This window comes from Nyctibius grandis, unplaced genomic scaffold (genome assembly GCF_013368605.1).
Source record: "Nyctibius grandis isolate bNycGra1 unplaced genomic scaffold, bNycGra1.pri S41, whole genome shotgun sequence".
Taxonomy (NCBI): domain Eukaryota; kingdom Metazoa; phylum Chordata; class Aves; order Nyctibiiformes; family Nyctibiidae; genus Nyctibius; species Nyctibius grandis.
The window spans coordinates 187,070-255,886 of NW_027167475.1; the positions used below are offsets into that span (position 1 = coordinate 187,070).

The 68,817-nt window shown below is 51.2% G+C and overlaps 3 protein-coding genes, 1 long non-coding RNA gene and 1 pseudogene across 10 annotated transcripts in view; 3 read left to right on the plus strand and 2 right to left on the minus strand.

Moving 5' to 3' along the window:
- Nucleotides 1-2,666, plus strand: part of LOC137677234 (uncharacterized) — a 7,724-nt gene extending 5,058 nt beyond the window's left edge. The window contains exon 2 of the long non-coding RNA XR_011050243.1: nt 636-2,666. This is a non-coding gene — a long non-coding RNA (uncharacterized lncRNA). The remainder of the gene's footprint in view (nt 1-635) is intronic.
- Nucleotides 2,667-12,817: 10,151 nt separating this feature from the next.
- Nucleotides 12,818-22,774, minus strand: LOC137677232 (guanylate-binding protein 1-like). 2 transcript variants are annotated; one of them, XM_068424518.1, is made up of 11 exons: nt 22,686-22,774; nt 17,842-18,053; nt 17,623-17,750; nt 17,149-17,258; nt 16,631-16,833; nt 16,271-16,513; nt 15,691-15,971; nt 14,940-15,113; nt 14,673-14,775; nt 14,349-14,542; nt 12,818-14,234 (listed from the first exon to the last, which is right to left on the minus strand). In XM_068424518.1, the coding sequence occupies exons 2-11, from the start codon at nt 18,032-18,034 to the stop codon at nt 14,058-14,060; spliced, it is 1,806 nt and encodes a 601-aa protein (XP_068280619.1). In that variant the 5' UTR covers nt 18,035-18,053; nt 22,686-22,774; the 3' UTR covers nt 12,818-14,057. The 2 variants fall into 2 exon arrangements, with proteins under 2 accessions (XP_068280619.1, XP_068280618.1); XM_068424517.1 differs by having other exon boundaries at nt 14,901-15,113.
- Nucleotides 22,775-33,377: 10,603 nt separating this feature from the next.
- On the minus strand, nt 33,378-44,757 carry LOC137677225 (guanylate-binding protein 1-like). Of its 2 annotated transcripts, none has more exons than XM_068424501.1 (11): nt 44,664-44,757; nt 38,466-38,677; nt 38,247-38,374; nt 37,864-37,973; nt 37,345-37,547; nt 36,985-37,227; nt 36,405-36,685; nt 34,945-35,157; nt 34,717-34,819; nt 34,393-34,586; nt 33,378-34,242 (listed from the first exon to the last, which is right to left on the minus strand). In XM_068424501.1, the coding sequence occupies exons 2-10, from the start codon at nt 38,656-38,658 to the stop codon at nt 34,426-34,428; spliced, it is 1,635 nt and encodes a 544-aa protein (XP_068280602.1). In that variant the 5' UTR covers nt 38,659-38,677; nt 44,664-44,757; the 3' UTR covers nt 33,378-34,242; nt 34,393-34,425. The 2 variants fall into 2 exon arrangements, with proteins under 2 accessions (XP_068280602.1, XP_068280601.1); XM_068424500.1 differs by having other exon boundaries at nt 34,393-34,589.
- Nucleotides 44,758-51,072: 6,315 nt separating this feature from the next.
- LOC137677209 (guanylate-binding protein 1-like) lies at nt 51,073-58,581 on the plus strand. Of its 5 annotated transcripts, XM_068424477.1 has the most exons (12): nt 51,073-51,160; nt 53,319-53,530; nt 53,622-53,749; nt 54,114-54,223; nt 54,540-54,742; nt 54,860-55,102; nt 55,403-55,683; nt 56,260-56,472; nt 56,598-56,700; nt 56,831-57,024; nt 57,167-57,292; nt 58,036-58,581. In XM_068424477.1, exons 2-12 carry the CDS (start codon nt 53,338-53,340, stop codon nt 58,078-58,080), a joined length of 1,839 nt encoding a protein of 612 aa, XP_068280578.1. In that variant the 5' UTR covers nt 51,073-51,160; nt 53,319-53,337; the 3' UTR covers nt 58,081-58,581. The 5 variants fall into 5 exon arrangements, with proteins under 5 accessions (XP_068280578.1, XP_068280575.1, XP_068280579.1 ...); XM_068424474.1 differs by having other exon boundaries at nt 57,167-58,581; XM_068424478.1 differs by having other exon boundaries at nt 56,260-56,433; nt 57,167-58,581.
- Nucleotides 58,582-67,480: 8,899 nt separating this feature from the next.
- Nucleotides 67,481-68,817, plus strand: part of LOC137677224 (guanylate-binding protein 1-like) — a 6,950-nt pseudogene continuing 5,613 nt past the window's right edge.

Below are 68,817 nucleotides of genomic sequence, written 5' to 3' on the forward strand. Positions count from 1 at the left end.
CACCTGTAGTCGACATAGTGGTCCGTTGGGAGTCGGGGTTAATCCCCGAGGACTTAAATCTTGTGAGATATGGCAGATGGACGTTACTCATTATCCTAGCTTTGGGCGTCTGCGGTATATTCATGTGACCGTAGATACATTCTCACACATGATATGGGCAACACCGCAGGCAGGGGAGAAAGCTGTACATGTTATTCGGCACTTGTTAGCGTGCTTTGCTGTTATGGGAGTACCACTCACCCTTAAAACAGACAATGGCCCAGCTTATGTAAGTAAAAAGGTAAAGCAGTTTTTACAGACATGGGGTGTGACCCTAATCACAGGAATTCCTCACAATCCTACAGGTCAGGCTATCATAGAAAGGACGCATCAGACATTGAAAACATATCTAGAAAAACAGCAGGAGGTTAATGTAACCGACCCCTCAACCAGGTTATCTAAGGTATTATTCACTCTGAATTTTTTAAACATCACTGAACAGCGACACTTACCGGCAGTGCTGTTACACTTTGGTAAGCATGAAATTTCGAATACTTCAGAGGTACTGGTGGAGTATAAAGATCCTGTCTCTGGTGTCTGGAAAGGACCTGTGCAACTCATATTTACCGGTAGAGGCTATTCTTGTGTTTCAACAGGGGAAGGACCCCGCTGGATTCCTTCCAAGTGGACTCGAGCTGTAAACAACAAACCGTAATCTGGCGACAGCTATCGAGTGTCCGGTCTGCGAACATTGTCATCCATGGATCCTTGTGAAATGTGAAGGTTGCAAGTCGCAGTGGTGGAAACGTAGTAACCAAGCTACCCGGTGGTGTCAAGCATGCTATAATCAACAGTTAGATGTCATAAGAATCCTAAAGGTTACAGGCCACGTGGACACAGACTCTGAGTCTTGGATATACTACCAACAACAGTGGGTTAATTGGATAAGGGAACAGAATCGGGAATTTTATGTTATTTCAAGTGAATGTAGTAAAAGCAACCTGGTTCCACATATTTGGAGTATACAGCCTGAAAGGTGGGATCGAGTAAAACGCTATTGCGCTGTTCGCTTTGCATGGAAAAAATTCCAGGGTAAAGTACATAGAAAAGAATTAGAGTATTATAAACAAGCATGTTTAGGTTAACAGCTCTGATTTTTAGCTTATGCTATGCTTTTGCCTATTTACCTGCTCAACCAAAGCAAAACATTTGGATTACCTTAGCTAACATGACAGGACAAGATGCAATTTGTTTATCCATGGCTTCACCAAATAACCCTTTTAGCACATGCTTAGTAGGAGTACCCGATGTGGAATGGCCTTGCCCGCCGCCACCCGTAGCGGACTTGTGTAGCAAGTATGTAGATAACTGGGATGGAATTGTGCCACGTCTACCACAGGCACCTTTAGAGCCTCAGGAATTGGAAATATTAGGATCCTTGAAGGCAGATCATTGTGTGATGTTTAACTATACATCAGTGCAACACAGCCAGAATTTTACGGTCACTGTTAATGCAACAAGTGTCTATTATCAAAAGACCTCCAATTGGTGCAATTATACATCGACCAATATTTCTCGATCAAGCACCACACCTATCGCCTTACCCCCGGGATTATTTTTGATTTGTGGTGATCGGGCATGGCCCGGAATCCCCTCTCACTTAAAAGGAGGGCCATGTACAATTGGAAGGCTTACATTGTTGACGGCAAACAATTCGATGATTTTGAATATAACTCGACGGCATAGACGACAAAAACGAAGTAGTCATGCTTTTACCAAAGATTGTGACTCAAACGCAGACTTTTGGTCACTAGAACAGTGCGTGGCAGCCTCCTTTTTGGCCCCAGGAGTCGCTGCAGCACAAGCGTTGGCGACATTAAACAAATTGGGCTGTTGGTTGGCAAAACAAACAAATGCTACCTCATCGGCATTATCTGAGTTACTCCTTGATGTCGATTCAGTACGTCATGCTACATTACAAAACCGGGCTGCAATTGATTTTCTATTACTGGCCCATGGTCATGGATGCCAAGACTTCGATGGCATGTGTTGCATGAATTTATCCAGTCATTCTAAGTCCATTCATGCACATATCCAAGAATTAGAACAATTGACCAAACAGCTGCAAGAAAATTCTGGCTGGGGATTAGAAGACTGGTTACGCTCATTAGGATTTGGGCCATGGATAACGTCGCTTATAAAATTGATATTAATAGGATGCTTAGTTTGTTGTGCATTATTAATCATGTTACCTTGTTTTTGTGCTTGTTTGCAACGGATGATTAACAATACGGTACAAGTAATGTTTAAACAGACGCTCCTCGTAGCTAAAGAAAAAGGGGGAATTGTGGACGACTTTCTAGAGGATAGAGGACATGGAAAAATACTAGAGCTGTATCAGCAGGGTTTGGGGTCATCACGAGACAATCTGGTAAACAAGTTTGAGGAACTTGGTATTTAGCAAGATCTCTAGCGGATGTGGGAGACGGAAAACAGGAGCAGATTGCGAGACTGCCTGGCGCCTCTACCAAGACAGCTGGACAGCAACAATGATCCAATCATATAATTGCTACGGCTTGTAAGCTCATAGAAATAACCAATCAGGAATAGCCACATAGCTTCGTGCCTTGCTTTTACAGTATAAATATACACTGTGTAACCGAATAAAGTTGGAACATTCACGATAACTCCATGAGTGCAGTGTTTGATTCTCGCTCACCGCATAAAGAAGTTTTTCCTCAAATTTAAGTGGAACCTCCTGTGCTCCAGCTTGCACCCATTACCCCTTGTCCTGTCAAGGGATGTCACTGAGAAGAGCCTGGCTCCATCCTCTTGACACTTGCCCTTTACATATTTATAAACATTAATGAGGTCACCCCTCAGTCTCCTCTTCTCTAAGCTAAAGAGACCCAGCTCCCTCAGCCTCTCCTCATAAGGGAGATGTTCCACTCCCTTAATCATCTTCGTGGCTCTGCGCTGGACTCTCTCTAGCAGTTCCCTGTCATTCTTGAACTGAGGGGCCCAGAACTGGACACAATACTCCAGATGCGGCCTCACCAGGGCAGAGTAGAGGGGGAGGAGAAACTCTCTCGACCTGCTGACCACACCCCTTCTAATACACCCCAGGATGCCATTGGCCTTCTTGGCCACAAGGGCACACTGCTGGCTCATGGTCATCCTGTTGTCCACTAGGACCCCCAGGTCCCTTTCCCCTACGCTGGTCTCCAACAGCTCTGTCCCCAACTTGTACTGGTACATGTGGTTGTTCTTGCCCAGATGCAGGACTCTACACTTGCCCTTGTTATATTTCATTAAATTTCTCCCCGCCCAACTCTCCAGCCTGTCCAGGTCTCTCTGAATGGCTGCGCAGCCTTCCGGCATCTCAGCAACTCCGCCCAGTTTTGTGTCATCAGCGAACTTGCTGACAGCGCACTCTAATCCCTCATCCAAGTCATTAATGAATATATTGAATAGAACTGGTCCCAGAACCGACCCTTGCGGGACTCCGCTAGACACAGACCTCCAACTGGACTCTGTCCCATTGACCACCACTCTCTGGCTTCTTTCCTTCAGCCAGTTTACAATCCACCTCACTACCCGATCATCCAGACCACACTTCCCCGGTTTAGCTGCGAGGATGCTGTGGGAGACCGTGTCAAACGCTTTACTGAAATCAAGATAGACCACATCCACAGCTTTACCATCATCTATCCACCGGGTAACATCCTCATAAAAGGCTATCAAGTTGGTTGAGCTAGACTTCCCGTTGGTGAAGCCATGCTGAGTGCCCCTAATGATCCCCCTATCCTTGATGTGCCTAGAGACAGCACCAAGAACAAGTTGTTCCATCACCTTTCCAGGGATGGAGGTGAGGCTGACTGATCTATAGTTACCCGGGTCCTCCTTCTTGCCCTTTTTGAAGACTGGAGTGACATTCGCTTTCCTCCAGTCCTCAGGCACCTCTCCCGTTGCCCACGACTTAGCAAAGATGATGGAGAGGGCCTAGCAATGACTTCCGCCAGCTCCCTCAGCACCCGCGGGTGCATCCCATCAGGGCCCATGGATTTATGGATGTCCAGATTGCTTAATTGGTCCCTGACCCAGCCCTCATCTACCAAGACAGATTCCTCCTCTATCCTGACTTCTTCTGAGGCCTCAGAGGTCCGGGGCTCCTCAGGACAGCCTCCAGCAGTATAGACAGAGGCAAAGAAGGCATTCAGTAACTCCGCCTTCTTTTTATCCTCTGTCTCCAGGGCCCCCACCTCATTCAGCAGTGGGCCTACATTGCCTCTAGTGTTGGCTTTACCTGCAATGTATTTGAAGAAGCCCTTTCTGTTGTCCTTGACCTCTCTTGCAAGCTTTAATTCCAAGGAGGCCTTAGCTTTCCTAGTTGCATCCCTACATCCTCTGACCACAGACTTATATTCCTCCCAAGTGGCCAGCCCCTCCTTCCATGATCTGTACACCCTCTTCTTCCACTTGAGTTTGCCCAGCAGTTCCCTCTTTAACCATGCAGGTCTCCTGGTACCCTTCCTTGACTTCCTACTTGTTGGGATGCTCTGATCTTGAGCTCGGAAGAAGCAGTCCTTGAATGCTAACCAACTATCTTGGGCCCCCTTACCTTCTAGTACCCTGTCCCATGGGATTTCCCCTAGCAATTGCTTGAAAAGGCCAAAGTTGGCCCTCCTGAAGTCCAGGGTTGTGATTCTGCTAGCTATTCTGTTCCTGCCACATGAGATCCTGAACTCCACCATCTCATGGTCACTACAACCAAGGCTGCCCTCAACCTTCACCTCTTCAACCAGACCCTCCTTGTTAGCGAGGATAAGATCCAGCAGCGTTCCTCTCCTAGTTGGCTCATCCACCATTTGCATCAGAAAGTTATCATCAATGCACTGGAGGAACCTCCTGGACTGAGGATGGCTGGCTGAGTAGGCCTCCCAGCAAATACCAGGGTAGTTGAAATCCCCCACGACAACCAGGCCCTGTAATTGCGAGACTACTCTCAGCTGCCTGTAGAAGGCCTCATCCTGTAGAAGGTGTCAGTATGACACCTCCCACCCTCCTCGAGGGATGCAAAGAGAAAATGAGGCCCTGGTGCTATGAGGACAACGTGTGTCCTCATAGACCGTGGTGACAGAGACAAGTGCTATAGACAAGGAGACAAAGACCTCAGTTCTGTTGGCGCTGTTCAGCCTTGGCAGCACCCTTGGCCATCTCCACCCCAGGCTGTCCTATGCTATCCCATGCCTGTGCCTGTTTCCCTGCACACTGTAGACATCCCACACACTTACCTTACAAATCAATGCCTGAGATGTTTAAGGTTCTTCCAGTCCTGTTGGCTTCTCTTGGATTGGCAAAGGACTTCAGGGGTGTGAGAATATCATCCTCCTCCAGCCATGTCGTTCTGCATGTGTCAGTCTCACTTGTCATCATGACATCATGCACAGGTGAGGAGGGCCTGATTTAAACAAGTAGGTGTTCACAATTAAACTAAGAAGTCAAAATGTTTCGGGCCCAAGAGGCAACATCACACCACTAGCAGAGGCTGGTGCTGGGGATGCCATACTTGGAGCTAAGCCACATGCAGAGGAGGAATCCATAACTCCAAAAATCACGGTAACTCTCATCAGTGGTGACAGAAATACTGAGCATTCAGGACAGAAGGGCCCTTGGGATGTCTCTAGACCAACCTTCCACTCACATTGGGATGAACACCAAGTTCGCACCAAGTTCCTCAGGGCTTTGCCCAGCAGTGTCCTGAAAACATTTTCTGGAGGCATTTGGAGGAATCCTGGGAATCCTCGAGAAAGCTGAGGGGGCCTTTTGCTGCCAGGTTAAGAGAGCCACAAGTTTCTGTGATTCCCAGTAAGCTGCTAGCAACTTCTAGCAGTTTCTAACAAGCCCTTTCTGCTGTCCTTGCTCAAAAGATGCATTGCTGAGAGGCTGCAGAAACTTTTCCAGCCCTTGTCCTGTTGTTCCCTGCTGCTCTTCTGTGTAGACACCAATGACACAGCCAAACGTGGAGCTACAGGCTGGTCAGCCTCATCTTGGTCCTAGAGAACACAATGGAGCAGCTAATCCTGGAAATCATTTCCAGGCACACGAACAACAAGAAAATCTTCAGGCGCAGTCAGCATGGATTCACCAAGGGGAAGTCATGCTTGACTGTCCTGATAACCTTATCCAATTGAATGACTGCCTTCGTAGACAGGCGGAGAGCAGTGGATATTTTCTGCCTTGATTTCTGCAAGACTTTTGACACCATCTACCATAAGATCCTCATGGACAAGTTGCTGAAGTCAGGGCTAGATGAACAGACAGTGAGGTGGCTTGAAAAGTGGCTGAACGGCTGGGCCCAAAGAGTGGTGATCAGTGATATGAAGTCTAGTTGGAAGCCAGTAACTAACAGTGTACCCCAAGGGTCAATACTAGGTCCAGTTCTGCTCAAAATGTTCATGAATGATCCAGATGATGGGGCAGAGTGTACTGTCAGCAGGTTTGGTGATGACACCTAGCTGGGAGGAGTGGCTGATACACCAGAGGGTTTTGAAGCCATCCAGAAAGACCTCAACAGGCTGGAGAAATGGGCTGACAGGATCTTCATGAAGTTCAACAAGAAGTGCCAAGTCCTGCCCCTGGGGACGAACAATCCCCAGCACCAATATGTGCTAGGGGTCTCCCAGCTGGAAAGTAGCTAGGCAGAAAGGGCCCTTGGGGTCCTGGCGGACACCAAATTGAGCATGAGCCAGCAATGTGGCCTTGTGGGAAAGAAGGTGAATGTTATCCTGGGCTGCGCTAGGCAAAGTATTGCCAGCAGGTTGAGGGAGGTGATCCTTCCCCTTTATTCGGCACTGGTGAGGCCACAGCTGGAGTACTGGGTCCAGTTCTGGGCTCCTCAGTACAAGAGACATGGACATACTAGAGAGAGTCCGACAAAGGGCCATGAAGATGATGACGGGACTGGATCATTTCTCCTATGAGCCCTGCAACAGGTTGCCCAGGGAAGTTGTGGAATCTGGTGACAGATGCACAATCGAAGAACAACTAAAAATAGCAAGAGGAAATGCTAAAGAAGTTAAGAGAAAAGGAGTTCTTTGTAGGATGTTAGGCACCTGCCTAGAAGCTGCCTGTCAGGACAGGAAATATAATAACAGAGAGAGACAAGATCTGAGAGAGGAAATAGAAGGCAGGAAGGAGCTGAGCTGTTACTGTAGCTGCCAATTGAGCAGCTACAGAAGCAGTTACAGGAAGAACAGTAGAAAAAAGTTGGAAGAAATGATTGAGATGATGCTCATGCGGGCCCTGCATCCCCCAAGCCCCATGTGAATTAGGAAACTGAGAGTGTCCCCAGAGGATTGGGATGGTTATATTTGAGGCGATCCTGTTGACTCTGATGAGGGAAATTATGAACCCCTGTTCCCCTCAGATTCTCCTGAATATGAGGCTTAACCCATCACTAAAGCAGAATACTCTGAAGGACCTTGGGGTGCTGCTCAGCGACATACTACATGAACCACTCCCTGGGATGAGTTACAACTGGCAAACTTATAAGAGAAATACAGCAGAAAGCCAGGTGATACTGAAACTGGATATTTGTGGCGTGTCTGCCTGAGTGGCAGTGACTGAGTTGAGTAAAGATGAAGCAAACAGTCATTGGGGTCAGGGATTTTTCTTAAACCTAGGACCTGACCCAGTGAATGAAGCCCATTCTATCATCACCAGTAGTGTAGCCTGCTGGGCTGGGGGAATAGATGCCTTGGAACAAGGTGAACCTTGCAGAATTCCCATCTATTCCCTAAGCGAGCTCGCCACTGCTGTCATGAAAGCCACCTGCATACCAGCCATGCACAAACGAGGAGAATCTGGTGATACCTGATATCCACCACAGTATGATACTGGGTGTGATACCCACCACTGTACATTATGCAATATTAAAGCCACTAAATGAAGAAGGCACTTGCACTCTGATTCCAGTTGGTCCTTGACGACGACTGAAATTTCTAAGAGACAAAGAAGCACAAATTTCAATGCTAACACAACAGGATGCTGAGAAGCTGGGTATGCGGCCTGGATGGCAAAGCATTAAATTCACCAGGCTAAACAGAGCAAGTGTTATTTGTCAAACCGCAAAAATTAATTTACGTCTTCCGGGTGAGAAGCGCATGCCCTCTACTCGCTTTGTGGTTAAAAAACAGAATGAAAATACTTTGGGTTTCGATGTTTTGCCTGGACGAAGCTGGCACCTGTCAGACAGCAGCGTGTGGTCCTTCGGTTCAAGTACCAACCCCAAACCCGGTAGAAATTGTGAGGCTACAGTGCATGTACTCTGCGCAGCCCAGAAATTACCAATGTAGCACAGTGTCTGATTTCTGCTGCGGCATGAAATGGAATGTCAGATGTAATAACAGATTTAGAAAAACAGCACATTATTTCCAGAACCCACCCCCTGTACAATTCACCCTTGTGGCCAGTGCAAAAGTGGGATGGGAGATGGCACCTGACAATTGATTATCAGCATAATAATATATTATCATATATTGTTATGCCAACACAGCTCCACTAACAGCTGCAGTACCCAATATGGCAACGTTAACAGCCACACTACGAGCAGCCGCACACCCGTGGATGGCAGAGCTAGATGTCAGAGAGATATTCTTTATGGTCCCCTTGCAGAAGGAGGATAAAAAGAAATTTGCTTTTCCTAGGGAAGGTATATAATATAACTTCAACAGACTCCCACAGGGTATAAACATTCACCCACAATTGCTCATGCTGCGCTTGCTGAACTTTTACAGACAGTCCCACTTCCTCAGGATGTGAATTCCCTGACAGGAAAGCGAGGGGGGAGCGGCAGCAGCAGTGCGGCAAGCACTACATAAAGCAGAAGTTGAGGTCCTGAGTGAAAAATTCCAGGGACCAAGTAAAGTAAAATTTTTAGGTACTTGGTGGATTACAGGTAGTGCAACAATTCCACCAGACACCCTATGCGAAATAGAACAACTGCAGATGCCCCAGTCTAGGAAAGAATTACAACAATTTATGGGTACTTCAGGTACTGGAGGAAACACGTACCTGGATTTTCTGTCATTACTCCCCACCGTACTCACTTTTATGAAAGGGAAAACCACGGAAATGGAAGCCAGAACATGAAGAGACAATCAAAACTCTAATACAGGGATTAAACATATATCAGTCGCTGGGGCCAGTACCACCCCTGTGACCCTGTTATAGCAGAATGGGGTTTTGCAGAACAAGATATTTACTGCAATCTACTCCAAACCAGGCAAACGGGACAAAAAGACCTTTAATGTTTAGCTCGACTGCATTTAAAGAGACAGAACAGAGATATTCTGAGTGGGAAAAGGGACGTCTGCCTTTAGTCCAAGCAGTTAAGCAAGTTGAGCCACTAAGTAGAAGGGGGTCACCTGTCTGGAAAAACCCCGCTGACATTTGTGTTGTTTTCTCTTTCTGGGAACGATACCGGGGATGATACCAACACACCTCCCCTGGAGATCGGGTTAGCCATTGGAAGATTGCTCATCCGTCTTGCAGGAGTGATAATTGCCAGCATGGATCAAATTCAGTGTACACATCAACAAGCCTGATGCATGGAGTGGAGACCCTCACTTCTTTTGTTTATGCTAATCCATACGGTAACTATAGTAGATTCTGTGCCATGCACGGCTCTCAGTTATGGGTGCAATCTACTGTAACAGCAATTACAAGGGAAGGCGATGAGAGCACCTCACCCACCGAGACTGAAAGGTAGTTTGTTAGAATGTAACTCCATTCCAAAAGGATTTCCAATCTTGGTGGTATTTGGTTAATTTCACTTAGCACACCAGCAACAATAAAGCCACAGCTTTTGTTTTGACAATACGCAATGCTTCAGTAGAGACCATATACCCAATCATTGCGTTGGGATTAAGCACCTTGTACAGTTGGGACTGTACTCTACACTCTAGGCCCAACAAAACAGGAACAACTGGCAAAGCGTTGATGTTGACACGTGTTGTACAGGAACAGCAATGATTTATTTGTGAAAGTAATACCATTAAGGCCCAAGACCCCATCCCCAATTCAGTACGCATGCGCAAAGATGGTTACATAATATATTAGCATATGCATAAGGTTTCTTGGAGTAGGCGGGCTTTTCTCAGGAATTTTATGAATATTCATTTTTCTATAATGTATATAATGAGTGTGATTTTGTCCCTAGGTGGACATGTTAGGTGGAGCGATCCCCCACGTCCCTCGGCTGAATAAAAGTAACGCCTGCTCATTAATGTTAAACCCAGTGCTAAGGAGTTTTATTCCCAATTTCGGTGACAATAATACCATGAAGGCCCAAGACATGTGTCTTGACAATGAACAAAATCTTTGTCATTCTGACACACAACCTGATGAAAGCCCTGAGAATGTAGTGATTGTGTCGGGGCAATCCCAAGCACAAATCCAGGCTGGGCGGAGAATGGATTGAGAGCAGCCCTGAGGAGAAGGACTTGGGGGTGATGGTCGAGGAGAAGCTCACCATGAGGCGGCAATGTGCGCTTGCAGCCAAGAAGGCCAACCGTATCCTGGGCTGCATCACAAGCAGCGTGGCCAGCAGGTCGAGGGAGGGGATTCTGCCCCTCTGCTCCACTCTCATGAGACCCCCCCTGCAGTGCTGTGTCCAGCTCTGGGGGGCCCCAACATAAGAAGGACATGGAGCTGTTGGAGCGAGTCCAGAGGAGGCCACAAAGATGACCAGAGGGCTGGAGCCCCTCTGCTATGAAGCGAGGCTGAGAGAGTTGGTGCTGTTTAGCCTAGAGAAGAGAAGGCTCCGGGGAGAACTTAGAGAAGCCTTCCAGTACCTGAAGGGCTACAGGAAAGTGGGAGAGGGGCTTTTTACAAGGGCATGTAGTGATAGGATGAGGTGGCACGGTTTTAAACTGAAAGAGGGAAGATTTAGATGAGATATTTGGAAGAAATTCTTTGCTGTGAGGGTGGTGAGACACTGGAAGAGGTTGCCCAGAGCAACCTCCCTGGCAGTGTTCAAGGCCAGATTGGATGAGGCTTTGAGCAACCTGGTCTAGTGGAAAGGTGCCCCAGCCCATGGCAGGGGCGTTGGAACTAGATGATCTTTAGGGTCCCTTCCAACCCAAACCCTTCGATGATTCTATGATTCTATGATGACTTGAGTCAATTGCTAAAAGGAATTGGGAACAAGTGGCAGAGAACCCTGATTACCGTCCACCATGATGCGGAGAGCATACACCACATCCTAGAAAGAGTGAAGAAAGATGGAGAACATCACTAGTGGGAAACCCACCTTTGATGGTCACCAACAGCAAGTGGAGCTTTGAATGGGATGTTACATCCAGTTGTAGTTTTGTTAGAATCACAGAATCACAGAATCGTTTAGATTGGAAAGGACCTTTAAGATCACCAAGTCCAACCACTACCCCAGCAGTGGCGAGTCCACCACTAAGCCATGTCCTGAAGTGCACATCTACATGTCTTTTAAATACCTCCTGGGATGGTGACTCCACCACTTCCATGGGCAGCCTGTTCCAATGCGTGACAACCCTTTCAGGGAAGAAAGTTTTCCTGACATCCAATCTAAACCTCCCCTGAATAACTTGAGGCCATTTCCTCTCATCCTATCGCTTGTTACTTGGGAGAAAAGACCAACACCCACCTCACCAAAACCTCCTTTCAGGTAGCTGTAGACAGTAAGAAGGTCTCCCCTCAACCTCCTTTTCTCCAGACTAAACATGCCCAGTTCCCTCAGCCACTCCTTGTAAAACTTGTGCTCTAGACCCTTCATCACCTTCGTTGCCCTTCTTTGGACTCGCTCCAGCACCTCAATGTCTTTCTTGTAGTGAGGGGCCCAAAAGTGACCCCAGGATTTAAGGTGCGGCCTCACCAGGCTGAATACAGACGGACGATCACTTCCCCTGCCCTGCTGGCCACGCTAGTTCTGATACAAGCCAGGATGTTTATGGTCTTCTTGACCACCTGGGCACACTGCTGGCTCATATTCAGATGGCTGTCAAGCAAAAGCCACAAGTTCTTTTCAGATGGGCATCTGTCAGCCACTCTTCCCTAAGCCTGCAGCGTTGCATGGGATTGCTGTGACCCAAGTGTAGGACCTGGTATGACAGCCTGAGCGAGCCTTCTTTGAGCTCTCTGTGCTGAGCAGCTGCCTGCATGGTGGTGATCTCCCCTTGAGCTGGGACACCTCTTGAGTTTACTCCTCGAGGCAGAGAGACCTCTTATCAACTGCAGATCTTTGGTGAGTGACCAATGTCACACATAACCTGGTATTATAGTGCACTAAGATTTAGTATTGGCAACTTTGATTTTGTATTGCTACACTTTGATTCTGCATTGGTAGTTCTGAATCAGTGTCAGATACTTTGTGCAGTAAGTAATAGAGTGAACCTTGTCTTGAACTTTGTTAAATCGCACTTTCACAACGTCATATTTCTATAAAACCAATTTTGCTGATACCTTTGGCGGTGGTTCTTTAAGTGGTCTAAATTGCCCAGCCACGACAAATTGACATCACAGAAGGGAAGTCATTTCAGGGGCTACTGCCACTGGGGTGACTGCCTTTGGACCAGCCCCTCTGGCCATAAGGAACTCAAAAACCTCTACACCTTCACGGTACTGCAACAGTTGGTGTCCCTGCTTGTTCTCATGGTGCAGCTGAAGATTTAAATCCCTGTAGGGAAGACGGAAACCCCTTTGTCCATGGGTGTTACGGGTGAAAGCTGTTAGACAGAGAAGCCCCAAACTGCTTGTGGAATGGAGGAGAGAAAGGAAGGGTAAAAGTGAGACAACACATAGCTTGAGATAAACACAGTTTAATAGGTAAAACAAAAGCTGCGTGCGCAAACAAAGCAAAATAAGGAATTCATTCACTACTTCCCATCGGCTGGCAGATGTTCAGCCATCTCCAGGAAAGCAGGGCTCCATCACATGTAACGGTGGCTTGGGAAGACAAAGGCCATAACTCCAAACAACCTCCCTTCCTCCCTCTTTCCATCAGCTTTTATTGTTTGAGCACAGTGTCATATGGTCTGGGATATGGCTTTGGTCAGCTGGGGTCAGCTGTGCCACCTGTGTCCCCTCCCAACTTCTTGCCCACCCCCAACCTACTTGCCTTTGGGTGAGAAGCAGAAAATGTCTTGATACTGTTCAGCAAGAGCTAAAACAGGGGTGTGTTATCAAGAAATCCAAAACAGAACCACAGCAGCGTCTAAGGAGAACCTTAACTCTATCCCAGCCAAAACCAGTACAATGGGACACACACCTCCCATGAATGCTCTACAACCATCTCCTGCTGTGTCAGCACAGACACCCTTGGGAAGGGGCACTCAGAGAGTTCTCGGTCTGAAGAAAGGAAAGGAGGAGCAGCATGGAGATGGGGTGAGTGAACAGAGAGCAGAACAGCCCTGTGGGGAGAACTCCCTCACAAGTTCAAAGTGAGAAGAGCCTTGCTAAGGACCAGGGTGGCAATAGGTACATAGCAGAGGATGGCTTTCATCCACTGCTCCCTGGGTCATGGGCTCACTCCTTCTGGGTCACTCTGCCCAAGGCTGATGCCAAGCAAACCACGTAGTGCTCACCATGTGGATTCCTGTTTATTCACAACCTCCATGCTACTTCATGCTACTTCATGCTACTGCATTAAGTGTGACCGTAGGATGTGAGCTTAAAGCTCTCTTGGGCATGATTCCCATAGCCCTGGTGCGGAGGTCTCTAGACGAGGTGGGTCAGATCCCCCAATGGCATGTTCTGAGCATGGAAAAATGCTCCCAGACCTACCTGCCGCCATTATGGCCTTTCTGTGCCCCAGGCCACCCTGGCTTTTGATGTTCCCCGGGCCTTCAGATGAAGTGAGAGACTAGGTGCTCTGGGAGGGAAGGGGAGAACATCTTCTGGAGGAGGCATGCATGAAAACACTCTATGGCAAGCATCTTGCATGAAGGGCTTTCAAAATGTCTCACAATTGTACGTGGGGACACTACACACCTCTCTTACTTTGTTACAATAGGAGCGTTAAAGTATTTGAGAGAGATCCCCCACTACTTCAAAAAGCTAAATACGACAGATACCAACCCCATCAGTATCGATATCATTATGTTGATCCAGGACATGTAGCTGTTCTTGGTGGTGCAATATTCCTGCTCCAGTCTACTGTTCACCAGTTGCATGTAGTTGGCTTTGTCAGAGAAGCCATCGTTGAGCAACGCACTCTTCTCCTGTGAAGACAGGCAGGTTGTCACCAAGGAGCAAGGGGAGAGACCCAGCTGGGATCCCTTTGCCATTCCTCCCTGCTAGCCACATCTTGGCCCCTGTGCTCTCCCACTTGGTACCTTTGATTTATGGCTCATCATCTTCTGGTGCTCCTCCAGCTGCTTCTCACAGCTCTCCTCCAGCTTCTTTCTCAGCTGAAGTCTGTGGTCTTCGCAGCTGCGTAACTGGTCCTGCAGCTTCTGTTTCTCTTCAGCCTCCTTCTTCCTCTGGACCTCCCTCTCCTGCTCAGCTCTCTCATTCCGGTCTTGCTCACCTGGTGACAGAGAAACAAGGGTCTTGCAAGGGTAGGAGCTGAGCGCACAAGCCCCCAAGGAGTCCTGTTGTCCCACTCCATCATGCTTGCCCCTCTACAGGCAGTGGCATTTCTCCAGACCACAAGTTACTTTTCAGCTCCTTGTCCTTCTCTGTCAGGGAGACGTCTGCGTTGAGGATGACTTTGGCCACAGCCTGTTTTCTTTGGAGGAACTCCTGCAGGACAGCATCAGCCTGGAGGACCACAGGTAGAAGAGGAGTCAAGGGGAGAAACAGCAGCTGGGGAGAAATGGTGTCTTGGGGGAAGGGGATGGGGTATGGAGCCTCTCCCCTTGAAGGGGAGCTGCTCTTGCTCCTACCTTCACCCCTTTGCCAGGAAGTTCCCGATATTTCCCCACCAGTGCCTGCTCGTCTCCTTTGAACAGCTTGTAACCCCCTGGCACACTGTAGGCACCATCACTGATTCGTCTCTCCATGTCCTGGGAGAGGTCCTTGAGAGCAGCCTCGCACTTGACACGAGACGCCTGCTCGTTGTCCGTGCAGAACTTCTCCTTGACCTGCTGTACCTGGCGCTGTGCGGAAAGATGCAGAGGGAAGGCATCAGCCCAGGTTGAGCTGCATCCACCACTCTCATGCCAGGCAAAAATCAAGCCAGGTCAACATGGGAATTGGGATCTCCAGTCTGGGGGGTAATCAGCTGGGAGGTGACAGATGGGGAGGGCCTTCTGCACCCACAGACATCTCTGCACCAAGGTGCACAGGGGCAGAGAGCATGCCAGGGACCACGGGCTTCACAAAACACAGGGACAAGAATTCGTCAGCAGCACAGGGGAGGTGTGGAAGGCTACAGGCTTCGAGCCAGGGCACAGACACATCTGGGTGCAGCAAGAGATCGGGCAGGGCTGAGCTTCGTCCCTGTTGCAGCAGAGCTTTAGAACCCAGGGAGAAGCGAGAGCACAGCAGGGACGGCTTCCAGTCTGCAGTGTGTGGGAGCGAGCATTGGGACTGAGTGTGCTCTGGAGAGGACACAGCAATGTCCTCTGTCAGGAGGCAGGCAGATCCCTGTCCCTCAGGATCATGCTATTTTCCCAGAGCTAAGGGGATGATGGTGTCCCTGGGGGAATTCTGGCTGGGCTGGGGATCACCTACTATGAGATCTGCCTGGAAGTAGCAGATGTTATCCTCAAATGTCCGTGCCATGAAGAGCTTCAGTGCCTCCTGCTCGCACTTGGTGTGCAGCTCCAGCAGCTCCTGAAGAGTCTCCATGGGCAGCTTCACCTGTCGCTTCATCAGATCTTCATACAGCGTCACAGCGGCTTTCACTGCTGCTGTGTTCTCAATCTCTGCAAGGGCGACCACCGCACTCTCCAGGCATGGCACTGCCCCGCTCTGGATGGTCTTCACGTAGGTCTCTGCCAGTTTCCCCAGCACTGCCAAGGAGGACCAAGGATGAGAGATCTGCAGCCTGAACAAAACGCAGGCTCCCATTCACCCTGGGCCCTGCCATATCCCTGCTGCCTCCCTCCCACACTCTTCCTGAACTTCTTTTCCTAACTCTTTCCCACCCTGCCTGCAACATCCAGAAGCTCCAAGTCCAGCGCCATGGACAGCAGCCAGCACAAAAGCTCTCCCTTTCCCCACCTGCCTCATTTGACTCTGCATTGGATCCTGCCCCACACACAGGACCAAGAGCTGCTGCCCATCCAACCCTCTGCACAGCAGTACTCACTCTTCCCTGTTACCAAGTGGCTGCCACGGACGGTCTTAGGTGGAGACTTTTCCCAGATGTGGCTGCAGAATTTCTCCACCTGCTGCAGGAATTCAGGCTCGATCTCATCATCCTGAAGCTCCTCCAAGTGGTCCAGGTCCCTCTTTCTTGCTGGCTGGTCAAAAACGAAGAACTTGCGACCTGGAAAGAACTGGCGGATGCATTCCCGGGGCTGGTTGTAGTGTTCGATCTCCGGGCTGCTACCTGTGGGGTAAGAGGACATGGAGCAAGTTCACCAGGCTTGGGCTGTTGTTGAATTACACTCCAATGCTGCTGTGTCTGAGGCTGGACATCTCCAGCAGCACAGCACCATTCCCTTACCAGCCTTTAACTTCAGTGCGTTCTCCAAGTATTCGTCCTCAGAGATTTCCTTCCCATTCAACTCCAGCCGCAGTGTGAAATCCCGGACAGCCCAGACAAAAGTCGGGAAGAAGAGGACAAATTTTTCTGAATCCTTCAGTTCATCTTCACTCTTCTCGGGTGCTGCTTTCAACTTGATATGCTCAGACAGCTTCACCACATAGCTGGAGATCTGGCTAAGGAAACAGGGACCTCAGGTCTGAATGCAGGGGCATTGCCATCCTGCAACCACTCAGCACTTCATGGGGAAGAGAGGAGACTGTGCAGGGACAGAGAATGGGCTGGAACCACCAGAGGGAGGAGGGAGAAAAACCCTCAGCCCTGAGGTCCATGACATGGGACTCCTAAGGACTCAAAGCACATCACTGGGCACCACCAGAAGGTTCTGCATCTGTTTGAGGAGCTGGGACTTGTCAACCCCTAGCCCACCACACCGGGAGAGGAGGGCGTTCCCAGTGCTGCTGTCCCACCAAGGATACTGCAGCTGGTCCATGGCTTGCTGGTCAATGGTGCCTTTGCTGTTGTAGATCAGGGTGCTGGAGAGCAGTACGGTCAGCACAAAGATCCATGTGTCGTTCTTGTTGTCGCCCTGGAACAACAACCCTTGGCTCTTACCAACAACACCCCCTGAGTCTGAGCAAAGCCCCGAATCCCCACACCCTGAATGCCCCTAAGCAACAGGCCATGGCAAGACCAGTTTTTGCAGAGACCCATCCCCATGACATCACCATGTCTTTCTGTAGCTGGCCTTAACCTCAACTCTTACCTCTCAGGATCTGTCAAACTTATCTACCCCGACCTCCTTCCCCATGGCCTCTGGCTCTTCCCAGCACACAGGCCAAAGGTCACCAGAGCTGGTGGGAACACCTTGACTCTGATCACCATGGTTGGGCCCTCAAGAGCTTCCACAAAGTGCTGGGAATGCACAAAGGGACATTCTGCTTCTTCCACACCTTCTCCACATCACCCAGCCCTTCAGTGTCCAGCAGCACCAGAGTGTGTCCAGGCTTGCAAGGGTGAGGTACACACCACATCCAGATACCTTTGGTGTGGGACTGCACGCTGGAGCCCAGGGAGAAACCTGTGGGGAGGACGCAAGGGTCTCAACAGTGTTAAAGACAGAGTAGGAAAACCCAGGTCCCTTGGCCATGCTGTGCTGGGACCTCCCTCACCTTTCCTCTGACGAGCTAGCCTGTTCATGAGGTACGACTTGCCAGTGCGGTACAGCCCTGCGATGGCCACCACAACCACAGGCTGGGTGACCTTGGACAGCACCTGCAGGGCTTCCTGCTGGACCACCAGCCCCTTCCTCTGGCTGTTCTCAATGAGGCAGACAGGCACTGGCATGAGGATTTTGGAAGCCATTGCTGACAGCGAGCACGGCCTGCAGAGGAGACGGCGAGACAGGGTGGTTAACAAGGTGGGGACATCCCACAGACCAAACAGAGACAGTCATTATCATCCTACTTCATTTTCACAAGCACACCATGCATTGCACCAAATTCCTTCCACCACGCCTCCTCTTTCTGCCCCTCGCAAGTGATGCTGTGAAGGCAACGCTGACACTTAGCAGACGTGCACGGCCCCTTCCCCTTTGCCTGGTGACAGAAATAGCTCAGTTTCTGTAAGCCCAGTGGGACAATGCGAGTACTCTGCATTATGTCCTGAACACCAGTTTGAAGCTTGCTGTGAGGTTAATTATTCTAAAATGGGTGTGGGACACAGCAATGGCCTCAGACAGGGCTCTAGGGCAACAGCAATGACAGGAGGGTCACACCATCACAAGGAAAGGACATGTTAGTGGATAAATTAGGGGAGCTGCTTATGAATTGCTTCATTAATTTCTTATGCCTGACTCCATAAACCCCCTCTCACCCTCCACTGTGCCTCTCACGGGGACATGTTTGGTGCTTGCCCTTGCAAGGCTCCAAGGTCTTCTTTCCTCCTCCTATGCATTGGTGGGTGTTCCCCTCCCCACAACCCAGCCAGAAGCACGTGTGGTCATCTTTGGAAATTACAGCCACTTAAAAGAAACTTAAATGAAGAGTCTGTCCTAGTCCAAAGCAGGACACAAGTATGGGGCTGTGTTTTAGATTTGTGCTGAAAACAGCGTTGATAACACAGACATGTTTTCGTTATCACTGAGCAGTGCTTACACAGAGTCACGGCCCTTTTTGCTTCTCATGCCACCCCACGAGTGAGTAGGCTGGGTGTGCACAAGAAGTTGGGAGGGGACACAGCCGGGACAGCTGACCTCAAAGGACCCAAGGAATATTCCATACCATGGGATGTCATGCTGAGCTCTAACACTAAGGAGCAGGTTGGCCGAGGGCTGCTGCTCAGGCACTGGCTGACCATCCGTCAGGTGGTGGTGAGGAATTGTTTTCATTTGCATCGCTTGTCTTCCTTGGGTTTTATTTCCCTCTCTTTGTAATTTTCCTTTTCATTACAGTTTATTATTATTATTATTTTATGTTATTTCAATTAATAAACTGTCTGTATCTCAACCCATGAGTTTTCACACTTTTACCCTTCTGATTCTGCCCCCATCCTGCTGGGGGGAGTCAGTGAGTGGCTGTGTGGGGCTTAGTTGCCAGCTGGGTTTAAACCACAACAACCCCCAGCCTACTCGCTGGTGGGGTGGTATGAGAAGCAGAAAGGGCTTTGATGCTGTGTAAGGTCTGCTCAGTGATAACAAAAACATCTCTTCATTATCAACATTGTTTCCTTCACAAATCTAAAAACACAGCCCCATACTTGTGCCCTGCTTTGGGCTAGGACAGACTCTTCAGTTGAGTTTCTTTTAAGTGACTGTACTTTCTGAAGTTGACCACACACACTTGTGTCCATGGAAACCAGGGCCCCTGTTGGGTCTCTTTGTTCCACAAAGGAACGGACCATAAAAGTGTCGAACCTGTGGGGAGGATTGGATGGCACAGGTGACCCAAACCAGACCAACGGGGTACTCCATCCCACCCACGTCATACTCAGTTTAAAGCTGGGGGACCACGAGGATCACGCTCTCTGCCCCTGTGGCTTGTGTCCAGGGAGGGTGTCCACTCTCAGCTTCTGGAGGTGACTCTTGTCAGCCGTAAAGACCAGGTGTCCCTTTAGGGACGATATCGTATGCCGCCCAAGTAAATGGACCACCATGGACAAAGGTGTCAGGTACCTGAGAGAGCTGGCTGTGCAGGAGATGATCTATAGTGACCCACAAACGATTGCAGACCCTGACGAAATGCCGTGCAGCCGACCTATGTTGCGGAAGTTGGTGCAGAGTGCCCCATCGCCATATGCCCCCACACTGTCACTATTGGTCTGGGGAGCAGAGGGAGAGATACCAGCTGTGGGTGATGTGGCTAACCAAATACAACAGCATGAAGACAGCCTCTCCCCTCCCTACAGGCCTGCGTCTCAGCTGTAGAAAACCTAACGAAGCAATCTGAGAATTTCTTTGACTGATAGATTGTTTGAGAGATTGCCCGAGATGGAGAACAGGTCCTACTCGCCACCTGCACGGCCCCGCATCGCAGCCATCGAGAGAAGACGCCCTTCCACAAGACTGGCCCAAGAGAGACAGAACACGCCTCGAGGTGACCTGTGGCGTGCCGTGTGTGACTGCAGAGAGGACGTGAGCAGATGGGATGGAAAACCCAATAGTGCTCTATGGGCACTGGTATGCGACTTGCGAGGTAAAACAAATACACAAGGGGGTTTCTCCAGGAAGGTGGCTGCTCCAGTTTCTACTGGGCCGATCTCCAGTCAGCATAGATGGGATTCTAATCCCTCTCCACCAGCCACAAACAAACAGGATTAGAGGGGCCGTGCCTCCAGCCAGGTGGAGGAGAGGGATAACCGAGTTTACTGGACTGTGTGGATCCGATGGCCTGGCACGTCAAAACCACAAGGCTATAAAGCCCTGGAGTGACGGGGGGATCTCAAGAGTTATCAGTATTGGAGGCTGAAGTGAGCCTAACTGGTAATGAGTGGGAAAAATCATACTACTGTGACTGGCCCAGATGCTGTGTGCATGCTTGGCATGGACTGCCTCACCAGAGGGTATTTTAAGGACCCAAAAGAGTATCGATGGGCCATTGGTAGAGCAGCTGTAGAGACTGACAACATTAAACAGCTGTCTACCTTGCCTGGCCTCTCAGAGGATCCTTGTCTTGTGGTGTTGCTGAAGGTAGAGGAACAGCAGGTGCCAATCGCTATCACAATAGGGCACCAGCGACAGTATCGTATCCAGACACTTCCCGAGCCCCCTCCACACACTGATTCGACAACTAGAAAACCAAGGACTGACCAGCAAGATTCACTCATCCTTTAACAGTGCAATAAGGCCAGTGCAGAAGCCTAATGGAGAATGGAGATTAACTGTAGACTATCATGCCCTAAATGAGGTTACGCCACCACTAAGTGCTGCCGTGCCAGACGTGCTCCAACTTCACTGTGAACTGGAGTCAAAGGCAGCCAAGTGGTAAGCCACCATAGACATTGCTAATGCATTTTTCTCTATTCCATTGGCACCAAAGTGCAGGTCACAGTTTGCTTTTACCTGGAGGGGTATCCAGTACCCCTGGAATCGATTGCCCCAGGGGTGGAAACACAGCTCTACCATTTGCCAAGGCCTGATCCAGAGTGCACTGGAGAAGGGTGGAGCTCTAGAGCACTTGCAGTACATTGATGATATCATTGTATGTGGTGACAGAGCAGCAGCAGTTTTTGAGAAATGGGAGAAAATAATCCAAATTCTTCTGCAAGCTGGTTTGCTATACAAAGAGGCAAAGTCAAGGGACCCGCACAGGATATACAGTTTTTAGGGATTAAATGGCAAGATGGGCATCGACAGATCCTGATAGTGGTGATCAACAAAATAACAGCCATGTGCCCATCAAAACTGTTTTAACTTTCCAACCCCTAAGCCTCTTGCCCTTTTATCTTTTCGTTTTCCCCTCTGGGGAAGGAAAGGGCGTCTGTTATCCGCTTCACAGCCCCACTCAGCCTCAAACCACATCCACCTACTATGAAGAAAATTAACTCTATCCCAGCCAAAACCAGCAAAGGGTGCACAAGAAGTGGGGAGGGGACACAGCCAGGACAGCTGACCCCAGCTGACCCAAGGGATATTCCGTACCACAGCACATCATGCTCAGCAATAAAAGTTGGAGGAAGAAGAAGGAAGGGGGGGACATTCAGGGTGATGGTGTTTAACTTCCCAAGTAACGGTTACGCATGAAGGAGCCCTGCTGTCCCGGACATGGGAAGGAGTGAATGAATTCCTTGTTTTGCTTTGTTTGTGCACACAGCTTTTGCTTTACCTTTCAAACTGTCTTTATCTCAACCCACAACTTGTCTCCCTTTACCTTTCCGATTCCCTCCCCCCAATCCCGCTGAGGGGAAGTCAGCGAGCAGCTCTGTGGGACTTACTTGCCAGCTGGGGTCAAACCACGCAACCCCCAGCCATCACCCAGCCCCTGCCAGGTACCAGTAAACCCCACGGACACAGAGGCAGCACAACAGCTGCGGCTGCCCCACTGCAACCTCCCGTACGCCCCAGGACTCGCTCCAGTAACACCGAGCTCCACGGACACTGCCCACTTCTGGAATTTGAATCTTCTCTGAGGACCTCACAAGCCCTGACCTCTTCCAGGAACACCAAGGGGGCTGCCAGTGTGGGACAAGAGGCTGCCCCTCATGTCACGGGCACTGCCAGCTCAGCAGGGAGCAGACGAAAGGTTAGTGTATAGGGCCCAAGCTTAGGCAAGTCTAAATTGCATGCAAAGCCAAGGTGAGGGTTCCCACCCATTCCCCTTGCTCTGTCCCAGAGCCCAATTAGACCTTTGGATCTTTTTCTCCTCCAATCCGGTGGGGTCCCTGTCACTTGCTGGAGTCCCTGTCACTTGCTGGGGTCCCTGTCGCTTGCTGGGAGCAGGAGTCATTCCACAACCCAGCTGCCCAAGCTGCTAACGGCAGGGTGAGGGGCTCAGAGGGGGCATTAGGGGAAGGGACTCACCTTCGTCTTCGTCAGCAGCTCTGGGCTGAAACAGCTTTGCTGCAGCCTGGGTCCTGCTCTGCCTTTTCTCCTGTGCTCTTGGTCCGTCTTCTCCTATTCCGAGAAATAGTGAGAGTCAGAGACCGAAAGTGAAAGTCACGGGCTAGGAGGGAGGAGGAAAACTCCTCACTGGCTGGTGGTTTGAGCCTGGCCAGCAGCTAAGCACGAAAACTTGGGCAGGCGAGATAAAGATGGTTCAATAAGTGAGGGAACAACAACAATAAACAACGTTGCAAAAGCAAACCCTCACCACCTCCCAGCTGCCCAGACAGTTTCAGAGTTACACCCACCTTAAGAGATATCCCCCTACCTCTTCTTCTTTGATCCCACTTTCTTATTGCCTAGCATGATGTTATCTAGCGTGGAAGGGTGGTGAGATAGAGGAGCAGGCTGCCCAAAGAAGTTGTGGATGCCCCATAGAAGTTGTGGGTGCCCCATCATTGGAAGTGCTCAAGGTGAGGCTGGATGGGCTTTGAGCAACCTGATGGACTACAAGATGCCCCTGCTCATGGCAGGGGAGTTGGAGTAGATGATCTTTGAAGGTCCTGGCCATGTCCCCTCCCAATCTCTTGCCCACTTCCACCTATCTTGATGTGGGGGGGATGAGTGGGAAAGAAGAGGTGGCCTCTGCACTGACCCAACACTGACACGCTCATCCTACAGCCACCCGAGACTCGCGGGTCCCCCTGGCCCCCACCGCTGATTCCCCAGCACAGACCCAACAACCCCCTCCTCGCTGGCTGGTCCAGCTTCAAGTTTACTGGTGAGTGCACAAGTGCACAGCCGGTTTGAGGAAGATGCAGATATTTGCCACCCCAGCAGCAGGGACACGGGCTGTCACCCATGGTCCTGCTCCAGACACTGGCTTTGAGCCCCTCACTCACCCCAGGCCTTCACAGTAGCTCGTTTTTGGAAAACACACCATTCCCACCCCAATGTCTGGTAGCCAAGACACCCATGTGCTGCATTAGCTGCACTGAGAACCCCCACTGACCCCAGTAGCTGGCACTGGGATCCCCATTCACCCCAGTAGCTGCCACCCTTTCCAGAACAGTGCTCAGGATCTCCCCACCCTGACTTACAAGCCCACCAGTTGCAAAGTCCAAGCTGGTCATCCCAGGAGCAGCACCTGTACTTGCTGGATGGCTCATCAGGTAACGAGTCTGGTGAGGGTTGTTTCGTGCACCTGCCCCGTTCGTGTTCCTCCCTCTCATACAATCAGAGAATCATTTTGGTTGGAAAAGACCTTTCAGATCATCAAGTCCAACTGTTAACCCAGCACTGCCAACTCCACCACTCATGAGTTTCTTCTCATCCCAATTTTTGCGAGGCCCTTAGCTGATGAATTCAAAGAAGAAACATTCTCTGTGTATCCTTACAGTACTGGGTGCCTTCTGTCCCTCAGCCTTCAGCAACGCAGTCTCAAGGCCCCTGTGACATGTGATACGGTTCAACAGTGGATGAGGCTTGAGTCAGGGATGTCAGGAGAGAACCTGGCCTGTAGAAGTCCATGGACATGCAGGGCTGCATCTTCTCATGCTGAGAGAAGGGACTGATGTCCTTGCAAGGCTGCTCCCTATCAGCTTTAGAAAGATCACACAGATTGGGAGAGGTCCTAGGTGGCCAGTGAAAGGAAGGTGTTGCACTCATCATCAAACATGGCCCAAAGGTCAATATTGAGAAATTCAGTGCAGTCAACCTCACTTCCTCCGCTCTCTGGTACTACCCCTCACGTAAGGAGGTCTCTTGAAACCCATTTCTGGGCACATCACAAATGAGAAGGTGGTTTGGAAGAGTCAGCATGGATTTACCCAGAGTAAATCACGCCTCACCAACGTGATCACCATCTGTGATGAACTGTTCAGAGTTGTGGATGAGGCAAGAGAAACAGAAGCCATTTACTTTGACTTTGGCAAGGCTTTTTAGTCTCCCATGATGCCCTTCTACCCAAGTAGGAACATTGCAGTCTGGATGTGTGAGAACTTCACTAGTAGAAAGCTCGTTGGATGATGGGGCTCAGAGGATACCTGCTGAAACTACAGCTCTCCTCCCAGGTGCAGCTGCAGATGGGGTGAGCCATCATCCTTAGACAGAGTTTACCACCAGCTTTTGATCTCATTCACAAGCAACCTGGCCCCAAGAAGCCCCGATCCCAGCATGCTGTGGGGGGTCGCTACTGACCTCACTGCATCCACAGGCTGGGCCTCGATCAGAAGGAGCTGGACCCCCAAGAGCAAGGCCAGGGATGGAGGGTTATGTACACCACACCTTCCTTCTTCACTGAGGGACTCCTCATGAGCTTCTTTTCCTCCCTTGACTCAGGCACTTAAATCCCTTGGGTCACCACCCCCATTGCAGGTCGCAATGGGCCTGAGGGGGCCAGGAATGTGAAAACGGACCCAAGCGGGAATTTTACTGAAATCCTGCTTGGACTTGGCCATAAATCCGAGGACTGTGATGAGGTGACTCTTCTGGTCATCCAGGCATTACTACACTGTCCCTGTTTTGGGGAACAGCACCATCTGGTTGCAGCATTGTTTTACGAAATCTACTCAGCTTTTGCAGATTTCAGACCCTCTTGTGACTTGAGCTCCCCCCAGCAGGAGAAAAGAGGTTCCTAACGATCTACTGGTGCAATTTGAGGAGAAGCGGGGAAAAGTTCTGCAAAAAATGTTTCAGCAGGGAATATCTGGAAATATGAAGGGTATTTCCCCTTTCTGCAATGTCCTTCTTACTTCCACAGCAGTTCCTGGTGGACTTCCCAGCAGTGGCTGGACAGTTGCCTGGTGGAAAAGACCTGGGGATGCTGGTCGACAGCCATCTGAATATGAGGCAGCAGTGTGCCCAGGTGGCCAAGAAGACCAAGAACATCCTGGCTTGTATCAGAAATAGTGTGGCCAGCAGAACTAGGGAAGTGATTGTCCCTCTGTACTCGGCACTGGTGAGGCTGCACCTTGAATCCTGGGTTCAGTTTTGGGCCCCTCACTACAAGAAAGACATCGAGGTCCTGGAGCGAGTCCAAAGAAGGGCAACGAAGCTGGTGAAGGTTCTGTAGCACAAGCCTTATGAGGAGCGGCTGAGGGAACTGGGGCTGTTTAGTCTGGAGAAAATGAGGCTGAGGGGAGATCTTATCGCTCTCTACAACTACCTGAAAGGAGGTTGTAGTGGGATTGTGTTGGTCTCTTCTACCCAGGTAACAAGAGATAGGACGAGAGGAAACGGCCTCAAGTTGTGCCAGGGGAGGTTTAGATTGGATGTCAGGAAAACTTTCTTTACTGAAAGGCTTATCAAGCTTTGGAACAGGCTGGCCAGGGAAGTGGTGGTGTCACCATCCCTGGAGGTATTTAAAAGACATGTAGACATGGCACTCAGGGATGTGGTTTAGCGGTGGTCTTGGTAGTGTTAGGTTAACGGTTGGACTCGATTATCTTAAAGGTCCTTTCCAACCAGAACCATTATTTGATTCTATGACACAGAGTCTTTTATGGAGCCTTGTGTGGGAGAGAAGACGGCCTTTGTGTCTACGGTCTTGGATGAGAAGTCCCTTCAACCCAAGAGGCTTTTTGTTGATGCCTCAGAATGAGATTTAAATGTAGGACAGAAAAGAAATCTAAATGAGGAGACCAGTGATGACTGGGTTCATCAGGGGTCGGTACTTGGACCAGCAATGTTCAGCATCTTTTTCTGCGACGTGAACAGTGGAATTGGGTGCACCCTCAGCAGGTTTGCCAACGACATCAAGCTGTGTGGTGCGGTCAACACGCTGGAGGGAAGGGATGCCATCCAGAGGGACCTTGACAGGCTTGAGAGTTGGGCCTTTGCGAACCGTGTGAAGTTCAAGAAGGCCAAGTGCAAGGTCCTGCATGTGGGTCAGAGCAATCCCAAGCACAAACACAGGCTGGGTGGAGAAAGGATTGAGAGCAGCCTTGAGGAGAAGGCCTTGGGGGTGATGGTTGACGAGAAGCTCACCTTGAACCGGCAATGTGCGCTTGCAGCCCAGAAGGCCAACCGTGTCCTGGGCTGCATCCCCAGCGGCGTGGCCAGTAGGTCGAGGGAGGGGATTCTGCCCCTCTGCTCTGCTCTTGTGAGACCCACCTAAAGTACTGTGTCCATCTCTGGGGCCCCAGCATAAGAAGGACAGGGAGCTGTTAGAGCGAGTCCAGAGGAGGCCACAAAGATGATCAGAAGCTGGAGCACCTCTGCTATGGAGACAGGCTGAGAGAGTTGTGGCTGTTTAGCCTGGAGAAGAGAAGGCTCCGGGGAGACCTTAGAGAAGCCTTCCAGCACATGAAGGGCTACAGGAAAGCGGGAGAGGGGCTTTTGACAAGGGCATGTAGTGATAGGATGAGGGGGCACAGTTTTAAACTGAAAGAGGGGAGATTGAGATGAGATGCAACTGCCTGCATGGTGGTGATCTCCCCTTGAGCTGGGACACCTCTTGAGTTTACTCCTCGAGGCAGAGAGACCTCTTATCAAGTGCAGATCTTTGGTGAGTGACCAATGTCACACATAACCTGGTATTATAGTGCGCTAAGATTTAGTATTGGTAACTTTGATTTTGTATTGCTACACTTTGATTCTGCATTGGTAGTTCTGAATCAGTGTCAGATACTTTGTGCAGTAAGTAATAGAGTGAACCTTGTCTTGAACTTTGTTAAATTGCACTTTCACAACGTCATATTTCTATAAAACCACTTTTGCTGATACCTTTGGCGGTGGTTCTTTAAGTGGTCTAAATTGCCCAGCCACGACAAATTGGCATCATGGAAGGGAAGACATGTCAGGGGCTACTGCCACTGAGGTGACTGCCTTTGGACCAGCCCCTCTGGCCATAACGAACTCAAAAACCTCTACACCTTCATGGTACTGCAACAGTTGGTGTCCCTGCTTGTTCTCACGGTGCAGCTGAAGATTTAAATCCCTGTAGGGAAGACGGAAACCCCTTTGTCCATGGGTGTTGTGGGTTATTCCCATTAGACAGATAAGCCCCACACCGCTTGTGGGATGGAGGAGAGAATAGGAAGGGTAAAAGTGAGACAACTCATAACTCGAGATAAACACAGTTTAATAGGTAAAACAAAAGCTGCGTGCGCAAACAAAGCAAAATAAGGAATTAATTCACTACTTCCCATTGCCTGGCAGTTGTTCAGCCATCTCCAGGAAAGCAGGGCTTCATCACATGTAATGGTGGCTTGGGAAGACAAAGGCCATAACTCCAAACATCCTCCCTTCCTCCCTCTTTCCATCAGCTTTTATTGTTTGAGCACTGTGTCATATGGTCAGGGATATCGCTTGGGTCAGCTGTGCCACCTGTGTCCCCTCCCAACTTCTTGCCCACCCCCAGCCTACTTGCCTTTGGGTGAGAAGCAGAAAAGGTCTTGATACTGTTCAGCAGGTGCTAAAACAGGGGTGTGTTATCAACAATTCCAAAACACAGAACAACACCATTGTCTAAGGAGAACATTAACTCTATCCCAGCTGTCACGGTTTAAAGCTGGGCCAGCTATTAACCAGGTGGCAGATGCTCTCTGTTAACCCTCTCCCCCCCACCTAAGGGAAAGGGAAAGGGAAAAGGGAGAGAGACTTATGGGTTGGAAAGTTAAAACAGTTTTAATAAACTATAATAATGAAAAAGAATATAATAACAATAATAATAGAAATAACCAAATATATACAAATATGTACAAAACCAAGATCAAGAGCTTGGAAATCCTCCTCAGGCAGAATTGCTCCCCCCAGTACAGGCAGAGGGGAAAAGGCAGTACCTCCACCCAGCACGGGCAGAGGGGAAAATGCAGTAGCTCCACCCAGCACGGGCAGAGGGCAAAATGCAAAAGCCCCACTGCCATCACACCTGCAGGCTTTTAACTGGAGATTTGGCAAAGCTGGTACCAATCAGTGGGAGACAGGAGGGCCCCTCCCTCCTGGGCCCCACCTCCAGGAGGCAGTGGGTTAGTGATAAACAGGAAAGTGAGAATGACATGTATGGGATGGAATACCTTGCTGGTCAATCCTGGGTCACCTGCCCCGTCCACTACTCCCTGCAGGTACAACCCCCTTCGGCTCTTTACTTGTAAGCAGTGACCTTGGGTTCTCTAAGACTATTTGGCCTGGTTTGAGCCAAACCAGGACATTCCACCCCTTATTCCATACCATTCATGTCATACTCAGATCACCACTACCTTTTCATTTTCAAATATATATATACATATCACTAGTCTATGATTCATCTTTATGCAAAAAGTCCATCAAGTTCATTTGGTTCAGGATTGTGGGTTTGCATCTGGTTAGCAGTCTCTCAGCAGTCTTTCTGGCTAGCAGTCTCTCTTTTGTCATGGTTCGTGCCCACGGGTTGCAGGTTAAAGATGTCAGACTCGAGGAGGTTACTGGACGCCACTTGATGAAGCTAGCTCCGGTCGCATCACCACTGTCTTAACCTAAAAGACACTTATGTAGCAACAACATGCAGTTCAGACTTAAGTAGTCTCACCCAGAATCAGATCACCTTCAGGGACACATCGGACTTCACCATCTTGCAACATCACCCACCAAGTACATCCAGGTCCCTGAGCAAAAGCAATCCCACGAATGGGTTTACCTTTGCCCATTACAGGAAGAATCCAGACAGTTTTTCCCAATAGATTCCTTTCATGCACCACAGGGACTTTATCTCCTTCTACTGTATGTAGAAGGTCTGACTGAGCAGGGCCAGCTCGATTGATAGATCCCCTGGTGTTAACTAACCAGGTAGCTTGTGCCAGATGTTTATCCCAGTTTTTAAAGGTTCCACCCCCCATTGCTTTCAGGGTAGTTTTTAACAGCCCATTATACCGTTCAATTTTCCCAGAGGCTGGTGCATGATAGGGGATGTGATATACCCATTCAATGCCATGCTCTTTGGCCCAGTTGTCTATGAGACTGTTTTTGAAATGAGTCCCGTTGTCCGACTCAATTCTCTCTGGCGTGCCGTGTCGCCACAAGATTTGCTCTTCGAGGCCCAGAATAGTGTTCCGGGCAGTGGCATGGGGCACAGAGTATGTTTCCAACCATCCGGTGGTCGCCTCCACCATGGTAAGCACATAGCGTTTACCCTGGCGGGTTTGAGGGAGTGTGATATAGTCAATTTGCCAGGCCTCCCCATATTTATATTTCAACCACCGTCCCCCATACCACAAAGGTTTTAACCGTTTGGCTTGCTTAATTGCGGCGCATGTTTCACAATCATGGATAACCTGTGCAATAGAGTCCATGGTTAAGTCCACCCCTCGGTCACGAGCCCATCTGTATGTTGCATCTCTTCCTTGATGACCTGAAGTGTCATGAGCCCACCGAGCTAAAAATAGTTCACCTTTGTGTTCCCAGTCCAAATCTATTTGGAACACTTTAGCAGCTTGATCCGCTTGTTGGTTGTTTCGATGTTCCTCAGTTGCCCGACTTTTAGGTACGTGAGCATCTACATGACGTGCCTTCACGACTAGTTTCTCTAGCCGAGCAGCAATATCTTGCCACAATTTAGCAGCCCAAATAGGTTTCCCTTTGCGCTGCCAGTTGCTTTGCTTCCACTGCTTTAACCACCCCCACAAGGCATTTGCCACCATCCATGAGTCAGTATAAAGATACAGCCTTGGCCACTTTTCTCGTTTAGCAATGTCTAAAGCCAGCTGGATGGCTTTTACTTCTGCAAATTGACTTGATTCACCTTGTCCTTCTGTGGCTTCTGTGACTCGTCGTATAGGACTCCATACAGCAGCTTTCCACTTCCGATGCTTTCCTACAAGACGGCAGGATCCATCGGTGAACAGCGCATACTGCTTCTCATCCTCTGGTAGTTCATTATATGGTGGGGCTTCTTCAGCACGTGTCACCTCCTTTTCTGGTGGCATTCCGAAGTCTTTGCCTTCTGGCCAGTCCATGATTACTTCTAAGATTCCTGGGCGATTAGGGTTTCCTATTCGAGCCCTCTGTGCAATTAATGCAATCCATTTACTCCACGTCGCATCAGTTGCATGATGGGTAGTGGGAACCTTACCCTTGAACATCGAGCCTAGTACTGGTAATCGAGGTGCCAGGAGAAGTTGTGCTTCAGTACCAATTACCTCTGAAGCAGCTCTAACTCCTTCATATGCTGCCAGTATCTCTTTTTCAGTTGGGGTGTAATTGGCCTCGGAACCCTTGTATCCTCGACTCCAAAATCCTAGGGGACGACCTCGAGTCTCCCCTGGTACTTTCTGCCAGAGGCTCCAGGTAGGACCATTGTCCCCAGCTGCGGTGTAGAGCACATTTTTAACATCTTGTCCCATACGGACTGGTCCAAGGGCTACTGCATGCACAGTCTCTTGTTTAATCTGTTCTAAAGCCTGTCGTTGTTCAGGGCCCCACTGAAAATCATTCTTCTTTCTGGTCACTTGATAAAGAGGGCGTACAATCTGGCTGTAATCTGGAATATGCATTCTCCAGAAACCCACAACGCCTAAGAAGGCTTGTGTTTCCTTTTTGTTAGTAGGTGGGGACATAGCTGTTATTTTGTTGATCACCTCTATCGGGATCTGGCGACGCCCATCTTGCCATTTAATCCCTAAAAACTGGATCTCCCGGGCAGGTCCCTTGACCTTGCCTCTTTTTATGGCAAAACCAGCTTGCAGAAGAATTTGGATTATTTTCTCTCCTTTGTCAAAAACTTCTGCTGCTGTATCACCCCACACAATGATGTCATCAATGTATTGCAAATGTTCTGGAGCTTCTCTCGAGCCCCACGTTGGGCGCCAATAAATCTGTCACGGTTTAAAGCTGGGCCAGCTATTAACCAGGTGGCAGATGCTCTCTGTTAACCCTCTCCCCCCCACCTAAGGGAAAGGGAAAGGGAAAAGGGAGAGAGACTTATGGGTTGGAAAGTTAAAACAGTTTTAATAAACTATAATAATGAAAAAGAATATAATAACAATAATAATAGAAATAACCAAATATATACAAATATGTACAAAACCAAGATCAAGAGCTTGGAAATCCTCCTCAGGCAGAATTGCTCCCCCCAGTACAGGCAGAGGGGAAAAGGCAGTACCTCCACCCAGCACGGGCAGAGGGGAAAATGCAGTAGCTCCACCCAGCACGGGCAGAGGGCAAAATGCAAAAGCCCCACTGCCATCACACCTGCAGGCTTTTAACTGGAGATTTGGCAAAGCTGGTACCAATCAGTGGGAGACAGGAGGGCCCCTCCCTCCTGGGCCCCACCTCCAGGAGGCAGTGGGTTAGTGATAAACAGGAAAGTGAGAATGACATGTATGGGATGGAATACCTTGCTGGTCAATCCTGGGTCACCTGCCCCGTCCACTACTCCCTGCAGGTACAACCCCCTTCGGCTCTTTACTTGTAAGCAGTGACCTTGGGTTCTCTAAGACTATTTGGCCTGGTTTGAGCCAAACCAGGACACCAGCCAAAACCAGTACAATGGGACACACACCTCCCATGAACGCCCTACAACCATCTCCTGCTGTGTCAGCACAGACACCCTTGGGAAGGGGCACTCAGAGAGTTCTTGGTCTGAAGAAAGGAAAGGGGGAGCAGCATGGAGATGGGGTGAGTGAGCAGAGAGCAGAACAGCCCTTTGGGGAGAACTCCCTCACAGGTTCAAAGTGAGAAGAGCCTTGCTAAGGACCAGGGTGGCAATAGGTACATAGCAGAGGATGGCTTTCATCCACTGTCCTCTGGGTCATGGGCTCACTCCTTCTGGGTCACTCTGCCCAGGACTGATGCCAAGCAAACCACGGAGTCTCCCACAGCATCCTCCTAGACAAACTGGCTGCCCGGGGCTTGGATGGGTGGACTCTTCAATGGGTTAAAAACTGGCTGGATGGCCGAGCCCAGAGAGTGGTGGTGAATGGGGCAAAGTCCAACTGGCGGCCGGTCACTAGCGGTGTTCCCCAGGGCTCAGTTCTGGGGCCGGTGCTGTTCAATATCTTTATAGATGATCTAGACGTAGGGATTGAGTGCACCCTCAGCAAATTTGCAGATGACACCAAGCTGGGTGGGAGTGTCGATCTGCTGGAGGATAGGAAGCCCCTACAGAGGGATCTGGACAGGTTAGATAGATGGACCGAGACCAAGGGCATGAGGTTCAACAAGAACAAGTGCCGGGTCTTACACTTCGGCCACAACAACCCCATGCAGCGCTACAGGCTGGGGGAAGAGTGGTTAGAGAGCGGCCCAGTGGAAAGAGACCTGGGGATGCTGATCGACAGCCGGCTAAACATGAGCCAGCAGTGTGCCCAGGTGGCCAAGAAGGCCAATGGCATCCTGGCCTCTCTTAGGAATAGTGTAGCCAGCTGGTCTAAGGACGTGATCGTCCCTTTGTACTTGGCACTGGTGAGGCCGCACCTTGAATCCTGTGTCCAGTTCTGGGCCCCGCACTTCAAGAAAGATGTTGAGGTATTGGAGCGAGCCCAGAGGAGGGCGACCAAGCTGGTGAAGGGTCTGGAGCGTCTGACCTATGAGGAACGGCTGAGGGAGCTGGGGTTGTTTAGCCTGGAGAAGAGGAGGCTCAGAGGTGACCTTATTGCAGTCTACAACTACCTGAAGTTGTAGTGAAGTGGGAGTCGGCCTCTTCTCCCACGCAACTAGCGACAGGACAAGAGGACATAGCCTCAAGCTTGGCCAGGGGAGGTTCAGGTTGGACATTAGGAAGAATTTCTTCTCAGCAAGGTTTATTAGACATTGGAATGGGCTGCCCAGGGAGGTGGTGGAGTTGCCATCTCTGGAGGTGTTCAAGAAAAGACTGGACATGGCACTTAGTGCCATGGTCTAGTTGCCATGGTGGTGTCAGGGCAATGGTTGGACTCGATGATCCCAGAGGTCTCTTCCAACCTGATTGATTCTGTGATTCTGTAGTGCTCACCAAGTGGATTCCTATTTATTCACAACCTCCATGCTACCCCATGCTGCTGCAGTAAGTGTGACCCTAGGATGTGAGCTTAAAGCTCTCTCGGGCATGATTCCCATAGCCCTGGTGAGGAGGTCTCTAGAAGAGGTGGGTTAGATTCCACCAATGACATGTTCTGAGCATGGCAAAATGCTCCCAGACCTGCCTGCTGCCATTATGGCCTTTCTGTGCCCCAGGCCACCCTGGCTTTTGATGCTCCCCAGGCCTTCAGATGAAGTGAAAGAAGGTGCTCTGGGAGGGAAGAAGAGAACATCTTCTGGAGGAGGCATGCATGAAAACACTCTATGGCAAGCATGTTGCATGAAGGGCTTTCAAAATGTCACAGAATTGTATGTGAGGACGCTACACACCTCTCTTACTTTGGTACTACAGGGCTTATAAAGAACGTGGGAGAGATCCCCCACTACCGGATCTCCAATGGCGAAATATGACATCTGCCAAGTCTAACAGTGTCTTTACCATTATTTCGATCCAGGACATGATGTTGTTCTTGGTGGTGTAATATTCCTGCTCCAGTCTACTGTTCATCAGTTGCATGTGGGTGGCTTTGTCACAGAAGCCCTCTCTGAGCAATGCACTCTCCTCCTGTGAAGACAGGCAGGTTGTTACTGAGGGCAGGTGCGTGCAGTGAGAGGAGCACAGAGACATGAAGCAACGGGAGGGACATAGCTGGGACCCCTTTGCCATTCCTCCCTGCTGGCCACATCTTGGCCCCTGCACTCTCCCACTTGGTACCTTTGATTTATGGCTCATCATCTTCTGGAGCTCCTACAGCTGCTTTGCACAGCTCTCCTCCAGCTTCTCTCTCAGCCAAAGTTTGTGCTCTTCGCAGCTGCGTAACTGGTCCTGCACCTTCTGCTTGTCTTCTGCCTCCTTCTTCCTCTGGACCTCTCTCTCCTGCTCAGCTCTCTCATTCCGGTCTTGCTCACCTGGTGACAGAGAAAGAAGGGTCTTGCAAGGGCAGGAACTGAGCGCACAAGCCCCCAAGGAGTCCTGTTGTCCCACTCCATCATGCTTGCCCCTCTACAGGCAGTGGCATTTCTCCAGACCACAAGTTACTTTTCAGCTCCTTGTCCTTCTCTGTCAGGGAGACGTCTGCGTTGAGGATGACTTTGGCCACAGCCTGTTTTCTTTGGAGGAACTCCTGCAGGACAGCATCAGCCTGGAGGACCACAGGTAGAGGAGGAGTCAAGGGGAGAAAGAGCAGCTGGGGAGAAACTGTATCTTGGGGGAAGGGGATGGGACATGGAGCCTCTCCCCTTGAAGGGGAGCTGCTCTTGTTCCTACCTTCACCCCCTTGCCAGGAAGTTCCCGATATTTCCCCACCAGTGCCTGCTCGTCTCCTTTGAACAGCTCGTAACCCCCTGGCACACTGTAGGCACCATCTCTGATTCGTCTCTCCATGTCCTGGGAGAGGTCCTTGAGAGCAGCCTCGCACTTGACACGGGACGCCTGCTCGTTGTCCGTGCAGAACTTCTCCTTGACCTGCTGTACCTGGCGCTGTGCGGAAAGATGCAGAGGGAAGGCATCAGCCCAGGCTGAGCTGCATCCACCACTCTCATGCTAGGCAAAAATCAAGCCAGGTCAACATGGGAATTGGGATCTCCAGTCTGGGGGTAATCAGCTGGGAGGTGACAGATGGGGAGGGCCTTCGGCACCCACAGACATCTCTGCACCAAGGTGCACAGGGGCAGAGAGCATGCCAGGGACCACGGGCTTCACAAAACACAGGGACAAGAATTCGTCAGCAGCACAGGGGAGGCGTGGAAGGCTACAGGCTTCGAGCCAGGGCACAGACACATCTGGGTGCAGCAAGAGTTGGGGGAGGGCTGAGCTTCATCCCTGTTGCAGCAGAGCTTTAGAACCTAGGGAGAAGAGGGAGCACAGCAGGGACGGCTTCCAGTCTGCAGAGTGTGGGAGCAGGCGCTGGGACAGACTCTTTGGTGGAGACTCCCTACAAGCTCAGAAGCGATTCATCCGAACAAAGAGGAAGTCATAGAAAAACACCAGGAGGCCTGCATGGATGAGCAAGAAGCTCCTGGAGAACTTCAGACAGAAGAAGGAATCCTATGAGGGTGGAAGCAAGGGCAGGTTGCCAGGGAGGGATACAGAGAAATTATCCGGGAAGCCAGGGAACAGGGTAGGAAATCTAAAGTGCTGAGGAGGGCCACGAAGATGCTCAGAGGGCTGGAGCACCTCTCCTATGAAGACAGGCTGAGAGACTTGGGCTTGTTCAGCCTGGAGAAGAAAAGGCTCTGGGGAGACCTTCTAGCAGCCTTCCAGTACCTGAAGGGGCTCCAGGACAGCTGGAGAGGGACTTTTTACAAGGGCATGGAGTGATAAGATGAGGGGTAATGTTTTTAAAGTGAAAGAGGGTAGTTTCTGATTATATCTTAGGAAGAAATTCTTTCCTGTGAGAGTGCTGAGACACTGGCCCAGGCTACCCAGAGAATTTGTGGATGCCACCTCTATGGCAGTGTTCAAGGCCAGGTTGGATGGGGCTTGGGAGTAACCTGGTCTAGTGGAAAGGTATCCTTGCCCATGGCAGGGGGGTTGGAAGTAGATGATCTTTAGGGTTGCTTCCCACCCAAACCATCTGATGATTCTATGGTTCCACGAGATGGCACAGCCGTGTCCTCTGGCAGGAGGCAGGCAGATCCCTGTCCCCCAGGCCCATGCTATTTTCCGAGACCTAAGAGTATGATGATGTCCCTGGGGGAATTCTGGCTGGTCTGGGGATCACCTACTATGAGATCTGCCTGGAAACAGCAGATGTTATCCTCAAATGCCCGTGCCATGAAGAGCTTCAGTGCCTCCTGCTCGCACTTGGTGTGCAGCTCCAGCAGCTCCTGAAGAGTCTCCATGGGCAGCTTCACCTGTTGCTTCATCAGATCTTCATACAGCGTCACAGCTGCTTTCACTGCTGCTGTGTTCTCAATCTCTGCCAGGGCGACCACCGCACTCTCCAGGCACGGCACTGCCCCGCTCTGGATGGCCTTCACGTAGGTCTCTGCCAGTTTCCCCAGCACTGCCAAGGAGGACCAAGGATGAGACATCTGCAGCCTGAACAAAACGCAGGCTGCCATTCACCCTGGGCCCTGCCATATCCCTGCTGCCTCCCTCCCACACTCTTCCTGAACTTCTTTTCCTAACTCTTTCCCACCCTGCCTGCAACATCCAGAAGTTCCATCTCCAGCACCACGGGCAGCAGCCAGCACAAAAGCTCTCCCTTTCCCCACCTGCCTCATTTGACTCTGCATTGGATCCTGCCCCACACACAGGACCAAGAGCTGCTGCCCATCCAACCCTCTGCACAGCAGTACTCACTGTTCCCTGTTACGAAGTGCCCGCCACGGACGGTCTTAGGTGGAGACTTTTCCCAGATGTGGCTACAGAATTTCTCCACCTGCTGCAGGAATTCAGGCTTGATCTCATCATCCTGAAGCTCCTCCAAGCGGACCAGGTCCCTCTTTCTTGCTGGTTGGTCAAAAACAAAGCACTTGCGACCTGGAAAGAACTGGCGGATGCATGTCCGGATCTGGTTGTAGTGTTCAATCACCGGGCTGCTACCTGTGGGGTAAGAGGACATGGAGCAAGTTCACCAGGCTTGGGCTGTTGTTGAATTACACTCCAATGCTGCTGTGTCTGAGGCTGGACGTCTCCAGCAGCACAGCACCATTCCCTTACCAGCCTTTAACTTCAGTGCGTTCTCCATGTATTCGTCCTCAGAGATTTCCTTCCCATTCAACTCCAGCCGCAGTGTGAAATCCCGGACAGCCCAGACAAAAGTCGGGAAGAAGTGGACAAATTTTTCTGAATCCTTCAGTTCATCTTCACTCTTCTCAGGTGCTGCTTTCAACTTGATATGCTCAGACAGCTTCATCACATAGCTGGAGCTCTGGCTAAGGAAACAGGGACCTCAGGTCTGAATGCAGGGGCATCGCCATCCTGCAACTACTCAGCACTTCATGGGGAAGAGAGGAGACTCTGCAGGGGCAGAGAACGGCCTGGAACCACCAGAGGGAGGAGGGAGAAAAACCCTCAGCTCTGAGGTCCATGACATGAGTATCCTAAGGACTCAAAGCACGTCACTAGGCACCACCCAGTGGTTGTGCAGCTGTTTGAGGAGCTGGGATTTGTCAACCCCTAGCCCACCACACCGGGAGAGGAGGTCATCCCCTGGTGCTGCTGTCCCACCAAGGATACTGCAGCTGGTCCATGGCTTGCTGGTCAATGGTGCCTTTGCTGTTGTAGATCAGGGTGCTAGAGAGCAGTACGGTTAAGACAAAGATCCATGTGTCGTTGTTGATGTCGCCCTGTAACAACAACCCTCGGCTCTTATCAGCAACACCCCCTGAGTCTGAGCAAAGCCCCAAATCCCCACACTCTGAATGCCCTTAACCAACAGGCCATGGCAAGACCAGTTTTTGCAGAGACCCATCCCCATGGCCTCTGGCTCTTCCCAGCACACAGGCCAAAGGCCAGCAGAGGTGATGGGAACACCTTGACTCTGATCACCATGGTTGGGCCCTCAAGAGCTTCCACAAAGTGCTGGGAATGCACAAAGGGACCTTCTGCTTCTTCCACACCTTCTCCACATCACCCAGTCCTTCAGTGTCCAGCAGCACCAGAGTGTGTCCAGGCTGGCAGGGGTGAGGTACACACCACATCCAGATACCTTTGGTGTGGGACTGCATGCTGGAGCCCAGGGAGAAACCTGTGGGGAGAACGCAAGGGTCTCAACAGTGTTAAAGACAGAGTAGGAAAACCCAGGTCCCTTGGCCATGCTGTGCTGGGACCTCCCTCACCTTTCCTCTGACGAGCCAGCCTGTTCATGAGGTACGACTTGCCAGTGCGGTACAGCCCTGCGATGGCCACCACAACCACAGGCTGGGTGACCTCTGACAGCACCTGCAGGGCTTCCTGCTGGACCACCAGCCCCTTCCTCTGGCTGTTCTCAATGAGGCAGACAGGCACTGGCATGAGGATTCTGGAAGCCATTGCTGACAGCGAGCACGGCCTGCAGAGGAGACAGCGAGACAGGCTGGTTAACAAGGTGGAGACACCCCACAGTCCAAACACGGACAGTCATTATCATCCTACTTCATTTTTCCAAGCAAACCATGCATTGCACCAAATTCCTTCCACCACGCCTCCTCTTTCTGCCCCTCGCAAGTGATGCTGTGAAGGCAACGCTGACACTTAGCAGACGTGCACGGCCCCTTCCCGTTTGCCTGGTGACAGAAATAGCTCAGTTTCTGTAAGCCCAGTGGGACAATGCGAGTACTCTGCATTATGTCCTGAACACCAGTTTGAAGCTTGCTGTGAGGTTAATTATTCTAAAATGGGTGTGGGACACAGCAATGGCCTCAGACAGGGCTCTAGGGCAACAGGAATGATAGGAGGGTCACACCATCACAAGGAAAGGACATGTTAGTGGATAAATTAGGGGAGCTGCTTATGAATTGCTTCATTAATTTCGTATGCCCGACCCCATAAACCCCCTCTCACCCTCCACTGTGCCTCTCACGGGGACATGTTTGGTGCTTGCCCTTGCAAGGCTCCAAGGTCTTCTTTCCTCCTCCTATGCATTGGTGGGTGTTCCCCTCCCCACAACCCAGCCAGAAGCACGTGTGGTCATCTTTGGAAAGTACAGCCACTTAAAAGAAACTTAAATGAAGAGTCTGTCCTAGTCCAAAGCAGGACACAAGTATGGGGCTGTGTTTTAGATTTGTGCTGAAAACAGCGTTGATAACACAGACATGTTTTCGTTATCACTGAGCAGTGCTTACACAGAGTCACGGCCCTTTTTGCTTCTCATGCCACCCCACCAGTGAGTAGGCTGGGTGTGCACAAGAAGTTGGGAGGGGACACAGCCGGGACAGCTGACCTCAAAGGACCCAAGGAATATTCCATACCATGGGACGTCATGCTCATCTCTAACACTAAGGGGCAGGTTGGCCGGGGGCAGCTGCTCAGGGACTGGCTGACCATCAGTCAGGTGGTGGTGAGCAATTGTTTTCATTTGCATCGCTTGTCTTCCTTGGGTTTTATTTCCCTCTCTTTGTAATTTTCCTTTTCATTACAGTTTATTATTATTATTATTTTATGTTATTTCAATTAATAAACTGTCTGTATCTCAGCCCATGAGTTTTCACACTTTTACCTTTCTGATTCTCCCCCCCCATCCTGCTGGGGGGAGTCAGTGAGTGGCTGTGTGGGGCTTAGTTGCCAGCTGGGTTTAAACCACAACAACCCCCAGCCTACTCGCTGGTGGGGTGGTGTGAGAAGCAGAAAGGGCCTTGATGCTGTGTAAGGTCTGCTCAGTGATAACAAAAACATCTCTTCATTATCAACATTGTTTCCTGCACAAATCTAAAAACACAGCCCCATACTTGTGTCCTGCTTTGGACTAGGACAGACTCTTCAGTTGAGTTTCTTTTAAGTGACTGTACTTTCTGAAGTTGACCACACACGCTTGTGGCCATGGAAACCAGGGTCCCTGTTGGGTGTGTTTGTTCCACAAAGGAACGGACTGTAAAAGTGTCACACCTGTGTGGAGGAGTGGACAGGGCAGGTGACCCAAACCGGACCAACGGGGTATTCCATCCAACCCACGTGATACTCAGTTTAAAGCTGAGGGACCACGAGGGTCACACTCTCTGCCCCTGTGGCTTGTGTCCAGGGAGGGTGTCCACTCTCAGCTTCTGGAGGTGACTCTTGTCAGCCATAAAGACCAGGTGTCCCTTTAGGGATGATATCGCATGCCACCCAAGTAAATGGACCACCATGGACAAAGGTATCAGGTACCTGAGAGAGCTGGCTGTGCAGGAGATGATCTATAGTGACCCACAAACTATTGCAGACCCTGACGAAATGCCGTGCAGCCGACCTATGTTGCGGAAGTTGGTGCAGAGTGCCCCATCGCCATATGCCCACACACTGTCACTATTGGTCTGGGGAGCAGAGGGAGAGATACCAGCTGTGGGTGATGTGGCTAACCAAATACAACAGCATGAAGACAGCCTCTCCCCTCCCCTACAGGCCTGTGTCTCAGCTGTAGAAAAACTAAAGAAGCAATCTGAGAATTTCTTTGACTGATAGATTGTTTGAGAGATTGCCTGAGCTGGAGAACAGGTCCTACTCGCCACCTACACGGACCCACATAGCAGCAATCGAGAGAAGATGCCCTTCCACAAGACTGGCCCAAGAGAGACAGAACACCCCTCGAGGTGACCTGTGGCGTGCTGTGTGTGACTGCGGAGAGGACTTGAGCAGATGGGATGGAAAACCCAATAGTGCTCTACGGGCACTGGTACGCGACTTGCGAGGTAAAAAAAATACAGGAGGGGGTTTCTCCAGAAAGGCGGCTGCTCCAGTTTCTACTGGGCTGATCTCCAGTCAGCATAGATGGGATTCTAGTCCCTCCCCACCAGCCACAAACAAACAGGATTAGAGGGGCCGTGCCTCCAGCCAGGTGGAGAAGAGGGATAACCGAGTTTACTGGACTGTGTGGATCCGATGGCCTGGCACGTCAGAACCACAAGGCTATAAAGCCCTGGTAGACACTGGTGCACAGTGCACCCTGATGCCATCAAATCATACAGGGACAGAACCAATCAGCATTTCTGGATTGACGGGGGGATCTCAAGAGCTATCAGTATTGGAGGCTGAAGTGAGCCTAACTGGTAACGAGTGGGAAAATCATGCCATTGTGACTGGCCCAGATGCTGTGTGCATGCTTGGCATGGACTGCCTCACCAAAGGGTATTTTAAGGACCCAAAAGGGTATTGATGGGCCATTGGTAGAGCAGCTGTAGATACTGACAGCATTAAACAGCTGTCTACCTTGCCTGGCCTCTCAGAGGATCCTTGTCTTGTGGTGTTGCTGAAGGTAGAGGAACAGCAGGTGCCAATCGCTAACACAACAGGGCACCGGCCACAGTATCATATCAACAGACACTCCCTGACCCCCCTCCACACACTGATTCGACAACTAGAAAACCAAGGACTGACCAGCAAGATTCACTCATCCTTTAACAGTCCAATAAGGCCAGTGCAGAAGCCTAATGGAGAATGGAGATTAACTGTAGACTATCATGCCCTAAATGAGGTTACGCCACCACTAAGCGCTGCCGTGCCAGACTTGCTCCAACTTCACTGTGAACTGGAGTCAAAGGCAGCCAAGTGGTACGCCACCATAGACAGTGCTAATGCATTTTTCTCTATTCCCTTGGCACCAAAGTGCAGGCCACAGTTTGCTTCTACATGGAGGGGTATCCAGTACAGCTGGAATCGATTGCCCCAGGGGTGGAAACACAGCCCTACCATTTGCCAAGGACTGATGCAGAGTGCACTGGAGAAGGGTGGAGCTCTAGAGCACTTGCAGTACATTGATGATATCATTGTATGTGGTGACAGAGCAGCAGCAGTTTTTGAGAAATGGGAGAAAATAATGCAAATTCTTCTGCAAGCTGGTATGCTATACAAAGAGGCAAAGTCAAGGGACCCGCACAGGATATACAGTTTTTAGGTATTAAATAGCAAGATGGGCATTGACAGATTCTGACAGTGGTGATCAACAAAATAACAGCCATGTCCCCATCAAAACTGTTTTAACTTTCCAACCCCTAAGCATCTCGTATCTCCAGGAAGGTGGCTGCTCCAGTTTCTACTGGGCCGATCTCCAGTCAGCATAGATGGGTTTCTAATCCCTCCCCACCAGCCACAAACAAACAGGATTAGAGGGGCCGTGCCTCCAGCCAGGTGGAGGAGAGGGATAACAGAGTTTACTGGACTGTGTGGATGCGATGGCCTGGCACGGCAGAACCACAAGGCTATAAAGCCCTGGTAGACACTGGCGCACAGTGCACCCTGATGCCATCAAATCGTACAGGGACAGAACTAATCAGCATTTCTGGAGTGACGGGGGGATCTCAAGAGTTATCAGTATTGGAGGCCGAAGTGAGCCTAACTGGTAACGAGTGGGAAAATCACGCCATTGTGACTGGCCCAGATGCTGTGTGCATGCTTGGCATGGACTGCCTCACCAGAGGGTATTTTAAGGACCCAAAAGAGTATTGATGGGCCGTTGGTAGAGCAGCTGTAGAGACTGACAACATTAAACAGCTGTCTACCTTGCCTGGCCTCTCAGAGGATCCTTGTCTTGTGGTGTTGCTGAAGGTAGAGGAGTAGCAGGTGCCAATCGCTAACACAACAGGGCACCGGCCACAGTATCGTATCAACAGACACTCCCTGAACCCCTCCACACACTGATTCGACAACTAGAAAACCAAGGACTGACCAGCAAGATTCACTCATCCTTTAACAGTGCAATAAGGCCAGTGCAGAAGCCTAATGGAGAATGGAGATTAACTGTAGACTATCATGCCCTAAATGAGGTTACGCCACCACTAAGCGCTGCCGTGCCAGACGTGCTCCAACTTCCCTGTGAACTGGAGTCAAAGGCAGCCAAGTGGTACGCCACCATAGACAGTGCTAATGCATTTTTCTCTATTCCCTTGGCACCAAAGTGCAGGCCACAGTTTGCTTCTACGTGGAGGGGTATCCAGTACCCCTGGAATCGATTGCCCCAGGGGTGGAAACACAGCCCTACCATTTGCCAAGGACTGATCCAGAGTGCACTGGAGAAGGGTGGAGCTCTAGAGCACTTGCAGTACATTGATGATATCGTTGTATGTGGTGACAGAGCAGCAGCAGTTTTTGAGAAAGGGGAGAAAATAATGCAAATTCTTCTGCAAGCTGGTATGCTATACAAAGAGGCAAAGTCAAGGGTCCCGCACAGGATATACAGTTCTTAGGGATTAAATGGCAAGATGGGCATCGACAGATCCTGATAGCGGTGATCAACAAAATAACAGCCATGTCCCCATCAAAACTGTTTTAACTTTCCAACCCCTAAGCCTCTCGCCCTTTTATCTTTTCGTTTTCCCCTCTGGGGAAGGAAAGGGCGTCTGTCATCCGCTTCACAGCCCCACACAGCCTCAAACTGCTATGAATACAATTATCTGTATCGCAGCCAAAACAAGCAAAGGGTGCACAAGAAGTTGGGAGGGGACACAGCCAGGACAGCTGACCCCAGATGACCCAAGAGATATTCCGTACCACAGGACATCATGCTCAGCAATAAAAGTTGGAGGAAGAAGGAGGAAAGGGGGGCACATTCAGAGTGATGGTGTTTGACTTCCCAAGTAACGGTTACGCATGACGGAGCCCTGCTGTCCCGGACATGGGAAGGAGTGAATGAATTCCTTGTTTTGCTTTGGTTGTGCACACAGCTTTTGCTTTACCTTTCAAACTGTCTTTATCTCAACCCACAACTTGTCTCCCTTTACCTTTCCGATTCCCTCCCCCCAATCCCGCTGAGGGGAAGTCAGCGAGCAGCTCTGTGGGACTGATTTGCCAGCTGGGGTCAAACCACGCAACCCCCAGCCATCACCCAGCCCCTGCCAGGTACCAGTAAACGCCAAGGACACAGAGGCAGCACAACGGCTGCAGCTGCCCCACTGCAACCTCCCAAACGCCCCAGGACTCGCTCCAGCAACACCGAGCTCCACGGACACTGCCCACTTCTGGACTTTGAATCCTCTCTGAGGACCTCACAAGCCCTGACCTCTTCCAGGAACACCAAGGGGGCTGCTAGTGTGGGACAAGAGGCTGCCCCTCATGTCACGGGCACTGCCAGCTCAGCAGGGAGCAGACGAAAGGTTAGTGCATAGGGCTCAAGCTTAGGCAAGTCTAAATTGCATGCAAAGCCAAGGTGAGGGTTCCCACCCATTCCCCTTGCTCCGTCCCAGAGCCCAATTAGACCTTTGGATATTTTTGTCCTTTAATCCGGTGGGGTCCCTGTCACTTGCTGGGGTCCCTGTCACTTGCTGGGGTCCCTGTCGCTTGCTGGGAGCAGGAGTCATTCCACAACCCAGCTGCGCAAGGGTGCTAACGGCAGGGTGAGTGGAGCGGAGGGGGCATTAGGGGAAGGGACTCACCTTCGTCTTCGTCAGCAGCTCTGGGCTGAAACAGCTTTGCTGCAGCCTGGGTCCTGCTCTGCCTTTTCTCCTGTGCCTTTGGTCCGTCTCCTCCTATTCCGAGAAATAGTGTGAGTCAGAGACCGAGAGTGAAAGTCACAGACTAGGAGGGAGGAGGAAAACTCCTCACTGGCTGGTGGTTTGAGCCTGGCCAGCAGCTAAGCACGAAAACTTGGGCAGGCGAGATAAAGAGAGTTTAATAAGTGAGGGAACAAGAACAAAAAACAACGATGCAAAAGCAAACCCTCACCACCTCCCAGCTGCCCAGATAATTTCAGAGTTACACCCACCTTAAGAGATATCCCCCCACCTCTTCTTCTTTGATCCCACTTTGGTATTGCCTAGCATGATGTTATCTAGCGTGGAAGGGTGGTGAGAGAGAGGAGCAGGTTGCCCAAAGAAGTTGTGGATGCCCCATAGAAGTTGTGGGTGCCCCATCATTGGAAGTGCTCAAGGTGAGGCTGGATGGGGCTTTGAGCAACCTGATGGACTACAAGAAGTCCCTGCTCACATCGGGGGGGTTGGAGTAGATGATCTTTGAAGGTCCTGGCCATGTCCCCTCCCAATCTCTTGCCCACTTCCATCTACCTCGCTGTGGGGGGGATGAGTCGAAAAGAAGAGGCGACCTCTGCAGTGACCCAACACTGACATGCTGATCCCACAGCCACCTGACACTTGCGGGTCTCCCTGGCCCCCGCCGCTGATACCCCAGCACAGACTCCTCCTCACTGGCTGGTCCAGCTTCAAGTTTGCTGGTGAGTGCACAAGTGCACAGCAGGTTTGAGGAAGCTGCAGACATTTGCCCCCCCAGCAGCAGGGACACGGGCTGTCACCCATGGTCCTGCTCCAGACACTGGCTTTGAGCCCCTCGCTCACCCCAGGCCTTCACAGTAGCTCGTTTTTGGGAAACACACCATTCCCACCCCAATGCCTGGTAGCCAAGACACCCATGTGCTGCACCAGCTGCACTGAGAACACTCACTGGCCCCAGTAGCTTGCACTGGGATCCCCATTCACCCCAGTAGCTGCCACCCTTTCCAGTACAGTGCTCAGGATCTCCCCACCCTGACTTACAAGCCCATCAGTTGCATTGTCCCAGCTTGTCATCCCAGGAGTGGCACCTGTATTGCTGGATGGCTCATCAGGTAACGAGTCTGGTGAGGGTTGTTTTGTGCACCTGCCCCGTTCGTGTTCCTCCCTTTCATACAATCACAGAATCATTTTGGTTGGAAAAGACCTTTCAGATCATCAAGTCCAACTGTTAACCCAGCACTGCCAACTCCACCACTCATGAGTTTCTTCTCATCCCAATTTTTGCGAGGCCCTTAGCTGATGAATTCAAAGTAGAAACATTCTCTGTGTATCCTTACAGTACTGGGTGCCTTCTGTCCCTCAGCTGTGTGGCCAGCAGGACTAGGGCAGGGATCGTCCTCCTGTACTTGGCACTGGTGAGGCCGCACCTCAGATCCTGGGGTCAGTTTTGGGCCCCTCACTACAAGGAAGACATTGAGGTGCTGGAACGAGTCCAGAGAAGGGCAACGAAGCTGGTGAAGGGTCTGGAGCACAAGTCTTATGAGGAGCGGCTGAGGGAATTGGGGCTGTTTAGTCTAGAGAAAAGGAGGCTCAAGGGAGATCTTATCGCTCTCTACAACTACCTGAAAGGAGGTTGTAGTGGGATTGTGTTGATCTCTTCATGGGAATAACCCCATGCACCTGAACAGGTTGGGGGCTGAGCTGCTGGAAAGCAGCTCTGCAGAGAAGGACCTGGGTTGTTCCTGCATCCTTCCCGTGTCAGCTCACACAGTCTGCCAGGGAGTGTAAATCCATGAGAGCCACGGAAATGCCTCATTTCCTGGCAAAAGCGTGGCTATTGTTTGCAAAAATATCAGCAATAAGCACTCCTGTAGCTGGAACTAGACCCTGGCCAAGAATTCACATTCCTGACGATGAAGCTTTTCCTCTGGGACCTCCAAAGGGCATTTTTAAGTCTTTGCTTTGCCGACTAAAACTAATGGGGCTGAGGAAGGGGGTGAAGACCGTGTAGGACACATCAATGAGAGCACTCGCTCCTGCGGCATGGGGTGATTTGTGTCGCAGGTAGATAACGGAGGTGCAGCCGTAACGCACCACTGAGGGTGATGTGGGAGGTGCAGGTGGAGGTTTTGTGCCTCCCCTCTGCTAAGGGCATCTGCAGGATGCGGCCAAGGATAAAGGTGTAGGAGAGAAGAATGATCAGAAAGCAAGGCAACTAGGCTGTCATGCAAAGGACATTGACCACGGTGGCAACCATCTCACCACCACAAACCAGCTGGAGCTTTGTCGGAGAAGAGCACAACATTTTATCTGGCACCTCAGAGAAGCACAGCTGAGAAGTCATCAGTAATGTCACTAACGGGTTGTTTTTTATCATACTCAATCCCAGTCCGTGCTGATGCACGATGGCCAAGCCAAGAGGGGCCTAGAATTATCGAATCACAGAATTCTTGAGGTTGGAAAAGACCTTTAAGATCATCAAGTCCAACCATTAACCCAACACTGCCAAGTCCACCACTAAACCATGTCCCTAAGTGCCACGTCTCCACATCTTTTAAATCCTTCCATGGTCATCTTTAGCCAAACCCCTGGTGTGTCTGTGTGAGGGTTGGTCCCAGGACTTTGTAGGTAATGGAGTTACTCCAACACAACGACAAGAGCAAGAGGGGTGGCTTGATGTGAGCAGAAGATGAGCACGGTGAGCTGTAGGCTGGTGTGAAGGTTGATTTGGGGATATTCCCCCCATGCGCAGTCACTGATTGCAACTTGAAGGAAGAAGGTGGAAGGGCAGGGAGGGCGTGAGGTCCTCGGCAGGGTCAGGAGATGCAGCAGTGAGAAGGCGGGGTTCATGGCTGCAGACCTCTGTCAGCCTCTCCACCCACTCCTTGCTCTCACCTGGGATCTCCACCCACCGTAGCTGCTCGTGGGGCTTTCTGGACAGGGGTAGACACCCTACATGTTCTGCACTGGGATGAACTTGGATCCTTCAACCCATCTGCAGATCTGGGCAAGGAATGGAACAACGCTGGGGAAGAGCAGCGTGGTCAGCAGTCCCACCAGACTCCAGGAGAGTCAGCCGAGCTCTGTCTTAAGGAGATGACTCACCTAACTCTGCACACCCACCATTTCTCTCCTTCTAGAGGGGAACGAGTGTTTCTCGCAGAGACTTGTCTGATCGCGTCAGTCGCTTACCTTCAGAGGGGCTGGTTCATGCTGCTCCGGGGCTCCTCATGCTCCAGGATCATGATCCAGCTTGAGGGATGTCTACAGGCATCGGGCATGTTGGAAGTTACAGGAGACACAGTTTGATGACACCTTCTTGGAACCGTAGGAATTCCTTAAGACCTTTAAAACTGTTTTTTCCTGCTGCTGCATCCAAGCCCAAGGCTTCAGGAGGAGAAGCTGTTCCCTGACCTTCAGCAGGACTCGGCCACCCAACCCAATGACAACAATGAGGTGATGAGCACTCGCTCTTCCAGGAAGGATGGACACACCAGGCAACAGCCTGCTCAGCCCCGTGATGATCCAGTCGTGCTTTTTTCCTCAGCGTCCGGCCACAAATATGGCTTCTACAGAGGGACTTAAATAGTTTGTAGGCACCTGGGGTGGGTGGAGGCACTGGTTTGAGTGTCATGAGCCAAGGTCAGATGATACCTGGCTCTTACGGAGGTCCCAGGTGGCAGCAGGGGCTGAAGATCTCATGCTTCCTTGGTGCAGAAGCATAGGGATGCGTAGGAGCTAAACTTGGCACTGGAGCTTGAAGAACCAGCCTGCGGGGAGGTGGAGACACGACTCCAGAGGTGAAGCATCCCACAAGGAGGTCACACCAATGGGAATCCTGGCACCTGTCCAGAGGCTGGAGATGTGCAGCAGGCTGGAGGTTGATCTGCTGGAAAGCAGCTCAGCAGAGAAGGACCTGGGATTTCTGGTGGACACCAAGTTCCCCATGAGGCAGCAATGTGCCCTTGGGGCCAGGAAGGCCAATGGTGTCCTGAGGTGCATGAGGAAGAGTGTGGCCAGCCGGTCGAGGGAGATTCTCCTCCCCATCTGCACTGCCCTGGTGAGGCCACACCTGGAGTAACTGTGTCCAGTTCTGGGCCCCCCAGTTCAAGAAAGACAAGGAGCTACTGGAGAGAGTCCAGTAGAGTGGTACGGAGATGGTCAGAGGGCTGGAGCATCTCTCTTACAAGGAGAGGCTGAGGGAGCTGGGTCTGTTCAGCCTGGAGAAGAGCAGACTGAGGGGGGATCTTATCAATGCTTACAAATACCTCAGGGGTGGGTGTCAAGGGGATGGGGCCAGACTCTTCTCAGTGGTGCCCAGTGACAGGACAAGGGGCAATGGGGACAAACTGAAGCATGTGAAGTTCTGTCTCAATATGAGGAAAAACTTCTTGACTTTGAGGGTGCCAGAGCCCTGGCACAGGCTGCCCAGGGAGGGTGGGGAGTCTCCTTCTCTGGAGATATTCAAAACCCACCTGGACACGAGCCTGTGCGACGTGCTCTGGGTGACCCTGCTTTGGCTGGGGGTCGGACTGGATGATCTCCTGAGGTCCCTTTGAACCCCAACCAGTCTGTGATTCTGTGATTCTGTCTTCCTCAACCCTGCTGTGCACGTGTGCACTCACCAGCAAACTTGAAGCTGGAGCAGCAAGTGAGGAGGGGGTCCTTGGGTCTGGGCTGGGGTACTGAGGGTGACAAGTGTCCTGGGCACCTGAATGAGGGGACACCCATGAGTTTGAGGTGGTTGTGGGATGAGCGTGTCAGTGCTGGGTGTTTGCAGTGTGCGTTGAGATGGAGCAGGGGCCCTGTCAGTTGGGTCAGAGGTCTGTGACGTGGGCATTGGATCTACACCCTATGCTTGTGTGAGGGGAAACGGGGAGGGGGCATGTTGAGGGGAGAGCAGTGGGGAAACAGGGATGAGGGGTGCCCACGAGTTAGGGGGGTGGTTCATGCCCCTGTGTGAGCGAGATGGGAACGGGGCCATGCGGGCACGTGAGGGGAAGGGGGCAATGGTGTTTCTGCAAGGGGGGTGATGAGGGTGTCCATGGGGGACGGGATGTGTTTTGAAGGGGGCGTGGGCATCCTTTTGAGAGGGGAGGAGGTACAGGGGTCAGTGAGTGAAATGGGGTCCGGAGCATGTCCATGATGCTGGGGGAACAAGGTGCCCATGGGAGAACAGGGGCTGAGGTTTGCTTGAGGGGGGGCACTGAGGAGCACGTCTGTGTGTCAATAGTGCGTGTCCTTGTGCGAGGGCTGCACAAGGGGCACGAGTGCGGTGGGACCATGGAACGTGTCTGCAAGAGGGGAACACGGGGGAGGTGTGGTGCATGTTGGGGCACGGGGGTTTAGGGGCTGACCAGGGTGTTTCTTGGCAGGCCCTCAGATGAGAGGGTCATGGGGGTGGTGGCACGTCCACGATGGGCATGGGGAGAAGTATCTGGGGGAAGATGCACAAGTGGGAGAGCAGCAGAGGCCATGGCAGGACTGCTGGGGTGTGGGTGAGAGAGCTGATGGAGGGGACATGTCTGTGGGTGGAGGAGAAGAAGAATCATGTGTGCTGGTGCTCCAAGCGGGGACAGGGCGATGCAGAGGTCGAGTTGGAGCGGTAAGGATGGGGAGGTGAGGGGTCCACTTGGTGGATATAAGGGGGAAGGGGGAACCTTCTTAATGCTCTTCATTGCAAGCCCGTTGTGCTAGAAGGGCGTTGATAACGCACAGATGTTTTGGCTGCTGCTGAACGGTGCTTGCACAACACCAAGGCCTTCTCTTCTTTCCCATTCTGCCCCGCGCAGTGAGGTAGGTGGGGGTGGGCAAGAAGTTGGGAGGGAACATGGCCAGGACCTTCAAAGATCATCTACTCCAACCCCCGTGCCATAAGCAGGGACATCTTGTAGTCCATCAGGTTGCTCAAAGCCCCATCCAGCCTCACCTTAAGCACTTCCAATGATGGGCCACCCACAACTTCTGTGGGGCATCCACAACTTCTTTGGGCAACCTGCTCCTCTATCTCACCACCTTTCCACGCTAGATAACAACATGCTAGGCAATAAGAAAGTGGGATCACAGAAGAAGGGGTGGGGGGATATCTCTTAAGGTGGGTGTAACTCTGAAACTGTCTGGGCAGCTGGGAGGTGGTGAAGGTTTGCTTTTGCATTGCTTGTTTTTTGTTCTTGTTCCTTCACTTATTAAACCGTCTTTATCTCACCTGCCCAAGTTTTCATGCTTAGCTGCTGGCCAGGCTCAAACCACCAGCCAATGAGGGAGTCTTCCTCCTCCCTCCTAGTCTGTGACTTTCACTTTCGGTCTCTGACTCACACTATTTCCTGGAATAGGAGGAGACGGACCAAGGACACAGGAGAAAAGGCAGAGCAGGACCCAGGCTGCAGCAAAGCTGTTTCAGCCCAGAGCTGGTGACGAAGACGAGGGTGAGTCCCTTGCTCTAATCCCTCCTCCTCGTCCCCCCAAGCAGCTTTGGCCAGCTGGGCTCTGGAACGACTCCTTCTGACCCCAGCAAGTGACAGCAACCGCAGCAAGTGACAGGGACCCCACTGGATTGGAGGAGAAAAAGATCAAAGGTCTAATTAGGCTCTGGGACAGAGCAAGGAGAATGGGTGGCTGGGAGTCTGTGTTCAACCCCCACCTTGACTTTGCACACAATTTAGACTTCCCTACACTTGGACCCTATACACTAACCTTTCGTCTGCTCCCTGCTGAGCTGGCAGTGCCCGTGACATGAGGGGCAGCCTCTTGTCCCACACTAGCAGCCCCCTTGGTGTTCCTGGAAGAGGACAGGGCTTGTGAAGTCCTCAGAGAGGATTCAAAGTCCAGAAGTGGGCAGTGTCCGTGGAGCTCGGTGTTGCTGGAGCGAGTCCTGGGGCGTTTGGGAGGTTGCAGTGGGGCAGCCGCAGCTGTTGTGCTGCCTCTGTGTCCGTGGGGTTTACTGGTACCTGGCAGGGGCTGGGTGATAGCTGGGGGATGCAGTGGTTTGATCCCAGCTGGCAAGTAAGTCCCACACAGCTGCTCGCTGACTCCCCCCTCAGCGGGACTGGGAGGAGGGAATGAGAAGGGTAAAGGGAGACAAGTTGTGGGTTGAGATAAAGACAGTTTGAAAGGTAAAGCAAAAGCTGTGTGCAGAGCCAAAGCAAAATAATGAATTCATTCACTCCTTCCCATGTCCGGGACAGCAGGACTCCGTCATGCGTAACCGTTACTTGGGAAGTCAAACACCATCACTCTGAATGTCCCCCCTTTCCTCCTTCTTCCCCCAACTTTTATTGCTGAGCATGACATCCTGTGGTACAGAATATCCCTTGGGTCAGCTGGGGTCAGCTGTCCTGTCTGTGTCCCCTCCCAACTTCTTGTGCACGCTTTGCTGGTTTTGGCTGGGATAGAGTTAATTTTCTTCATAGCAGCTGGTTATTGTAGCTTGAGTCGGGGCAGGGCTCTTAGGCAGAGGACAGATGCTCTCTATTAACCCTTTCCTTCCCCAGAGGGGAAAAGGAAAAGTGAAAAGGGAGAGAGGCTTAAGGGTTGGAAAGTTAAAACGGTTTTAATAAAGAATAACAAGGAAAAAGAGCATAATAAATAATGAACTAGATACAAAACCACTACTGAGCTCCCCACGATGACGACCACGTCACTGCTGACACTGCAGGACAGGCACTGGGGAGTCCCGAATCAGACGCGGTACCAGGCAGGAACGTGGATCAGGTTCAGCGAAGGCAGGAGTGTGGGCAGAGCCCTCCCTGGACGCCGGCCATGGGGGCACAGAGCGCGACCCTCATGGTCCCTCGGCTTTAAACTGAGTATGACGTGGGTGGGTTGGAATACCCCGTTGGTCAGGTTTGGGTCACCTGTCCTGTCTGCTCCTCCCCGCAGGTGAGACACTTTTACGGTCCTTTCCTTTGTGGAACTGCTCAGCAATAACAAAAACATCCCTGTATTGTCCACACTACTTTCAGCCCAAATCCAAAAGACTGGAGTGTGGGAAGGGGATCACCCACCAATGCACAGGAGGAGGAAAGGAGAGATGGGAGCCTTGTGAGGGCAAGGACCAAGCATGTCCCTGTGAGAGGCACGGTGGAGGGTGAGAGGGGTTTTATGGGGTCAGGCGTAAGAAATTAATGAAGCAATTCATAAGCACCTCTCCTAAGCTTCAATTTACCCCCTAAGCTGTCCTTTCCTTGCAGCTGGTGTGACCCTCCCATCATTCCTGTTGCCCTAGAGCCCTGTCTGAGGCCATTGCTGTGTCCCACACCCATTTTTGCATGATTAACCACAGCAAGCTTTAAACTGGTGTTCAGGACATAATGCAGAGTACTCGCATTGTCCCACTGGGCTTTCAGAAACTGAGCTATTTCTGTCACGAGGCAAATGGGAAGGCGCCGTGCACATCTGCTAAGCGTCAGTGTTGCCTTCACAGCATCACTTGTGAGGGGCAAAAAGAGGAGGCGTGGTGGAAGGAATTTGGTGCAATGCATGGTTTACTTGGAAAAAGGAAGTAGGATGATAATGACTGTCCGTGTTTGGACTGTGGGGTGTCCCCACCTTGTTAACCAGCCTGTCTCGCCTTCTCCTCTGCAGGCCGTGCTCGCTGTCAGCAATGGCTTCCAGAATCCTCATGCCAGTGCCTGTCTGCCTCATTGAGAACAGCCAGAGGAAGGGGCTGGTGGTCCAGCAGGAAGCCCTGCAGGTGCTGTCCAAGGTGACCCAGCCTGTGGTGGTGGTGGCCATTGCAGGGCTGTACCGCACTGGCAAGTCGTACCTCATGAACAGGCTGGCTCGTCAGAGGAAAGGTGAGGGAGGTCCCAGCACAGCATGGCCAAGGGACCTGGGTTTTCCTACTCTGTCTTTAACAGTGTTGAGACCCTTGCATCCTCCCCACAGGTTTCTCGCTGGGCTCCAGCGTGCAGTCCCACACCAAAGGTATCTGGATGTGGTGTGTACCTCACCCCTGCAAGCCTGGACACACTCTGGTGCTGCTGGACACTGAAGGACTGGGCGATGTGGAGAAGGTGTGGAAGAAGCAGAAGGTCCCTTTGTGCATTCCCAGCACTTTGTGGAAGCTCTTGAGGGCCCAACCATGGTGATCAGAGTCAAGGCGTTCCCACCGCCCCTGGTGGCCTTTGGCCTGTGTGCTGGGAAGAACCAGAGGCCATGGGGAAGGAGGTCGGGGTAGATAAGTTTGACAGGCCCTGAGAGGTAAGAGTTGAGGATAAGGCCAGCTGCAGAAAGACATGGAGATGGCATGGGGATGGGTCTCTGCAAAAACTGGTCTTGCCATGGCCTGTTGGTTAGGGGCATTCAGGGTGTGGGGATTCGGGGCTTTGCTCATACTTAGGGGGTGTTGTTGGTAAGAGCCAAGGGTTGTTGTTCCAGGGCAACAACAAGAACGACACATGGATCTTTGTGCTGACCGTACTGCTCTCCAGCACCCTGATCTACAACTGCAAAGGCACCATTGACCAGCAAGCCATGGACCAGCTGCAGTATCCTTGGTGGGACAGCAGCATCAGGGGATGCCCACCTCTCCAGGTGTGGTGGGCTAGGGGTTGACAAATCCCAGCTCCTCAAACAGCTGCAGAACCTTCTGGTGGTGCCCAGTGACATGCTTTGAGTCCTTAGGATTCCCATGTCTTGGACCTCAGGGCTGAGGGTTTTTCTCCCTCCTCCCTCTGGTGGTTCCAGGCCATTCTCTGTCCCTGCAGAGTCTCCTCTCTTCCCCATGAAGTGCTGAGTGGTTGCAGGATGGCGATGCCCCTGCATTCAGACCTGAGGTCCCTGTTTCCTTAGCCAGCTCTCCAGCTATGTGGTGAAGCTGTCTGAGCATATCAATTTGAAAGCAGCACCCGAGAAGAGTGAAGATGAACTGAAGGATTCAGAAAAATTTGTCCTCTTCTTCCCGACTTTTGTCTGGGCTGTCCGAGATTTCACACTGCGGCTGGAGTTGAATGGGAAGAAAATCTCTGAGGACGAATACTTGGAGAATGCACTGAAGTTAAAGGCTGGTAAGGGAATGGTGCTGTGCTGCTGGAGATGTCCAGCCTCAGACACAGCAGCATTGGAGTGTAATTCAACAACAGCCCAAGCCTGGTGAACTTGTTCCATGTCCTCTTACCCCACAGGTAGCAGCCCGGAGATCGAACGCTACAACCAGCCCCGGGAATGCATCCGCCAGTTCTTTCCAGGTCGCAAGTGCTTTGTTTTTGACCCACCAGCCAGCAAGAAGGACCTGGACCACTTGGAGGAGCTTCAGGATGATGAGATCGATCCTGAATTCCTGCAGCAGGTGGAGAAATTCTGCAGCCACATCTGGGAAAAGTCTCCACCTAAGACCGTCCGTGGCGGCCACTTCGTAACAGGGAACAGTGAGTACTGCTGTGCAGAGGGTTGGATGGGCAGCAGCTCTTGGTCCTGTGTGTGGGGTAGGATCCAATGCAGAGTCAAATGAGGCAGGCGGGGAAAGGGAGAGCTTTTGTGCTGGCTGCTGTCCATAGCGCTGGACTTGGAGCTTCTGGATGTTGCAGGCAGGGTGGGAAAGAGTTAGGAAAAGAAGTTCAGGAAGAGTGTGGGAGGGAGGCAGCAGGGATATGGCAGGGCCCAGGGCTGAATTGGAGCCTGTGTTTTGTTCAGGCTGCAGATGTCTCATCCTTGGTCCTCCTTGGCAGTGCTGGGGAAACTGGCAGAGACCTACGTGAAGGCCATCGAGAGCGGGGCAGTGCCGTGCCTGGAGAGTGCGGTGGTCGCCCTGGCAGAGATTGAGAACACAGCAGCAGTGAAAGCGGCTGTGACGTTGTACCAGGATCTGATGAAGCAGCGGGCGAAGCTGCCCACAGAGACTGTTCAGGAGCTGCTGGAACTGCACACCAAGTGCGAGCAGGAGGCACTGAAGCTCTTCATGGCATGGGCATTCGATGATGACATCTGCTATTTCCAGGCAGATCTCCTAGTAGGTGATCCCCAGCCCAGCCAGAATTCCCCAGGGACACCATCATCCCCTTAGCTCTGGGAAAATAACATGGTCCTGGGGAACAGGGATCTGCCTGCCTCCTGCCAGAGGACACTGCTGTGTCCTCTCCAGAGGACACTCAGTCCCAATGTCCACTCCCACACTCTGCAGACTGGAAGCTGTCCCTGCTGCGCTCCCTTTTCTCCCTAGGTTCTTAAGGCCTGCTCCAATGGGGACGAAGCTCAGCCCTGCCCGATCTTTTGCTGTACCCAGATGTGTCTGTGCCCTGGCTCGAAGCCTGTAGCCTTCCACACCTCCCCTGTGCTGCTGAGGAATTCTTGTCCCTGTGTTTTGTGAAGCCCGTGGTCCCTGGCATGCTCTCTGCCCCTGTGCACCTTGGTGCAGAGATGTCTGTGGGTGCAGAATGCCCTCCCCATCTGTCACCTCCCAGCTGATTACCCCCCAGACTGGAGATGCCAATTCCCATGTTAACCTGGCTTAATTTTTGCCTGGCATGAGAGTGGTGGATGCAGCTCAGCCTGGGCTGATGCCTTCCCTCTGCATCTTTCCGCACAGCGCCAGGTACAGCAGGTCAAGGAGAAGTTCTGCACGGACAACGAGCAGGCGTCCCGTGTCAAGTGCGAGGCTGCTCTCAAGGACCTCTCCCAAGACATGGAGAGACGAATCAGAGATGGTGCCTACAGTGTGCCAGGGGGTTACGAGCTGTTCAAAGGAGACGAGCAGGCACTGGTGGGGAAATATCGGGAACTTCCTGGGAAAGGAGTGAAGGTAGGAATAAGAGCAGCTCCCTTTCAAGGGGAGAGGCTCCAAGTCCCATCCCCTTCCCCCAAGATACCGTTTCTCCCCAGCTGCTCTTTCTCCCCTTGACTCCTCTTCTACCTGTGGTCCTCCAGGCTGATGCTGTCCTGCAGGAGTTCCTCCAAAGAAGACAGGCTGTGGCCAAAGTCATCCTCAAAGCAGACGTCTCCCTGACAGAGAAGGACAAGGAGCTGAAAAGTAACTTGTGGTCTTGAGAAATGCCACTGCCTGTAGAGGGCCCGGAATGCTGGAGTGTGACAACAGGACTCTTTGGGGGCTTGTGCGCTCAGTTCCTGCCCTTGCAAGACCCTTGTTTCTCTGTCACCAGGTGAGCAAGACCGGCGTGAGAGAGCTGAGCAGGAGAGGGAGGTCCAGAGGAAGAAGCAGGCAGAAGACAAGCAGAAGTTGCAGGACCAGTTACGCAGCTCTGAAGAGCACTCGGTTTGGCTGAGAAAGAAGCTGGAGAAGAGCTGTGCGAAGCAGCTGGAGGAGCACCAGAGGATGATGAGCCATAAATCAAAGGTACCAAGTGGGAGAGCACAGGAGCTAAGTTGTGGCTAGCCGGGAAGAATGGCACAACTGGGTCCCTCCCGTTATTTCTTGTGTCTGTGTAACTCTCACTGCACGTTCCATGCCCTTGTTGACAACCTGCCTGTCTTCACAGGAGGAGAGTGAGTTGCTCAACGATGGCTTTTTTGAGAAAGCCACCCACATGCAACTGGTGAACAGTAGACTGGAGCAGGAATATTGCACCACCAAGAACAACGTCACGTCTTGGATCGACATAATGGTAAAGATACTGTTAGACTTGGCAGTTGTCATATTTCGCCATTGGAGGTCCGGTAGTGGGGCATCTCTCCCACATTCTTCATAAGCCCTGTGATAACAAAGTAAGAGAGGTGTGTAGTGTCCCCACGTACAAAGGTGAGACATTTTGAAAGCCCTCCATGCAAGATGCTTGCCATAGAGTGTTTTCATGCATGCCTCTTCCAGGAGATGTTCTCCCCTTCCCTCCCAGAACACCTGATCTCTCACTTCATCTGAAGGCTGGGTGAACATTTAAAGCCAGGGTGGCCTGGGGCACAGAAAGGCTGTAATGGCAGCAGGCAGGTCTGGGAGCATTTTACCATGCTCAGAACATGCCATTGGGGGAATCTAACCCACCTCTTCTAGAGACCTCCTCACCAGGGCTGTGGGAATCATGCCCAAGAGAACTTTAAGCTCACGTCCTAAGGTCACACTTCCTGCAGCAGCATGAAGTAGCATGGAGGTTGTGAATAAACAGGAATCCATGTGGTGAGCACTACGTGGTTTGCTTGGCATCATTCCTGGGCAGAGTGACCTAGAAGGAGTGAGCCCATGACCCAGGGAGCAGTGGATGAAAGCCATCCTCTGCTATGTACCTATTGCCACCCTGGTCCTTAGCAAGGCTCTTCTCACTTTGAACTTGTGAGGGAGTTCTCCCCACAGGGCTGTTCTACTCTCTGCTCACTCACCCCCATCTCTATGCTGCTCCCCCTTTCCTTTCTTCAGACCAAGAACTCTCTGAGTGCCCCTTCCCAAGGGTGTCTGTGCTGACACAGCAGGAGATGGCTGTAGAGCATTCATGGGAGGTGTGTGTCCCATTGTACTGGTTTTGGCTGGGATAGAGTTCATGTTCTCCTTAGACGCTGCTGTGGTTCTTTGTTTTGGAATTGTTGATAACACACCCCTGTTTTAGCTCTTGCTGAACAGCATCAAGACATTTTCTGCTTCTCACCCAAAGGCGAGTAGGCTGGGGGTGGGCAAGAAGTTCGGAGGGACACAGGTGGCACAGCTGACCCCAGCTGACCAAAGCCATATCCCAGACCATATGACACAGTGCTCAAGCAAGAAAAGCTGATGGAAAGAGGGAGGAAGGGAGGTTGTTTGGAGTTATGGCCTTTGTCTTCCCAAGCCACCATTACATGTGATGGAGCCCTGCTTTCCAGGAGATGGCTGAACATCTGCCAGCCGATGGGAAGTAGTGAATGAATTCCTTATTTTGCTTTGTTTGTGCACATGGCTTTTGTTTTACCTATTAAACTGTGTTTATCTTGAGCTATGAGTTGTCTCACTTTTACCCTTCACTTTCTCTTCCATCCCACAAGCGGTGTGGGGCTTAGCTGTCTAATGGGAATAACCCACAACACCCATGGACAAAGGGGTTTCCGTCTTCCCTACAGGGAATTAAATCTTTCGCCGCACCATGAGAACAAGCAGGGACACCAACTGTTGCAGTACTGTGAAGGTGTAGAGGTTTTTGAGTTCGTTATGGCCAGAGGGGCTGGTCCAAAGGCAGTCACCCCAGTGGCAGTAGCCCCTGACATGACTTCCCTGCTGCGTGGGCACTCCATCCCTGCAGGACAGCTGATCTCCTGATACATCCTCTGAGTCTGGAATCCTTGTCCCTGCACAGGGTCCTGCTTCACCCCAGTGTAGGCAAATGAGCATGGTTCCTCTCAGCCCTGTTTGACTTCTTCCTGAGGATAAGCACCTTCAACAAAGGATCATAGAAGGGTTTGGGTTGGAAGGGACCTTAAAGATCATCTAGTTCCAACCCCCTGCCACAGGCAGGGACACCTTTCTACTAGACCAGGTTGCTCGAAGCCTCATCCAATCTGGCCTTAAACACTGCCATGGAGGGGGCAGCCACAACTTCTCTGGGCAACCTGTTCCAGTGTCTCACTAGATATTTCTTCCTAATATCTAATCTAAATCTACCCTCTTTCAGTTTAAAACCATTCCTCCTTGTCCTATTACTACTTGCTCTGCTTAAAAGCCCCTCTCCCGCTTTCCTGTAGCTCCTTCAGGTAGTGGAAGGCTGCTCTAAGGTCTCCTCAGAGCCTTCTCTTCTCCAGGCTGAACAGCCCCGGCTCTCCCAGCCTGTCTTTGTAAGAGAGGTGCTCCAGCCCTCTGATCATCTTCCTGGCCCTCCTTTGGACTCACTCCAACAGCTCCATGTCCTTCTTTTGTTGGGGCCCCCAGAGCTAGATGCAGAACTGTAGGTGGGGCCTGACGAGAGCGGAGTAGAGGGGCAGAATCCCCTCCCTCGACCTGCTGGCCATGTTTCTTTTGATGCAGCCCAGGATACGGTTGGCCTTCTGGGCTGCAAGCGCACATTGCTGGCTCATGGTGAACTTCTTGTCAGCCATCACCCCCAAGTCCTTCTCCTCAGGGCTGCTCTCAATCCATTCTTCACCCAGCCTGTGTTTGTGCTTGGGACTGCCCCGACCCACATGCAGGACCTGCTGATGACACAAAACTGGGAGGAGTGGCTGACACACCAGAAGGCTGCGCAGCCATTCAGAGAGACCTGGACAGGCTGGAGAGTTGGGCGGGGAGAAATATAATGAACTATAACAAGGGCAAGTGTAGAGTCCTGCATCTGGGCAAGAACAACCCCATGTACCAGTATAAGGTGGGGACAAACGTGTTAGAGAGCAGCGTAGGGGAAAGGGACCTGGTGGTCCTAGTGGACAGCAGGATGACCATGAGCCAGGAATGTGCCCTTGTGGCCAAGAAGGCCAATGGCCTCCTGGGGTGTATTAGAAGGGGTGTGGTTAGTAGGTCAAGAGAGGTTCTTCTCCCCCTCTACTCTGCCCTGGTGAGGCCGCATCTGGAATATTGTGTCCAGTTCCGGGCCCCTCAGTTCAAGGATGACAGGGAACTGCTAGAGAGAGTCCAGCACAGAGCCACGAAGATGATTAAAGGAGTGGAACACCTCCCTTACGAGGAGAGTGTGAGGGAGCTGGGTCTCTTTAACTTGGAGAAGAGGAAACTGAGGGGTGACCGCATTAATGTTTATAAATATGTAAAGGGCAAGTGTCAAGAGGATGGAGCCAGGCTCTGCTCAGTGACATCCATTGACAAGACAAGGGGCAATGAGTGCAAGATGGAACAAGGGAGGCTCCACATAAATATGAGGAAAAACTTCTTTACAGTGAGGGTAACTGAACACTGGCACAGGCTGCCCAGAGAGGTTGTGGAGTCTCCTTCTCTGGAGACATTTAAAACCCGCCTGGACGCGTTCCTGTGTGATATGATGTAGGTAATCCTGCTGCGGCAGGGGGATTGGACTAGATGATCGTTTGAGGTCCCTTCCAATCCCTAACATTCTGTGATTCTGTGATTCTGTGACCTTGCACTTGGCCTTGTTGAACTTCATGCAGTTTGCACAGGCCTAGCTCTCAAGCCTGTCAAGGTCCCTCTGGATGGCATCCCTTCCCTCCAGCGTGTGAACCACACTGCACAGCTTGGTATTGTTGGCAAACTTGCTGAGGGCGCACTCAATCCCACTGTCCATGTCGCTGACAAAGATGTTAAACCAGACCGGTCCCAGCACCAACCCCTGAGGAACGCCACTCGTCACTGGTGTTCGCTTGGACATCGAGCCTTTGACCGTAACTCTTTGAGTGCAACCATCCAGCCAGTTCTTTATCCACTGAGTGGTCCATCCATCAAGTCCCTGTCTCTCTCATTTAGAGGCAAGGATGTCATGCAGGATAGTGTCAAATGCTTTGCACAAGTCCAGGTAGATGACATCAGTCACTCTTCCCCTATCCACCAGCGCTGTATCCCCATCGTAGAAGGCCACCAAATTTGTCAGGCGTGATTTGCCCTTAGTGAAGCCATGTTGGCTGTCACCAATCACCTCCTTGATTTCCATGTGCCTCAGTATAGTTTCCGTGAGGATTTGCTCCATGATGTTGCCAGGCACAGAGGTGAGACTGACTGGCCTGTAGTTCCCCGGGTCTTTCTTTTTTCCCTTCTTGAAGATGGGGGTTATGTTTCCCCTTTTCCAGTCAGTGGGAACTTCACCAGACTGCCACGACTTCTCAAAAATGATGGATAGTGGCTTAGCAACTTCATCCGCCTGTTCCCTCAGGACCCGTGGATGCACGTCACCATGTCATTGACTTGTGCACCTTCAGGTTCCTTAGATGGTCTCGAACCTGATCTTCTCCTACAGTGGGCGGCTCTTCATCCCTCCAGTCCCTACCTCTGCCTTTTGAGACATGGATGATGAGGGTAGAGCACTTGCTGGGGAAGACTGAGGCTAAAGAGTTGCTGAGTACCTCAGCCTTCTCCATATCCTGGGTAACCAGGTCTCCCATTTCCTTCCAGAGAGGGCCCACATTTTCCCTAGACAAACATCCCTAGTCAACATATGGAAAGGCAGAAGAGGTGGGCCAATGGGCAGGGACATTTGTGCTGTGGTTGCTTGAGGCAAGTGAGATGAATTTCACTGAGACAGCAAAGTTTACTCCAAATCACATGGAGAAGTGAAAGGGCTCTGAGCATCTGTCTGCATCCACGCTGCTCCACTTGCTGCCTCTCTGCACCATCCACGAAGTGAAGATGGCATTGAGGTCTGCCTTTTGCCTTCTAAGACTGAGCAAACCCACTTCACTCAGCCTCTTCTTGTGCTTTATATGCATCAGTCCCTGACCATCTTGGTAACCCCAATCAGATCAGATTTAGAATCCTGGCTGTGGTGCCAGTTTGTCAATGGTGGGTGATTTAGACCACTTAAAGAACCACAGCCAAAGGTATCAGCAAAAGAGTTTTTATTGAAATATGATATTGAGAAAGTGCGACTTAACAAAGTTTAAGGCAAGGTTCACTCTATTACTTATGCACAAAGGATATAAGAATGATTCAAAACTACCAATGCAGAATCAAAGTTAGCAATACAAAATCAAATTTGCCAATACTAAATACCAGGTTATGCGTGTCATTGGAGCCCTCACTACAAGAAAGACATTGAGGTGCTGGAGGGAGTCCCGAGAAGGGCAACGAAGCTGGTGAAGGGTCCAGAGAACAAGTCTTATGAGGAGCGGCTGAGGGAACTGGGCGTGTTTAGCCTGGAGAAAAGGAGGCTGAGGGGACACCTTCTTGCTCTCTACAAGTACCTGGAAGGAGGTTATAGTGAAGTGGGTGTTCGTCTGTCATCCCAAGTGACAAGCGATAGGATGAGAGGAAACGGCATCAGGTTGCACGAGGGGAGGTTTAGCTTGGATGTCAGGAAAACTTCCTTCACTGAAAGGGCTGTCAAGCACTGGAACTGGCTGCCCATGGAAGTGGTGGAATCACCATCCCTGGAGGTATTTAAAAGACATGTAGACACAGCTCTCAGGGGCATGGTTTAGTGGTGGATTTGGCAGTGCTGCGTTAACGGTTGGACTTGGTGATCTTAAAGGTCCTTTCCAACCAAAACGATTCGATCATTCTACAACTTTCAGTGCTGCAAACTCAATATCACACAGAAGGAAGAGTGATGGCAGCTCCAGTGCCCTCAAAGTGGAGACATGGGCAAGTCCTTGAGGAGCAGCAGGTGAATCGGTCTGAGACCTGGTGCAGAATGTTGTCCCCACTGTATGGACATTGACTGGTCTTCTAATCATGACTTTGCCTCTTCCATTGATGACTTTGGGGCTGGTCTGAGAAGGTCTTGGATAGATTCCCTTTAGGTTTGTTCCTCTTTTGACAAATTACAAACTCAAAACCACTTGGGGACAAACACAACGTACTGCTCTGCTGTTTTGAAAGTCCTACTTGTCTAAGGCAGTTAAAGGTGGCTTTAAAATGGTTGTTTTTCAATGAAATTATTTTGTTTAATTTAACACTTCACGTGTTTGCAGTCCCGTTTATACAAAATACATGTGTGGGTGTTGAGCCACGTGGAGAAGGCCTTGAGAAACAGAGAGTTGGAGGCCTCTCATGGGGAGGCCATGAGTGTCTGAGCGCTGTTCTGGGCTTCCTAGCAGATGAAAGGTGACTCAGACAGGACCTTGCACTTGGCCTTGTTGAACTTCATGTGGTTCGCACATGCCCAGCTCTCAAGCCTGTCAAGGTCCCTCTGGATGGCATCCCTTCCCTCCAGCATGTCGACTGCACCACACAGCTTGGTGTTGTCGGCAAATGTGCTGAGGGCGCACTCAATTCCACTCTTCACGTTGCCGACAAATATGTTAAAGAGCACCAGTCCCAGTACCAGCCTCTGATGAACCCAGTTGTCACTGGTCTCCACATTTAGATTTCTTTTCTGTCCTACATTTAAATCTCATTCTGAGGCACCAACAAAAAGCCTCTTGGGTTGAAGGGACATCTCATCCAAGACCGCAGACACAAAGGGCGTCTTCTGTCCCACACAAGGCTCCATAAAAGACTCTGTGTCATAGGATCAAATAATGGTTTTGGTTGGAAAGGACCTTTAAGATAATCAAGTCCAGCCATTAACCTAACACTACCAAGCCCACCACTGAACCACGTCTCTGAGTGCCATGTCTACATGTCATTTAAATACCTCCAGGGATGGTGACTCCACCACTTCCCTGGCCAGCCTGTTCCAAAGCTTGAAAAGCCTTTCAGTAAAGAAAGTTTTCCTGACATCCAATCTAAACCTCCCCTTGCACAACTTGAGGTTGTTTCCTCTCGTCCTATTGCTTGTTACCTGGGTAGAAGAGATCAACACATTCCGGCTAAAACCTCCTTTCAGGCAGTTGTAGAGAGCGATAAGATCTCCCTTGAGCCTCCTTTCCTCTAGACTAAACAGCCCCAGTTCACTCAGCCGCTCCTCATAAGACTTGTGCTCCAGACCCTTCCCCAGCTTCGTTGCCCTTCTCTGGACTCGCTCCAGGACCTTGATGACTTTCTTGTAGTGAGGGGCCCAAAATTGACCCCAGGATTCGAGGTGCGGCCTCACCAGTGCCAAGTACAGGGGGACGATCCCTGCCCTAGTCCTGCTGGCCACACTATTTCTGATACAGGCCAGGATGCTGTTGGCCTTCTTGGCCACCTGGGCACACTGCTGGCTCATATTCAGATGGCTGTCGACCAGCATCCCCAGGTCTTTTCCACCAGGCAACTGTCCAGCCACTGCTGGGAAGTCCACTGGGAACTGCTGTGGAAGTAAGAAGGACATTGCAGAAAGGGGAAATACCCTTCATATTTCCAGATATTCCCTGCTGAAACATTTTTTGCAGAACTTTTCCCCACTTCTCCTCAAATTGCACCAGTAGATCGTTAGGAACCTCTTTTCTCCTGCTGGGGGGAGCTCAAGTCACAAGAGGGTCTGAAATCTGCAAAAGTTGAGTAGATTTCGTAAAACAATGCTGCAACCAGATGGTGCTGTTCCCCAAAACAGGGACAGTGTAGTAATGCCTGGACGACCAGAAGAGTCACCTCATCACAGTCCTCGGATTTATGGCCAAGTCCAAGCAGGATTTCAGTAAAATTCCCGCTTGGGCCCGTTTTCACCCTGACATCATCTGCATCATCATGAACAAGGGGAGGTAACTGATAGTCCTCTGAGGAAGTGGTAAATGTGGTAATCCAGTGGGATTTGGTGGGTGAGCCCATATCATCTCAATGAGCTTTTCTCACCAACCCTCATTTCTCACCAACCTTCATTGCTTTCCAACTGATGCTTCTTCACCAAAGCCCAGACATAGATGTTGAAGGCCCAGGCCTGAACTTAAATGAGTTCCTGGGACCATGGGCGTGGGGTGTGGGTCTCCAGGTGAGGCTGGTGAGGTCCATTAAGGCCTACTAGTGCCCTCAGGGCCTTGCTGCTACCCAACATAACCATGGCCAAGGGAGGAGGCCTAAAAGAATCAGTGAAGGTTGGTGAGGGTGTGTGCCATCTTCCTGGCCCCCTCAGGCTCATTGCGACCTCGGATGGGGGTGATGACCCACTGGATTTAAGCGTATGAGTCAACGGAGGTAAAGAAGCTCATGAGGAGTCCCTCAGGGAAGACGGAAGGTGTGGTGTACTGAACCCTCCATCCCTGGCCTTGCTCTTGGGGGTCCAGGTCCTTCTGATCGAGGCCCAGCCTGTGGATGCAGTGAGGTCAGTAGTGACCCCCCACAGCATGCTGGGATCGGGGCTTCTTGGGGCCAGGTTGCTTGGGAATGAGATCAAAAGCTGGTGGTAAACTCTGTCTAAGGATGATGGCTCACCCCATCTGCAGCTGCACCTGGGAGGAGAGCTGTAGTGTCAGCAGGTATCCTCTGAGCTCCATCATCCAACGAGCTTTCTACCATTGAAGTTGTCCATGCATCCAGACTGCAATGTTCCTACTTGGGTAGAAGGGCATCGTGGGAGACTCAAAAGCCTTGCCAAAGTCAAAGTAAATGGCTTCTGTTCCTCTTGCCTCGTCCACATCTCTAAACAGTTCATCACAGATGGTGATCACATTGGTGAGGCGTGATTTACTGTGGGTAAATCCATGCTGATTCTTCCAAATCACCTTCTCATTTGTGATGTGCCCAGAAATGGGTTTCAAGAGACCTCCTTACGTGAGGGGTAGTACCAGAGACGGGAGGAAGTGAGACTGACTGCACTGAATTACTCAATATTGACCTTTGGGCCATGTTTGATGATGAGTGCAACACCTTCCTTTCACTGGCCACCTAGGACCTCTCCCAATCTGTGTGATCTTTCTAAAGCTGATAGGGAGCAGCCTTGCAAGAACATCAGTCCCTTCTCTCAGCATGAGAAGATGCAGCCCTGCATGTCCATGGACTTCTCCAGGCCAGGTTCTCTCCTGACATCCCTGACTCAAACCTCATCCACTGTTGAACCGTATCACATGTCACAGGGGCCTTGAGACCGTGTTGCTGAAGGCTGAGGGACAGAAGGCACCCAGTACTGTAAGGACACATGGCAAATGTTTCTTCTTTGAATTCATCAGCTAAGGGCCTCGCAAAAATTGGGATGAGAAGAAACTCATGAGTGGTGGAGTTGGCAGTGCTGGGTTAACAGTTGGACATGATGATCTGAAAGGTCTTTTCCAACCAAAACAATTCTCTGATTGTATGAGAGGGAGGAACACGAACGGGGCAGGTGCACGAAACAACCCTCACCAGACTCGTTACCTGATGAGCCATCCAGCAAGTACAGGTGCTGCTCCTGGGATGACCAGCTTGGACTTTGCAACTGGTGGGCTTGTAAGTCAGGGTGGGGAGATCCTGAGCACTGTACTGGAAAGGGTGGCAGCTACTGGGGTGAATGGGGATCCCAGTGCCAGCTACTGGGGTCAGTGGGGGGTCTCAGTGCAGCTGGTGCAGCACATGGGTGTCTTGGCTACCAGACATTGGGGTGGGAATGGTGTGTTTCCCAAAAACGAGCTACTGTGAAGGCCTGGGGTGAGTGAGGGGCTCAGTGCCAGTGTCTGGAGCAGGACCATGGGTGACAGCCCGTGTCCCTGCTGCTGGGGGGGCAAATGTCTGCATCTTCCTCAAACCTGCTGTGCACTTGTGCGCTCAGCAGCAAACTTGAAGCTGGAGTAGCCAGTGAGGAGGGAGTTGTGGGGTGTGTGCTGGGGTATCAGGGGCGACGGTGGGCGGAACCCGTGAGTGTGAGTGGCTGTGGGATGAGAGTGTCAGTGCTGGGTCAGTGCAGAGGCCGCCTCTTCTTTCCCACTTGCCTTGCGCACTGAAGTAGCTGGGGGTGGGCAAGGATTGGGAAAGGGCACAGCCAGGACCTTCAAAGATCATCTAGTCCAACCGCCCTGCCATAAGCAAGGACATCTTGTAGTCCATCAGGTTGCTCAAAGCTCCATACAGCCTCACCTTGAGCACTTCCAATGATGGGGCACCCACGACTTCTTTGGGCAGCCTGCTCCTCTCTCTCACCACCCTTCCACGCTAGATAACATCATGCTAGGCAATACAAAGTGGGATCAAAGAAGAAGGTGTGGGGGGATATCTCTTAAGGTGGGTGTAAGTCTGAAACTGTCTGGGCAGCTGGGAGGTGGTGAGGGTTTGTTTTTGCATCGTTGTTTTTTGTTCTTGTTCCCTCACTTATTAAATCGTCTTTATCTCGCCTGCCCAATTTTTCACGCTTAGCTGCTGGCCAGGCTCAAACCACCAGCCAATGAGGAGTTTTCCTCCTCCCTCCTAGTCCGTGACTTTCACTTTCGGTCTCTGACTCACACTATGTCCCGAATCAGGAGGAGACAGACCAAGGGCACAGGAGAAAAGGCAGAGCAGGACCCAGGCTGCAGCAAAGCTGTTTCAGCCCAGAGCTGGTGACAAAGACGAGGGTGAGTCCCTTGCTCTAATCCCTCCTCCCCGCCCCCCAAGCAGTGTTGGCCAGCCGGGCTGTAGAACAACTCCTTCCGACCCCAGCAAGTGACAACAACCCCAGCAAGCGACAGGGACCCCACCGGATTGGAGGAGAAAAAGATCCAAAGGTCTAATTAGGCTCTGGGACAGAGCAAGGAGAATGGGTGGCTGGGAGTCTGTGTTCAACCCCCACCTTGGCTTTGCACACAATTTAGACTTCCCTACGCTTGGGCCCTGTGCACTAACCTTTCATCTGCTCCCTGCTGAGCTGGCAGTGCCCGTGACATGAGGGGCAGCCTCTTGTCCCACACTAGCAGCCCCCTTGGTGTTCCTGGAAGAGGACAGGGCTTGTGAAGTCCTCAGAGAGGATTCAAAGTCCAGAAGTGGGCAGTGTCCGTGGAGCTCGGTGTTGCTGGAGCGAGTCCTGGGGCGTTTGGGAGGTTGCAGTGGGGCAGCTGCAACCGTTGTGCTGCCTCTGTGTCTGTGGGGTTTACTGGTACCTGGCAGGGGCTGGGTGATAGCTGGGGGATGTAGTGGTTTGACCCCAGCTGGCAAGTAAGTCCCACACAGCTGCTTGCTGACTCCCCCCTCAGCGGGATTGGGGGGAGGGAATGAGAAGGGTAAAAAAGGGAGACAAGTTGTGGGTTGAGATAAAGACAGTTTGAAGGTAAAGCAAAAGCTGTGTGCACAACCAAAGCAAAACAAGGAATTCATTCACTCCTTCCCATGTCCGGGACAGCAGGGCTGTGTCACACGTAACCGTTACTTGGGAAGTCAAACACCATCACTCTGAATGTCCCCCCCTTCCTCCTTCTTCCCCCAACTTTTATTGCTGAGCATGATGTGCTGTGGTACGGAATATCCCTTGGGTCAGCTGGGGTCAGCTGTCCTGGCTGTGTTCCCCCCAACTTCTTGAGCACCCTTTGCTGGTTTTGTCTGGGATAGAGTTAATTTTCTTCATAGCAGCTGGTTGTTGCAGCTTGAGTCGGGGCAGGGCTGTTAGGCTGAGGACAGACTCTCTCTGTTAACCCTTTCCTTCCCCAGAGGGGAAAAGGAAAAGTGAAAAGGGAGAGAGGCTTAAGGGTTGGAAAGTTAAAACAGTTTTAATAACCAACAACAATGAAAAAGAGTGGCGTGGCTGTGGTGCTTGTTGGAGAGGCAACGCATGTTGTAGGAGTTGAGGTGGCTTCACAACACCTACACCTGCACCGATATTTAATTCTC

Bases quoted from the DNA above. Each gene is read 5' to 3' on its own strand.
- LOC137677232 (XM_068424517.1), bottom strand. From the start codon at position 18,034: ATGGCTTCCAAAATCCTCATGCCAGTGCCTGTCTGCCTCATTGAGAAC. The intron at 15,114-15,690 runs GTAGGTGATCCC...CTTTCCGCACAG, and splicing joins ACTTCCAGGCAGATCTCATA to CGCCAGGTACAGCAGGTCAA. The intron at 14,235-14,348 runs GTACCAAGTGGG...CTGTCTTCACAG, and splicing joins TGATGAGCCATAAATCAAAG to GAGAAGAGTGCGTTGCTCAA.
- LOC137677225 (XM_068424500.1), bottom strand. From the start codon at position 38,658: ATGGCTTCCAGAATCCTCATGCCAGTGCCTGTCTGCCTCATTGAGAAC. The intron at 34,820-34,944 runs GTAGGAACAAGA...GTGGTCCTCCAG, and splicing joins TTCCTGGCAAGGGGGTGAAG to GCTGATGCTGTCCTGCAGGA. The intron at 34,590-34,716 runs GTAACTTGTGGT...TTTCTCTGTCAC, and splicing joins GAAGGACAAGGAGCTGAAAA to CAGGTGAGCAAGACCGGAAT.
- LOC137677209 (XM_068424474.1), top strand. From the start codon at position 53,338: ATGGCTTCCAGAATCCTCATGCCAGTGCCTGTCTGCCTCATTGAGAAC. The intron at 55,103-55,402 runs GTGAGTACTGCT...CCTCCTTGGCAG, and splicing joins CCACTTCGTAACAGGGAACA to TGCTGGGGAAACTGGCAGAG. The intron at 56,473-56,597 runs GTAGGAATAAGA...GTGGTCCTCCAG, and splicing joins TTCCTGGGAAAGGAGTGAAG to GCTGATGCTGTCCTGCAGGA.